General features: G+C 39.1%; 1 protein-coding gene across 2 annotated transcripts; it reads left to right on the top strand.

The window, feature by feature from the left end:
* The first annotated feature begins 10,751 nt into the window (after window positions 1–10,751).
* PAWR (pro-apoptotic WT1 regulator) lies at window positions 10,752–50,943 on the top strand. Of its 2 annotated transcripts, none has more exons than XM_053462020.1 (7): window positions 10,752–10,866; window positions 12,206–12,827; window positions 42,049–42,177; window positions 46,300–46,334; window positions 49,609–49,753; window positions 49,831–49,935; window positions 50,604–50,943. In XM_053462020.1, the coding sequence occupies exons 2-7, from the start codon at window positions 12,297–12,299 to the stop codon at window positions 50,688–50,690; spliced, it is 1,032 nt and encodes a 343-aa protein (XP_053317995.1). In that variant the 5' UTR covers window positions 10,752–10,866; window positions 12,206–12,296; the 3' UTR covers window positions 50,691–50,943. The 2 variants fall into 2 exon arrangements, with proteins under 2 accessions (XP_053317995.1, XP_053317996.1); XM_053462021.1 differs by having other exon boundaries at window positions 10,770–10,785.
* The last annotated feature ends 5,180 nt before the right edge of the window (window positions 50,944–56,123 follow it).

Below are 56,123 nucleotides of genomic sequence, written 5' to 3'. Positions count from 1 at the left end.
AGGGTAGTTACAAGCACCTGTTTTTATAGGCATGATACTATGTTAAACCCCTCCATCAAGGATGTAACAAGAAACTATGTTTACCATAATAAATATGAGATCTTGCTTATTTTACAAAGGTGATAATGCTACACTTTGAGCACCAAATGGGTTAGACGCACAAGATTCAAGCTTCCAGTTTGTCTACTGCATGTCATAGCAGGGACTTTAAAGACAAAAAACACTTTTGATCCAATCTTTAATCATTGCTTGAACATTTCCATTTCTTAAATTACCTGGAATGAGAAAGCTATTAAAAATATTACATTTTGCACTGAATAAATCAAGTAATTATGTAATGTTGGTGTACAACTTTTTGTACAAAGGTTTTAAATGACTTTTCCCCTAATAAAGTTATTCACCACCTATTTGCGGTATACGGCCAGGACTGCCGACGTCAGGGGCGGTCCCACTGACATCAGCGGGCACCACCGCCATTTAAAAAAAAACCCGTGACCCGGAGGATTCGGGTCTTGACCCGGAGAACCTGGAGTTCCCAGGTATGATTATTGTGCTCATTTTTAATATAAAGAACCACTTTTCCTCCTAGGGCTGCCATATCGGTCATTTTTCACATATCATATCTAAGGTTTACATGTGGCTGACTACCATCTAGAAAGTGCTTCCCATTATTATGAGGGATGCATAAACTTGATTAAGTAATTTATCTCCTTCTGTGAGTGTATACATCCCATATACTGCAGGGCAGAATTATAGGTAGAAATAAGATGAGAAATATACTAAGATGTATTGTCAGCTGTATTATCATGTAAATTGAATTATTATATTGTATTTTCATTTTATCGCACCAGCAGGTTCTGTAGTGTTATTACAACATTAAGGATAAACAAAATTACACAACAGCATTAAAACACACTAAGGTACAGGGCAGCCATCAGAAATTTTGGGGCCCAGTACAGGTTTAAAACCAATGCCCCCATGCCCCTCCCATTGTATCGCCTACTGCTGCACCCAATCCCCATCTTACAATTCTCCACGCTTTATGAGAGCAAGGGCAAGCCTGATAAAATATATAATAAGTAGCCAATAAGTGGCAAGATTGTATATCACATGGCAGTGTGGAGTTGAACGCATTCCCTTGAAAACCAACTAGTGAGGTGAAAATGGATATTTGCAGAATCTCCCTGTGTATTTGCAAGGGGAGCAGCATATAAAATAAGAAATCTATCAGCTATCGCATGCATTACCCTTTCAATTAATCAATTTAATGATGCTAAAAGATGAGTAGATGACATATCCACTGTTCTTTTCTATTTCAACTCAAAAGGTTAAACACGTAAAAAAGAGCACAGAAATGTTTAGGAAGCTTACACTGCAGCTGTAGCAACAAAGCCAACAACATCCAATTGTGTCACATGAATGCTGGCTTGAATAGGTTTTCCTAATAAAATGTTAATGGGGTAATGCTTTCACGATCAAATAGTTATTTCTCTGAAGTTATTTGGTACTCCAGAGCAGAATTCAGCACACTAGATGGAACAAAATCTTTAAGGGGAAAAAACATGTAACTTGCATGGTTTTTTTGCAACCTTAGGAAAGAACATCATGATGGATCCCAGTAACAACTCAATGTCGTAGGCATCCAGCTATCACTTACATGACGGGGCCAACCATGCCAACTGAGAATGCTCAAAGATTTCGTATGTTGTAAAACCTCTGTGTTTCACGCTTGATTCTTTATAAGCTTGAAAATAAGGCTCTATAGAATAATAATGGAATTTTACGGATGTAAACTTTGTGATAAGTGTCCCCCGAGGGATCCAGAGTAGCCAGCACAAAGGAAAATCATTTGTGGATGTGTTTCATTAACATTCCCTAAGAAAAGAAAAAAAAAGATGGTTACAGCAGGAAACGCAAATGATCATCTTGGAAATTTTCGGATTACCAAAGAAGTAAAACCGGATAGATTGCTTTTGTGTGTTTGGGAGCAGAAGTCAGTGGTGGAATTTAATTTATCCCTCATGTTTTTCACTGCCTAAGAAAAACTATGTTGACATTCGCTGGCCATTGAATATATATATATATATATATATATATATATAATGTCAGAACTTTGCCACCACAATATGTTAAAACAAACATTGCATTAATTACTTCAGTGCTTTACTCAAAAAGATAAAAAAAAAAAAAATAACCTATTACTCATAAGCTTTATTTGGTTAACGTATATATACTAGATGATTACATCTGTGGCAAGACAGACCAGGACAGACCTTGCTTATAAGAAAAATATGTCACAAATTACAGGAAAGCGGTGAGACAATATCACTAGTGGCCCCGCTGGTTGTCTGCTGGAGACTTTTTTTTTGGGGGGGGGGGTACGCAAAATGTGCAGGCCAAGTAGGTTCATTATTACAATACAGAATTGCATGAAAATGAATTAAGGTAACACAGAAAGTTGGTGTAAACAGAATGTAGTGTGGTCTCTTTCAATGGATATGGCTGGAAAAAGAGGGGTGAAAGCTAAATGTGGCTCAATATATTCCATACTAGATTTAGATTTTACTCTAAATAAGGGGTCTCCCTTAAAATGGAGATAGAATTTGATTAATGTGCCAATATACACCCAAATGTGAGTTTAATAATATAGTTTACTAATATATTTAGAGGAATTCTCTTTGGCCTCGTAATGATTTCATTATTGTTTGGTTTTAATAGTTTAGCCTTTTATTCCAAATATCACTGTCACTATTTTGCTTCAGTATAGTTTACTTTTAGCGATCCATTTTTAATCATCAGGGAAGTCACCGTAATATGGAAGGCAGCTAAGATATGATTTTTGTTGTTATTTTTGTCAAAATATTTTATATTGCAGGTTAGCACCAAATGTTACACATTCTGCATAGTACGAGATATTCGTTTATAGCAAACATAGCAGCCAGCGCTATGATTGGATCCCGTCCTAGCGGAGCCCCGACCAGGCCACCTATTTGAACACCTCGTAGGTCTGCGAGCTGTAAAAGTCAGAAAGACAGCAGGCATCAAAACCACATTTTTCCTTTTTTCCCCCCGTTTTCCCGTGTTCAGGTTTCATATAATGCCTCAAGGATTCAAAGATATACAAGGATCAGTGTCTAGGCTCTGAACAGTATAATTGTTTAGCATTACATATAGAAATAATGAAAATCCTGTTCTTTGAACAAATGCAAGGTTTCAGTGGCTTGTTAAGGTGAAATGGGGACAAATACATGCATTGTTGCCTTTGAGCGCATCTTCAGATCTTACAACGTATTTGGAAAAGAGATATAAGCTAGCAGTCTGTTCCAACCTTTTCGCTGCTCATTTTATGTGCTACAATTTTCTACATTTTGGCAAATAAGCAGTATTGTAGAATATAGAGGATTGATAATGTCATCGCTTTCCAACTGCAGCCTCAGCACGGTCCTTTCATAGGTATGGCAATTTGTGCGCTTTGTGAATGCTATGGACAGTGTCAAAGCTACAATCTGCATTCATTTTCAGGGTTTTTGGTAATCCAGGTTTTTTTGGTCTGTCCTTGTTCTTATGATAAACTTGAGTCCTCAGACTTTTTTCAACTCACTATGCATTATGAAAGGTAAGCATCAACGGCTTTCATCTCCAAGCCTAGCCCTGAATACTGAACAGGTAATCGCCACATATTCTGTGCATTATACATGATCAGCTGCTTTATATTAGACTTATTCAATATGAGGATGCCAGGATTGGTCCTTTATGAAGTCGGTGAGTTGAAGCCACCATTCTCCAGAAAACTCCTGCATTAACTAGTAAACCTTCTTCTCATATTCCTCTGTAGCTTTTAGTTTAGCCCGTTTCACCCTGTCTGGTTTACTCTACCTTTCAGTGTTTGATATTGTTAAATAATTGGTGGCTGGGAGTTTCTGGGCTGATAGCCACATGAATTTAGTGGCTAAGTTGCCTGAGGTTGGAGCAGAAGATTTGTGTACCTTCACACTAGGCCTATAAATATTTTAGACCTTAGTTATATAATCCTAACGTTACCTTTCCTTAACGGGAATATTTTAGGTATTAATTCTAAGATTTTACTATTATCATGACGTAAAGTCATGATTTTATTAATGACACGGAGGCGAGTATTATGCAATCTCTTTCTTTATTACTCCCTCAGCAGCAAAGAATGAGGGCAAAAAACTTTTGACTGAAAGAGTTAACCAAATCCAACCAACAAACATGAATCTGCCTAGAGATAGGCCAGCCAATGAACAGGTCTCTTCAGCATCAAAGGGAGTGCAATCCTGTAGAACTTCCTCTTTCTTTGCAGAACCAGGCGAACCGAATCAAGGAACAGAAGAACAGGATACCAAACTCCAATCCATCTTGAAGCACCGGCAACCAAACCATGCAGAGAAGGTCAAACTAGAAAGAAGAAAAAGAGGTAACGGTAGCGACCATGTAATGCAGCATACCAAATGAGGTCATAAATCACAGATATCACATAAATATAGGGACATCATGAAATATAATAAAATGAATACAAATGTCATCATCCTTACCGTAACCAAAAGGAAACATTTCGCACGTCCCCTGGGAGGGAAAAAACAAAGGGAGGGAATAATACTCGCCTCCGTGTCATTAATAAAATCATGACTTTACGTCATGATAATAGTAAAATCTTAGAATTTTATTAATGACACGGAGGCTCCTATTATGCAATTTCAAAGCTGATCTACCAGACGTGCAGAGAAATGTTGAACAGGATGAAGGTAGAATTCCTTAAAGGTAGAATCTGAGGACCAATCAGCCGCCTTGAGAATATCTTCCATACGACAACCAATAGAAGATGCCTTGGACGCCGAGGCACCACGAACCGAGTGAGGGGAGAAAATGGACATATCAATGCCTGCCAGCTGAAGTATCCACTTAAGCCATCTGGAAAGAGTAGACGTGGAAACTGGGTGATGCGGAGGTTTGAAGGAGATGAACAAAGGAGGAGATAAGGGATCCCGTAAGGACTGGGTGCGAAGCTCATATTCCCTGAGACAAAGAACAGGGCATAAAAGAGGTCTATGAGGAAAAGCTGGGTAAAAGACAGATTTAATGTTGGTCTTCGTTCTCCTAGAAATATCGAATAAGACTCCATCAGGTCTATAAACTTTGGCAAAGAAGTCTAAAGCCCTGACATCCGAAACTCGCTTACAAGATAATACACAGAACAGGAGCAAAAGCTTAGCGGACAATTCCTTGAGCGAAAGGGCCCGATTGGGAGACCAGTTCTCCAAAAAACGTAGGACGACATCAACATCCCATGTGGAAGAATAGCGGGGTAAAGGGGGTCTGGACAACCGGATACCCCGAAGGAGACGACAGATCAACGGATGCTGACCAATCGGAACCCCGTCTAGGTGAACATGCCCCGCCGAAATAGCAGAACGGTATAAATTAACCGTACGATAGGCTTTCTGATTTTCAAAAAGGTCAGTAAGAAACGATAAAACCGAACTTAAAGGGGCAGAAACGGGATCCAATGATCTGTCCAGGCACCAGCGAGACCAGGAACGCCAGGCTGAAGAATAGGCTCGTCTAGTCCCTGGGGCCCAAGCATCGGCCAGGAGGAGGAGAGTCTGTTGTGAAACTCCCTCGACAGACCAGGGACCCCTGAAATGTGCCATGCTATCAGCTGGAGCTTGCCCTGAAGAATCAGGTCGTGAGGACGAAGATCCGGGTCGAGCAAGAGATCCTGAAAGAGAGGAAGGATCCTGGGGAAGTCCACCGACGTTTCTAGAAGTCTGGGAAACCAAGGTTGGGACTTCCACAGTGGCGTCACCAGCACTAATGACGTCTGAAAGCGAAGCATCTGCAAAATCGCCCTTGCAATCATGTTGAAAGGAGGGAACGCATAAAGCAGAGCCTGAGGCCATGGTTGGAGAAAAGCGTCTGTGGCCAACGCGTCGGGATCCGGTCTCCAGCTGAAAAACCTCGGTAGTTGGGTGTTGAGACGAGACGCGAATAAATCCAGAACCATCGGTCCCCACAGATGTTGGAGCTTGAGGAAGACGGATGGATGAAGACGCCAGTCCCCGGAGTCCCTGAGGAAGCGCGAGTTCCAATCCGCTGTGTAATTGGATAGGCCGGGAATATGAACGGCAGTGACTGAAATCCCATGAAGAAGGCAGTATTTCCAAAAATCCCTGGCGAGACAAGCTAGCGTCTTGGATTTCGTGCCACCCAGGTGATTGATATAACGTACCGCTGCTACGTTGTCCATCTTGAGTAGAATGGAGCAAGAGGCTCCAGTGGGAGCAAGACTGCGGATGGCAAAAGATCCTGCCAAGAGTTCTAGGCAGTTGATATGAAGGAAAGACTCCTCTGTGGACCATCTGCCACCTGTAGATACGGTTCCGCAATGCGCTCCCCAACCGTGTAAGCTGGCATCCGATTCTATGGACACCTCCGGAACGGTGCCAAAAATGGCCCTGCCGTTCCATGCTTCCATGTGGGACAACCACCAGGTCAGTTCGTCTCTGGATTCTTCGTCGAGAGATATGCAAGTTTCGTAAGAACGAGTAGAAGAGAGCGCGGAATTTCTTAGCCTTTGAAGAGCTCTGTAGTGAAGGGGGCCCGGGAATATGGCCTGGATGGAGGAGGATAATAGACCTATCATCCGTGCGATCTGACGAATGGTTATGACCTCGAGACGTAGCAACTTCCTGATTTCCTTCTTGATCGCCATTATTTTCGGCTGAGGAAGGCAAAGGGACTGATGAATGGAGTCCACCTGGAAACCCAGAAATTCGATTGATTGAGAAGGAGTAAGACAGGATTTGTCCCAATTGATCAAGAAACCGAGCGACTGAAGGAGGTGTAGAGTCCAGTCGAGGTGAGTTTGAAGGACCAGAGGAGACTGAGCCATGAGGAGCATGTCGTCCAGGTAAATGATCAGACGAACACCTCGGGAACGAAGAAACGCCACCACCGGTTTCATGACCTTGGTGAAGCACCACGGGGCTGACGAGAGGCCGAATGGCAGGCACGTAAATCTCCATTTCCGATCCTCCCAAAGGAACTGCAAAAGGTCCTGATGTTCCAGAGCGATAGGAACGGTGAAATAGGCGTCCTGAAGGTCCAGCTTCACCATCCAGTCCTCCGGCAACAGCAGGTCTCTGAGGCAATGAATACCCTCCATTTTGAAATGACGGTATACGACAAAAGCGTTGAGAGGACGCAGATTGATGACCGGACGGACGCCTCCTCCCTTCTTCGGTACGAGGAAGAGCGTACTGACAAAACCTGGAGTGTCCCTGGGAACGCTGAGAATGGCACCTTTGTTTGAAAGAGATTGAATCTCTTGAGAAATCAGGAGACTTTGAGGAAATTGAAATTGAGCAGTGAGAGGAATGCGAGTCTGGAGAGGCAAAGCCGTAAGTTCTATCTGGTAACCCCTGATAGTGTTTAATACCCATGCGTCGGAAGTAATGGAAGCCCAGGCCTGATAAAAATGAGCTAGACGACCACCCACTAGAGGAGGATAGGAAGGGAACAAGGTACTTACCGTAAGGACGTCTGGAAGCGGTGAATCCTCGGGAACCTCGAGAGGAGGCAGGTCTCCCTCGTGACGGGAAGAAGGGAGTGGGCCGCTGCTCGGCAAAGGCTTGGCGCTGTGTGAAGGAGCCTCTGTAGGTCCCGTGAAACCTGGTACCACGGCCGGACGAACGGCCCCTGCTTCGTCCAGCCCCTGCGAAAACCTTAGGGGCAAAAACCCGTTTCATGGAGGATTGAGCCTTGTCTAAGGCCGTAAAGGTTTTAACAAATGAGCCAACATCCTTAACAAAGGAATCGCCAAATAAGAGGCCGTTAGCTGCCTGGCCAGGTTCTTTAGTAGCCATGTTCACCAGTTTAGGCTCAATTTTGATTAAGATGGATTTGCGCCGTTCGGCACAGAGAGCCGAATTAGCATTGCCCGTCAAGCAGACCAGGCGCTGAAGCCAACCCAGGGCCTCGTCAAAATTGAAAGCAGCCGGAGAAGCTTTGCCAGCTTCCAATAATTCAAACAACTTGGTAACAGGACCAAGGGTATCTAAAAGCTTGTCCTGACAATTACGCAGGGAAAATTCCAAACCCTTCCTGGGTTTCCAGCCGGTCTTAGATAAGAACTGAATAATCTGAGGGTCAACCTCAGGAGTTTTGCAGACACCATCCGGCACCAGTGGACGAGGGCATTCGGCCCTAAGTTTGCGCCTAGTCTCCTTGGAGAGGGGTTTGCGCACTCGAAGTGCCAAGTACCGAGCAATGTGGGCAGGAGGGTCCCATTCAGCTGACCGTGGGTGGCGTAAATCATCAGGGTCAAAGAGGGGAGTACCCTGAGGGTCTTTGACACCAAAATCTTCCCCAGCGGCCATAGGGGCCGAGTCTGCTTCATCCCCAGGAGAGGAAAAAGAGGGCCCAGGAGAGTCCTCATCAGCAGACATATCTGATTCCGATTCTCTATAGGAATCTAAATCTCCATCACTCTCGTCAGATGCTGACGAATCCAATTGAGCTTTAGCCCGTTTCCAATTTCTGGCCGCTTTTGTCCGGCCAGTGACTCTTTTGCGCGGTGCACCAGCGCTCTCTGAGACAGGAGTATAACCCTTGTCCATCTTGACAGATGTATGACTGTCACTAGGGAGTGATGTTATATGTTTAGATTTACGCAGGGCCTTCTTGCCTGAAGGCACTGGGGCTGTAACAGTAGAAACAGTGGGTGCAGCTAAAGGAGCCTGCAGCAAAGCTTGCTGTATAGAATGGCCTATGGAATGGGACATAACACCCATAACTGAAGATAAAGCCTTGGAAATAGAATGCGACATAGTGGCATCTAACATACACTGAAAATCCTCTGATGACAGAGGATGAGAATCCTCAGGCTGATTGATAATGGCTGCACCAGACTCCACTGAAGGAGCTACAGATTCCCTATGAGGATCCATGCTGAGCCAAACAGGTAAGACCAGCAAGGAACAATAAGTAAACTGAAAGAAAAACAAAAAATAGACAAAACGAGGGTTGATTAACCCAAGGTAACGCAGGGAGGAGAGCAGGAAGACCGGTAAGACAGCTCACCGACCGTAGATATCGCCAAAAGCCCGCGAAACACGAGTGGAATAAACGGAGCTGACAAAAGATGGCCGCCGCGTGCGTAAATGCGCATGCGCGGCAGCCAGAGCTGCCGGCTGAAATAGCCGATAACGCGGCTAACAGCCGAAAGGAACCGCAATAAGGAGAAGAAGGCGGCACGGAAGAACACACGAAAGGTACGGGAAACGGCAGCAGGGAAACACAGAAAGAATCCGAGAGGAAAAATAAAATAAAAAGTAAACGCCGATAAAACGGACTAAAAGAACAGCGCAACACAAAGGAAACAGGTAACAATCGACAGAAAAAATAATAGCAATAACATAAAAGCAGAATATTAAATATATTAAATATATATATATATATATATGAGGAGAAAAATATACTTAACTGTCCGATGAGGGAGCAGCAAAGAAAGAGGAAGTTCTACAGGATTGCACTCCCTTTGATGCTGAAGAGACCTGTTCATTGGCTGGCCTATCTCTAGGCAGATTCATGTTTGTTGGTTGGATTTGGTTAACTCTTTCAGTCAAAAGTTTTTTGCCCTCATTCTTTGCTGCTGAGGGAGTAATAAAGAAAGAGATTGCATAATAGGAGCCTCCGTGTCATTAATAAAATTGCAGTCCTTCACTCGTTATATAGCATTAATTACTATTTAGTCCATAATATTGTTTTTAGTCCATAATATTGTTTGTGTTACCCTCCATCAGAGTATTCCCACTCCCACAGAAGGTCCCTGTGGTTTCAGTTCCACTTCTTTCTCACTCTTTCCCTAGGTTTCCCTCTATAGTTGTTGATTGTCATGCTGGTTTGCACTTGTGTACCAGTCTGTGCACCAGTGGGGGGGTATCGCATATATTTTCATTTTCTAGCCCTCTATGTATATGTATTGATCCTGTTAGTAGCCCAACAGCGAAGACTTTTTCAGCTTGGCCGAACATTGTTTTAACTGAACAACCAGGCCAGGGATAACCTTTGTCATGTTCTTTAGTGATATTGTAAATACTTTTGGAGTGAGGATTTTGTAAATAATTTGACGTGGCCCTAGAAGCCACAAGTCTCACCACATACTCAGTTTTGCCCCATGTATAATTTCTAAAAGACAGCTTCATTTGGCAGTAATGTGCAGCCCCCCCAAATAATGCATTTTCCAATGTATTCTCCCCGACTGTTGCTGACATCCCTCTAGACACTGTCTATGGAGCAGGGCAACCTGGATGCTGGGCTTAGTATATTTTCACATAGCTGTTGCTTTAAGTGCAGGTAGGAATGTTGAGTTGTCATAGCAGTGGAAAATGTTAAGGTGTTTTTGTTTAAAACATAAATACGAGACATATTTAAGTTATTATTATTTATTGTTTTATATACCGCCGTAGCGCTGTACAAAGAGTGCATAACATTGCTAATTACTGTATGTTTTCGTATCCAGTAGTAGCGTTCTGTGATACAACGTGTTGCAGAGGCGCGTATTTTTAATTTCTCATAAACGCGAAGGCTATGATTATTACCTTTTTACCTGCGCGAAACAGGCTTTCGGCAATTTCCGTACTAACTCGGAGCTTTAGCGTCACCGCCCTTCGCTTAGCTGTGGTTCGGTATTCTCCGGAATCTCTCGAGTAACTTCGGCTTCTTCCGGGAAAGCGAAGCGAACGATCAGGCGAGTTAGTTAGTGAGGTGAGCGAACGATTATCTCGCCGCACCTTGTCCTGGATACGCTGACCTGCTGTGACGGACTGTTCCACCCCCGCTGCACAGGTAATAGTCCCGCTCGTCCCCAGCATAAATATACAGACCCGGGACAGCCTAATTAACTTTTTTAGGAGGAGGGGGGATAGTATGAAATATTAAAGAAACATCTCCGGCTTCTTTGAAGCTGATGGGGGCTACTTAGCTTTCATGTCCTTGACGGCAATCAACATGAAACTGACTGGAAGGTGTCCGGACTAGCTGCCAATGCTAGCCTGCAGGCTGGCTGACTTATCGAAAGCACTTTATAACAAGGGGAAATTGGAACACTTAACTTGATTGTCATGTTATTGCTTGTTCGCCCTGCAAGAGGTAGGTTGCCTTTAACGTAGGGATAGTATGCCCCTAGGGAGGTGGTTGTGCCCCTGCAATGTGTGTTAAGTAGCCCTTAGGCTCTGTGGGAAGGGTGGTTGTTGCCCTGGTAGTCTGGGCTTGGTAGCATGTCTCAGCCTGTGCCTGTTGCTGCCCTGCAGCTCTGACTGGCAGCTCTCTGGCAATATGTGGGCTGGGCAGGGTGAATACACCAGGAAAAGTTTTCCTGCTTCTCTTTCCCCCCTGCTTTGAATTTCCTCTGTTCTATGGAACATCACTGAGAGTTCTTTGTGCCATTAGAGCCAACCTAACGAACCCGCATAAGTGGTTTGTGAATGTCCGGTAAGGGCTGTGGATTGTAATAAAGCGGTGTGAAGATCTGTAAACTGAAGAATTTTTATCATCGTTGCGTTTTTGTCCTTTCTGATGCGTCAAAGCTTTTTTTTTCAAGGACAGGCATGATTGAACCCCCCACCCCTTTGTAGGTTTTTCATATTATTATTATTATTATTATTATCCTTTATTTATATAGCGCCAACAGTTTACGCAGCGCTTAATACAATACATAAATTCAAGGGATATGACAAGACAAGAATTGACAGACTAAGACAAACCGATACATTTGGTGGAGAGAGCCCTGCTTGCAATTCATATGTTTATAATCATTTTTCTTTTAGTAAACGGACAAACGAGAGACTTCAGGAGAGCGCATGTTTGTTAGAATGCTGCTCATGCAAGTCTGAGCCAAGCTGTCTCAAGTGTTTAAGAAGTGTTGTCAGTATGTCTGCAGAGAACTAGAGAGCTGTCTCTATTGCTGTTAAGAGATTAGCGCAGCATGAGAAACTAAGGTACCATCAGACTTCGTGGCACCGATAAAATGTCATTGTGAATGTGTGGGTTAAGGATCTTGCAGGAACGTCGTTTGTGTGAGATGCGGCTCTTGATAAATACTGTGCATCAAGTATGTGGTTTGTTTTAATATGCATGCTTTTGGTCAGTAAGCTGTAATTTATAGCTATTGAATGCTATTTTTCAGATCCCGTTGAGGACTTTGGCTTTGTATGTTTCCATTTATGCCCAGAGCAACTGGAGAACATCCTTGTGCCTGATACAGACTTTGAGAGAACATGGCAAGTGGTGGCTTTAGGTCGCACACTCCATCTACCTCCAATACCACTGATTTCTTGGAGGAATGGAAAGCAAAGAGGGAGAAGATGAGAGCCAAGATGTATGCAGCTGAGGCCGCAGCAGCAGCGGCAGCGGCAGGTGGAGGAGGTGGTGAAATTATCAACAAGACTAGCAACGAGTTGAACAATAATACCAGCAACAATACTATGGCCAGTAACATCCAAGCATCCGTTTCCTCATCTGTCTTTAAAACTCCAGCAAACAGGAGGGCCGAGGAGGACCAAACAGTCGCTCCAGCAGTTAATCAACAAAAGAAAGTGCCAGGCCCAGCTCAAGATGGTACTACACCTGCAGGGACCACACAGGATGAAAGCCCTCCACCAACTTCTCAGGATGCTCCAGCAAAGACAAAAGAAAAGGCAAAGGGCTCCAGTGGCCCAAGTGCCAGGAAGGGTAAAGGGCAGATTGAGAAAAGGAAACTCAGGGAAAAGAGAAGATCTACAGGAGTGGTCAATATCCCTTCAGCAGAAGTAAGTGAGGGAAGGCCGTATATGTTACCCATTATGTGGTTCCTGACCTTTAACCTTTGCTAAATGCCCTACCACAGTTGTCCTGTTTTAGAGGTCTCTCTTCAGACGTTTAAGAGACAAGTGACACACTCTTAAAATGCTTTTGAAAAACTGTCCATTTTAAGCTACTGACCCCTTTCTAGCTGTGTTTTGCTTCTCTTTTGTAGCTACCTCCATTACTTAAGAGAATTTGAAACTCACTTAGAACTATTCTGTTACATTTGCCTTAGGGTATTGACATGTCAGGTTGTTGAAGAATCTCTGTTTCAGTCTGTGTGCATAGCTCACAGCGGGCTTTCTCGTAATAAGCTTTGGTTAAAAAAATGCACATTTGATATCTCTGGAATTATAATTGGCCGACCTATCACATTTGGAGATCAGCAGACCACCTTTGCAGCCACGATAATTCTAGATTAATTTAATCCTCAAATTGGAACATGCCTGTCCCTCTTGGCTGTGAGCAACTGATTACAAGTGTAATATTGCATTTTTTTTTTTTTTTTATATATTTAGCATATATAGTTTGTTCTCTTTAGCGTTTATTAAAATTGTAGAATCATTAAAGGTCCAGTTTGAAAAACAATTTTCGTCAAACAATTCATTCAGAAGTGTATTCACTAATGTGGGAGTTTGAGGAAATATTGAACGTTTGAACTCCCTGACTTTTTTTCTCTCCCAAGAGCCTGCCCTGGTAAGATACTCCTGCAAGATTGGCTGCGCTAGCCTTGTAAAACACTGGTTCAAATATTTGTTAGTGTTTTATTCTGAGTCAAAATTTCTTTAGTTTACAATTCTAAGCTACTGCTACTTTTTATATAAAAATATTAACTCTGGGGTTTAATAATACTAATACGGGGCTAATAAGAACATTGTCGAGAATTTGAAGGAGAATTCAAACTCCCACACTTCATAGTTTGTCATGAAGGGACAACACTGGCGGTTTTAAAAAGCCGAGCTGGCCCCGGATAACACAAAGTACAGTGGATGAAGAATCATAAAAGAAATGTCACTGGCTTAACTATACATTAGCTATACATAATGTGGGGGGCAGCCAAGCGCTTCTTGTAGCAGAGGCTCATTGGGGTTGGCCCTTCATAATGCATAGTGAAGTCAAACTCCACTCTCCCTTAGTGAGTACACCACTTCATGGAAAGGTAGACACTCAACATGTAAAATATGCTGCCAAATATTCCCAACACCCAATTGTATTGGTGATGAGTGGAGACCATTCACACGTGTTTTGCGTTGTGTGTCTGAAACAGTACGTTACGATGCACAGGTTGGGAGGGAAGTCAACGTTATTACCGTCCGACCCTTTTACTTCAGTTTAAATGCTGAAGGTACGGCGAGAAGGTTGTACCGCTTCCTTTATTTGAAAAGCAGGCATGCTAGGGTCCCGGATGCTACATCTGATCTCCATCTGTTTCAGATGAAACTAGTGTTGGTATGTTAAACTCACCACATGAAGAGAAAGCCTTTTTAGTTGAAGGGATGAGGGCCGAGCTACCGTACTAGGGCTTTGTCCCTCCATATTGACATCCAGGGTTAGAGTGCAATTATGGACCAAAGTGGTAAAAGCCATGCAGTCGTGAGGAACATTCCAGTGGTTGCTATGGTGATTTACCGGTTAGGTGGCTAGTTTCTATAAAGCAACCTGTTTAGTTGTGTCTGATTAATCCTAATGAGTCCATATTCATCTCTGGTGAAATGACCACTTTGTTTTATGAGGATGATCATAATGGACTTACTGTGCTGTAATCTTTCTGGTGGTCGGACATTAAGCAAGCTTGAACAGTGGAATATTTTCTATGGAATACACTTTGGGTAGCATTTGGGGAAATTGTTCCGTCTGGATATGAAAGATTGCTAAATATCGCTCATTGAATCATGGTCTTAAAGTGGAAGGAGATGATAGTGAGCCATAGCGAGCATATCTTTGTTTCGAACCATCGCTTATACAAGTCCTAATTGTGGATTTTAGAAACAATGTGAGAAATAGGATGGTTTTAGCTTAATTTTAAGATATATATCTGATAACCCTTGACAGCACCCTGCTTAGGTGTTACACATCTGTGGCTCAGCTGAAACTATGAGGTCTAGTCACTACAGCGAGAGTTGGCAGTTAAGTTGTGGTTTCATTTCATATTATGCATTATGAAGAGTCAACACTGGCAAGATTCTCCTGCTGACTTGGCCTTGGATAGCAAGGAGTTCGATAAGACAAAATTCCTACTTTGAACAAATCCCTATGATGTTTATCCCAACAGTTCTTACAAATTCTGTAAACAATGTTAGGGACCCATTTCTCCAGAAGGCATGTTGGCTTGTTTTGGATGCCCGGGCCATGGCCTGGCTTGGTTTAACTCAGCTCATGGCTTGTATATGTAACTCTCAGTACATATACACCTCTGGCCCATTGGGCATGTTCCTTATGCTTGCACTTTTATATTATTTCACAGTGTTGGAGACGTTCGTGTAAAATGCAGAACATTAGAATTTCAGCTTATTTGAAAACATTGTTCATATGAAGTTATTGATTTATTTAGTGCCTTCGTATTTCTGCAGTGCTTTACAATGAGTAAACGGGGTGTAAGTAGCGGACTTACAGAAGCAAGAGGCGATGAGGGCCCTGCTCAAACAGTCTACAATCTAGAATAAGTACATAGGCATTTAGCGATTTGACTTTAAGCAGTTTGCTTAGTACGGCTCTTTTGTTATTTGCTATTACTGTTCTTTTTCGTGCCCGTTATATTACACATATTCTCTCATTTTTAATCTTCCCTTTCTATAATAACTAAATTTTCAGGATGACATGACAATCTGATTACTTTCCATCATTCTTAAACAGTGTATTCTTGTTTTAACCCAATTATATTGTTCCCTTAATCCGTAACCGAGAGAATGTGTTTTGGTGTTTTCTCGGTATCCTATATCCCGTGACATCTTTTGCGACTTTGGAATGTAATTGTGGTACGATTCCCTTAATAACAAAATACTCGTTACAAAATTATTGGGATTGTTCTCATGAAAGCAACGGCCTTTCTAGCTTGATCTGTTTTTTTCTTTCTTTCTTTTATCCCAAATTAGCTTCACTTTGCCCTTTTTCATGATCACATGCTTCATTGTGCAATCCACTTATAAAGGACAGTCTGTGGCAGCATAAGAAATGCCTTCTAATTGCTGCATAGAAGTGGCTAAAGCTGCAAGTGTTTGGTTCATTTATATTTATCTTTTTTTTTTTTTCTTCTTCATTATTTTTATTTATTTAGTTCTTAACTCAAGGTTAATGATTATTAAGAGTTTGACAAGTATATGTTTTTAGTGTTAATCTAGATGAAATGTTGATCTGAAATACATTTGCAGATCGAGTGCATCAGTTTGGCAGCATCAAATCATCCAAGCTTCTTTTTTCTTCACCATTGTACTGAGCTATGACAAAAGGCCAACCACCGCATGACCATTTAATTCTTTTAACACAATACATGACATAAGAGGTTCTTTTTTTCAACACTACTGATGTTTATTACCGACTGCCCCCATGCATTCTTCTTTTGATAGCTAATTATTACAAAGAATTCCACAGACTCCTGTCATTTTTGCATAATGTTTCATTAACCATTGAAATGGCCCTGTTCTGTTACAGATGTCCTTGTTTTGCTACTGGAATGTACGTGTTGGGCTCGTAACACGGGTAGATTCCTGTTGCAGCTGTAAAGGATGATGCCTTTAACCGCTCCTTTGTATACAGCACAATTGTCAGAGCGCGCATGTTGGGCCATCCCTTCCCTCAGGCAATCCTGTGTAGATTAAACATTTTGTCACGCTTGGACACCAAGCAAAGTGAGAATTTCAGATCTTTGTTAGCTGCTGAATGCGGGAAGGCTGCCCTGGTATGATGTCATGCAACAATTCCAAAGACTTCAAAGATGGCCGTTTGAGCGGGGTGGGCGCTATGTGCTCGGCAGACTTTCTGAAAACATAAAGTGGGGCGGCTGAACATATGGGCACTCTGATTTGGCCTTTAACTCATTTCATTCTCTTTCCATAATTACATTGTTACAGTGTTAGTCATTTTCTACCTGTGTTTTTCTGATGGACTGGAAAATGTGTTACATACTTTAGGTTGACAAACAAGTATAGAAAATAATTCTGGCTTGGCCTGCTGCCAGACTACATCATACGTAGTTTTATTCTTTTTGTGCTGAGAAACCTGAATGAATTTGGGCGGTATGGGTATCCTACTATAAGCTTTCTTTCGGATTTTGTATTTGTACTGGCCGCAGCCAGTGCCGGATTCTCCTGTAGGAACGTACTGAGAGTTCGGTGTCTGGCAAATGCTTTTTGCTAAGGCTTGCCTTTTTTACACTCTTGCTGTGTCGGCAAGTTTAAAACTTTGAAACTGTTCTCACTGCCTTTTATAATGTGTGTGTGTGTGTGTGTTTTGTTTTTTTTTAATGAGCCTTGCTAATCAAGAAGATAAAGTGCAGAAAATGATGTAATGAACATTTAAAGTATAATAAAGATATAGTATAAAAAAACCCTTCTGATTGTATATTATATTAATATTTTTTTATTAAAGCATAAGAATGAGAGATGATATAGACGTCTTAAGTTAGTTGGCAGGGTTCTGCAAATCTTTGGGGCGACCTTACCAATTAGAGCAAAGTTAATTATGAAAAGTTGCTGAAACTGGTTTATGCCTCATGGGCTTCCAGCACAGCTGTTTTAATTGTTGCTTTGTGTACTATTTAATGCTTCGACAAGTACCGGTATATCGCAGGCACCCAGTGTCTGGCTAATATATATACATACTTTACTGTCTCTTGAGAAGTCCCATATTGAAAATATTGTTAACATTAATCACAGTGATGTATACAGCATGGTGAAGAAAAAGTGGGTTTTATACTATTTTGTTCCAATAACTTCCCTTTGCTTACAGACCTGGAGGCCACTGTTATAGGCAGTCATGTGACATTTGGGGTGGCTTTACCGGCTCAATCGCCACACTGAGCTGATTTTTTTTATATCAATGTTAATGAAGTCTTGTTTATCTAATAAGGCTCTTTTTGCACTACATACAGAAATAAGCAGATGAAAACTAGATTTAAAAAAAAAAAAAAAACACTATATATTTCCAAAGTTTTTATATTCTGGGGTACTTGGAAAAGGGGACCACTTCAAGTCCCATTGAAAAAATATTTTCCTCCTTTTAGCATAAAATTGTTCTGTATACTAGTGTAGCCTTAAAGAAAACTTGGTTTTATTTCATCTGGTTCCGGTATACTGGAGGCTGCCATTTGTAGTCAATCCTAATATCTTTGGCGACTTTTCATGTTGAGGCAGAGTCCAGCTTCACCGTGAGTGACATTGAACCATTCTGCTATTTAACACAGATAGAATAATAAAAAATCACAGCGTTTGGGCTAAGATAACAGGGCTTGGGGACGTGCAAATATTGTATTATGTAACATTTCGAACCAGTTTAACATGAAAAACAATACAATGTTTTTGTAAACTTAGTTTTTATGTGTTTTAAGTAATGGTTGAGTTGCATATGGAATACCTAACTGTTCTAAGTTTCTAGTAAGTAAAAAAGTAATGCCCCCCCTCTGAGACATCATCAGCTCACACTTATATGCAAATGACTTCTTGCAGTACAGTCTATTTATTTTGTATATAAGACAAGGTGCAACTATTTTTCTTCCTTGGATATAAACACAATAACTAAAATTGAACCCCTGAGGGATAACGCATGTGTTGATTAATGTTAAGGTCACCTTTGGCTTGCGTAGTCTGAACAGATGGTTCTGTGTTTGTTCCTACAGTATAGCCTTCAGTTGATTTCTGTATGCGATACACATCCTTGCTGTCAAGGAGTACGCAGTGCAATCCGTAATAAGGTGGTGGTTCAGTAAACATCACGCCCTTCCATAGTCATACACTGTGATATTTACAAGTGATAGGACTCTGAGAAGTCAAATAGTAATTTCAGACTCCAATTACTCATTTTTCTGTTGATGAGATAACTTCTCTGAACGAGTTGTTGTAGTGCCACCTTTTAAGTACGTCCTATAGTTTTTACTGGAGAAGTATTCTGTAGGTGTAATTGGGCTACCGGCATTGAAGGCTCTGCAATATGCAAATGATTGGAGAATATGCATTTATTTATTATAGATTTCCCCCTTCTTTAACCGGCTGGACTGTGTCCATTTATATGACATCACTCTTAAGTTTGATATGGAGATCAATAAAGTTCATTGTTCATATACAGTTATTTAAAGAAATATTAAACAGTTCTAGCTGGAAGTGTCAATAGCCATTACATTTAATATTGATCATATAGATCCTGATTCAGTGGATCAATGCAGACTAGTCATTTTTTTTCTGTTTGTGTAGCCATGAATATTATGTCATGTTTGCTATATTAGAGTGTGTGTCAAGTCATACTCGTTATTATACATCTACATTAATTTTGCTACATTTTGTTTGTCTAATGCAGAAATTATAGTATACCGTATTTGCTCGATTATAAGACGACCCTGATTATAAGACGACCCCCCAAAATCTGAATATTAACTTAGGAAAAAAAGAAAAAGCCTGAATATAAGACGACCCCAAAGGAAAAAAGTTTTACCAGTAAATGTTAATTCATGTAAACTATTTTTTTTAATAAAAGCTATGATTGAGAAAAAGATTTTTTTTGTTTTTATTTCTTGTATTTTCCAACCTGTCCCCCAGTTACGCACATCTGCCCCCAGGCTTGCCACTCCAATATGGCACTGTGGCCCATGATATGCCTTTTAACCCTCTATATGCCACTGTGCCCCATGGTATGCCTTTTGACCCCCCTATGTTCCACTCTGCCTCCAGAAATGCCTTATACCCCTATATCCCATTCTGGCATTTAGGGGGTTAAAATGCATATTATGGGGCAGAGTGGCATATAGGGAGGTATAAGGCATTTCAGGAGGCAGAGTGGCATTAAGGGAGTTAAAAGGCATTGTATAGAGCACTCTGCCTCCAGAAATGCCTTATACCCCTATATGCCACTCTGCCAATTAGGGGGTTAAAAGGCATATTATGGGGCAGAGTGGCATATAGGGAGGTATAAGGCATTTCAGGAGGCAGAGTGCTCTATTAAATGCCCCCTTAACGCCACTCCAGAAATGCCCTATGCCCATTTAACACACACACACACACACACACACACACACACACACACACACACACACACACCCTATACCCCCATTTAACTAACTAACACACACACACACACACACTCTCTCTCTCTCTCTCTCCCCCCCCTCTCTCCCCCCCCTTCCCCCGCTCTCCCCCCTCTCTTACCGGTGCTTCCAGCCGGGGCAGCGGGTTGACGTCGCCTTCTGCTGCAGCCGGAAGGAGGTGTGGCTAGCAGCGGGGGTTTGTATGCGTCCGTCGCGTATACTTTCCCCGGCTGTCAGAGATCAGAGTTCCCCGCACCGGTGCGGCACCGGTGCGGGGAAGTCTGATCTCTGACAGTCGGGGAAGGTGTATGCGACGGACGCAGACAACCCCCGCTGCTAGCCACACCTCCTTCCGGCTGCAGCGGACGTTGTCTACGCGGATCGCGTAGACGTCAACCCGCTGCCCCGGCAACACAGCAGGAAGCACCGGTAAGTGTGTGTATGATGGGGGGGGGTCGGGTGAGACAGGAGGATCCAGGTCCCCTGCAGCGGTGCGGGGGATCTGGATCTTAGTCTCCTAATCAGACCTCTATTTGAGGTCTGATTAGAAGACGACCCCGATTAGAAGACGAGGGGTATTTTTCAGAGCATTTGCTCTGAAAAAAACCTCGTCTTATAATCGAGCAAATACGGTATATTTTCTTTTTGGAAGGTGAGATGTATATATTATCAAACAGTTCCAAAAAAAATAATAAGTCTGGATGGCAATCAATGAGTTAATACGCTGTAACCAAAAGGAACTAATGTCATTGAATGTGTATGTCTGATTAGAGTTTGATCCGTGTCCACAGACATAGCGACACGATTGAAATATTTTACGAAAGAAGAATTCTTATTCTCTATTCCCTATATGTAGTTATTTTTGTATTGGTTTGTAAGGATTCTGCATTTAAGGATAACTCGATTACATAAAGCGCTTTTTATCAGGGTAAGATGGTAACACAATGGCAAGATAGAAAACCAAGTATTTTTCAGCTGCTTATGTGAAAAATGATTCATGCTGGCTCGCTTTGTGGATTAAGTGGTCAGATAAGAAGAGGTGTTTGATGAGCATGACTGAACACTTATTTTACGTGTCAATCTCTGGCAAACCAGACACAATTTCCAGGAGAGCTGTCTCATTCCCCTTCAGCGAATTTCACATGTTCTGCTGACCTCTGATAATACTTGACTTTTCTTAGGTAATTGTGTCCTGTGTTAACTTGCATTCGCATCACAATAGGGAGGTTAAGGGAAATATATAGTACTAAGCAATGGGTCTGGCACCTTCCCCTACAATGACATATCCATGCGTGGGAGCTTTAGATAGGTTGACCATGGGTGTCATGAATAAAATAGCCCCTATGGAACATGAAAACAATTTACGTTCCACGCGTTTATTCAGTGTTATTGCGGAAATGAAACCACTCTTCTCTTTCTCTCTTCAATCCTCACTCGCCGACAAATGACCTTCCTTACTGGCCATCTCCTCAAAGCCAGAGATAGACCGCAGGCTAGACAAGGAGTGTGCTTACAAAAGTTTAGATGGTTCCAAAATGGAAGCTTCAGGCAAGCATGAGGGTAAAAGTAAACCTTTCCCACATTTGTAAATGTGAGAACTAGCTAAAAAGTACACCCTGATAACACACAACACACCATTTCACGTATGATTGAAACACTCTGGATGGATGCTCTGATTTCCTCCTGATTAGGGTATGTTGTTGTTTTGGGGGTGTTTTGGTTGCCCGCAGAACTTAGCTCTCATAGTCGTTCTCATTCTGTCGCTTTCGGAACCAACACAGTGAAATCTCATTCTGTGACAAAGTAGAAAGGATTGTGGGTACACATGTGTGCTGCCAACCAAGTGGCCATATTTGTTGTTGTTTTTATCTCTATGAAATCGTAGCCCATTGGCTAACAAGATGTATAGGAGAACCGCCCCCCCCCCTGCAATCTGATTTTTCAATGACAAGTGCACTTTAGAAGTCTAGGTGACTTCGCATCATCTTCTGAACCCTGGCCCACATACAGCTTATGGCTTTAACAGCCAAGCATATGTTTGCTGTAATTCAGGGATCTGCATATTTCTGTACATCATGAAAGGGTACATTATCTGCCTGTAACCAGGCCCATCAACTTCTGTCAGAGGATGGCGCATATTCTAATCTCCACTTTCTGGATTTATTTGTGGTTTTCAAAGACAAAGGTATACAGTCTGTGAAGTTGGGTAGCTTTTCATTCTCTGTACTTTTTCTTCCCCTTTCTCTATGCTTTTTGCCATGTGATTTAGCAGATTAGGATGGCGTACTGTATATGGTGACCTTTACTGGAATTATAATGCCTTGCATTCCTGGGCCCGCACCTGTGTTTGTCTAGCCTGTTCATAAACATTACATGTAAGTGTCTGGTTTCCCTGTGCAGCTAGAAAACACTCTGGCACATAGCTTTTTGTTTCTTCTTTTTATCGGACCACCTCCAAACATTCCTAAGGAGCAGCGGAATCGCAGTATCGCATGATATACCGCAATAACTTGCTACAACCGAGATAATGTTACTTAACTCCTGCAGCGCCAACACTCTCAGCCTTTATTTACTTTGTAATAGAGTGCTATTTATAGACTCTAAGCATTATTAATTAAAATACTGTATGGGAAGGTTGATATTATGCCAAGCCATAAGCAAAGCTCGCTGGGTTGAGCCCTTCATTATGCATAATGCTATCGGGAAGTTGATTAAGTAGCAATCAAGAATTGCAAACCTATAAAACAGGGCTTGACAAATTTGTTGTGAATCTAGGCGCCAGGTAAAAAAGTTAGGAGCCAGGATTTTTTTAAACTAACAGTTGGTCAGGAGTGATCTGATCATCACCGGCCCACTTACTAAACTCACAGCGTTTGACCTGGAATTTTTTTAATTTTTTTTTAACTCTTTCGATGCTGATGTTCCATTGGAAGCACAGCATTGACTGATATTTAGTCCCCACAAGCTTGTGGGGACAAATGTTAATCCCTGCAATGCCACGAATGTGTCATACGCAATTGTGGCATTGAAGGGGTTAACGCTGCACTGTCGCTCTCATGGAGCGATCAGGCAGCAGGGGGGTGTTGGGGCTGCTCTCCACACTCATGGGGACACCAAAGAACCCTCTCCCCTGTCCCTGAAGCTGCCTCTGGCAGTTGGGACTCAATTGCTGGTCTATAGACCAGCCATTGCAGGGAGGGGAGTCTCTGATGACTGCTGTGGGCTTCCATGCCTACAGGAATCATCAAAGGGCATGTGGGGGCTCGTTTTTGCTGTTGCTGGTCTGCCCGGGCTTCCAGGCATACCACCAGCAGCAGAGCCCTGTACAAAACGGGAATTAACCCCTAAATGCCGCGATCGCGGCATTGAAGGGGTTAACGCTGCACTGTCGCTCTCATGGAGCAATCAGGCAGCAGGGGGGTGTTGTGTCAGGTCCCTACACTTGTGTGAGGACCCAATCAACACACAACCCCCTTCCCTGAAGCTGCCTGTGGCAGCTGAAAACACGATTGCTGGTTTTGCAGCAACCGTGTTTTCAGCCTACAGGATCACTCAGTGGGAGTGATCTCAGGCTCGGGGGCGGGCTCGGAGTGGCTGTGCTGTCTGCCCAGACTCATGGGCAGACAGCAGCAGCGCCCCCGCGTGGCGACTCAGCCTCTTACATCCACAATTTTTTCTGGATCTAAGAGGCTGACAAAACCTAGCGCCTGAGATTTGTCGAGCCCTGCTATAAAACATCTGTGTTAGAGTTGTCCCTCTTTGGCAGTTTAAGCTGTTAGGCGGTGTGCATTGGTTGACAACTAACATCGTGCCACTCATGATTACGATCGTGAGCATGAATAATGGGAAAACATTAAAGCCTTGGTTGTTCTGTTGTGTGCTACACTAAATAGCAGGGGGAGAAAAGCGATTGACTGTAGCAGCTAATGAGTACTACAGGTCGACACACCAAGTATTTGGAACCAAAGCTATTTTGGTAGTTCCTTGTGTTGAACCAATCAGAATCCTGCTCGTGGTCATAATGCTTCATGTAAAATTGTCAAGTTATGAGAATTACAAGCATTATGACATGAAGTGCACCAGAGATATAGTACTGTTAAAATCTAGTAATGCTAGATGAGAAAGTAGTTCTAGTAGACAATCACTCTGTCCTACCATTCTACCTAGGAACACTTTATTTGATGGTAGTAGAGAAGAATCATTTGGCCCATCTAGTCCGTCTACTTTTCCCGCTTGTACTTGGACCTGGGTTTCTGCATCATACATGTTTTAAATTCCTTTAATGTACTAACATATATCACTTTTGCTGACCAAAAATCTACAATCCTCTCTCTAAAGTAGAGCTTTGTTAGATTGTATCTAAGCCTCTGACCCGCTTCTGTCTTTGGAAACATATGTAATTATGCAAGGAAAACAAAGGAATGGTCTAAACTAGGGAAGGCCTGACACTTTTTGGGACTGGGGAAGGTTTTGGTCCCCGCAATCCACTCAGTGTCAACCCTCCACACGTTCACTCGCAATTTTTGCTTTACCTTCCATGAGGTGAAGGCTACACAATCTCCCACAGCAGGCCATCCCAGTGTGAAGGATCAGCCTGGGTTGTCTCTCCTTTTTGGGGTCTAACGACCCCCCCCAGGGCAATTCCGAGCCTGCTCCTCATATGAAACTTGCAAGGTTACTTTACGCATATCTTCAGTGTAAAGTATTAACAGTCTGTTGGTCTGTACAGCTACAACATAGGCTGCGAAGATGGCTTACCACGTCGTGTTGCTCATTAGACTCTGCCCAGTGAACAGAAGACTATAAAATAAGGCCCATTAGGAATGTGTAAATGCAGATTGATAGGAAATAACCCATGAAACTGCTAAACGGAATAAACTAACCGTTACATTTCTTGAACGCAAAACTAATAGGTGTGTGTGTGTGTGTGTGTGTGTGTAACTATGTAAAATGCCATGTCTTCTGCTGTTAAAGGTGAACCGTAGAATCTCATAACTTACAAGGCTTGTATGAGAAGTGACGATTATGAAGCAATAGTCTTTGTTGCCACTATGGCTGTTTCTTCAGGCATTAGAGATGCTATATTCACTAAGTAAACAAACAAAATAGTCGGTTTCTCTTAGAAATTCCGCTGTCTCAGCATTGGCTGTCTGCATCCTGGCAGGTAGCCCCATCAGTTATTCTGTGCATGAACTCACAATGCGTTCTTCCCTAACAGCAAAGTTAGGATTTAACCATGGCCAAGATGCACCGCCAATTTTTCTTTTCCTCAGAAACAAGCTCCAGAGCAAGGAGACATCGGTGAGATCAAGAGATATAATGTAACGGCACAGCCATGCCAAAAAATAATGTCCGTGACGGTGCTGCTTAGCATTTTTGCCTACCCGTTGTATTTGCTATGACTATTTTTTCTGCTCCCGCAGAACTCATGTTTTTTTTTACTTTTAAATAACTGAATATGGGGCCTTTTAATTAATCACACTGAAATGTAGGACATATAATCAGCAAAGTAGGAAACTATGTCTTGGTGCCCTGTTTTGTTCTTCTTCCCACCCTCTTGTTTTGATATCCAAGTATAAATAACCCTGGGTGGCTAAATGGTTGCAAGTGAAATGCGTTGTCTGCCCAGTAAAACATGAAAAGATCAACGTGTAAACAGTATGGAGGAGCATTGTCACTGCGTTGGTTGTTTTACTGGAAATGAATTTCAGTCCATCTGTCTCCATGCCTCGGACAACTAACAATATTTCCTGTTTTACACCTCTTCTAAAGTATCACCTTGCAAATATTTAGAAAGAATAAGAGAAGTGGTGCATGCTGACGTTACCCTGTGAGCATGAGAGACTGCTAATTAAAGTGCGGATGTACTATTAGATTATCCTAGCTGCTGAACCGTGTGGGAAATGTTGGCCAACCATGCTCTGTTCATTCATGTGAGATACATTTCAGGAGACAGGTCTGCTTTAACAGGTGGAGGATATTGTTCATTCTTCCACGGTGGGTAATCCCCTTCACTTTTCATCCAGCTGACCAACTTCACTAAGTTCTGGAGTCTATAATAGGGGAGATAAGTTGTTGGGTTTAAGCTAGGTAGCTCAGGTACTGCGTGGCTAGGAATTACTATTTCGGGGACTTGTCGATTGTTAGTATTATTTTTGGTAAATATATAAAATATACCCAAAGCAAAACCCCCTTTTTATGCTTTTAGACTTATTACAAGGAAACAAATAGCTTACATTCTTTATCATAGGCGGCTCTTTTGCTCATTTATCACTTTTCAAGGCTGTCCCCAAGAGCATACTTATCATTCCAATCATTTGTTTTTATCTGCTTAATATTGGCATAACTTATCCAAAATAGTAAAATATTCTTCCTCTTTGCATTTCATCACGTAACTTTACATAGCTGCTAATGTTTAACTCATCATATTGTTTGTTTCTATATTTTTTTTACAGCAGTGACACTTGGCTCATAAATTCTCTCCAGTTTAGGCTTGTACACAAGAGACACCTCAGCGGACGATCCTGCCGGTGTCGAGCACTTTCTACACTGATAAATAAAACATGGAAACGTTGTAACCTGAAGTCATTGTAGTTTGTCATTTAACTTTAAAATTTACTTTCTTTTTTTAAAAAAAAATCCCTTGGGTAGTGTCCGATCCCTGTATCTGACCGTTTTCCTGGCCAAGTATTTTGCTCCATCCCAGCAAAAAAACAAAACAAAAAATCCCCAATAAAATATAATTTAACCCTTTCAGTATTTAAAAGATGAACCCCACACTGTACTTGTACATGTGAAAATATAGACAAGCTATGACGTAATTTACAAGAGAACTGCAGTAAAAATTGCTTCCACCTTCCCGTAATTCTTCTGTAACTTATAGCTTTATAAAATAGCACAGGATCAACAGGTTTTTTTCCCCATTAGTCTGTATTATTCATGATTAGGGTCATGAATAATAAACTTGCATCTCTGTTCTCCAGTGATCCTGGCTTTTGACAACGTGAGGTGTTTTCTGTGTTTCTCTCTTGGCTAAATACAGTTGTAGAATGTTTATTGTTTAATATTTTTTGCGGTGTTATCATATAATTAGTTTTTTTTTATATATACCAGATCCCGCAGGGCAAAGACAATACAAATGTTTGAGTGGGCAGAGGTTGTGAAGTGCCCTGGTTGTAGACCTTGCAGGCTAGTTGTTGTGTTTTGTTGTATTTTCAAGAAAATATCCATATGACTTTTGGGGTAAAATGTATTGTTCATTTCTCAATTTGTATACCAATGTGTATATTGATAGATATGTACATGCATGTAACATTTATTATTATTATTATTATTATTATTATTATTATTATATGTCCTTAGCAGAGCGTTCCAAAGAACTGTTCTACACGACAGTAGCAAAATATCTTCAGATATATAACGATTCAAATCAAATTAATATATTTTTTATTTTATTTTTATGTTTCAACTGATTTTCTTTATTGTTACCCCTCCTTTAGTTTTATTACATATTGTGAAACCTCCTTCTATGAGTGGGGCTTTGCTAAGCTCTCTTAGTTGTGTTAACAGGATTGACTTTGTCACTTTTTGTGACACAATGCTGTTCACCGTCGTTGAACAAACTATGGTTGTCTAGATGTATAACCCTTAGAGCCGAGGGTAACTGAAGTCCTAGTCGGACAGTGCCTTTAAAACAAGTTAACATATTACTCCAGATACTAATGTGGATTATTATTTGTGTCGCAACAATCCACCATCACTCAATAGTACACACACAATAACCGCCAGTGATCTTCCATTCTCCACGGCTGGGCTCCTATGGATAGCAGGAAGGGAGAGCTCAGGCAAGTGGGGTTTAAGGCATGAGGGAAATAAAGGCAAGACAGTCTTTATGGGTTTGCAAACTATGTGTGTCCCTGGTGACATTTAATGCTGGTCTTAGCAATTCAGGGGCTTTCATAGCACCGGCTCTTGAGCTCTTCTACTGCCTCTGTTACAGAACATTGAGCTGTAATATAAGGAATCTAATGTTAATGATGAACAGTAGCAAAGGTAATCTCTTCAACTAGGTTATTGCCTAATTCTGTGACTGGGATCACATAAAAATCTACTGAAAGTAGTTTTGCTATCACTTTGGACAGAGTCAGCCTTTAATCTGAATATACCCCGAGTATTTTTTTAAAAAAAATCTGAATTGTGATTGCACATCTGTTTTGCTACTCTTACTTTTGTAAATGACAGCAGCTTCTGTTCTGATGTAGCAGATCATTAAAACAGACGGAATAGGGAATTTATGTTGAAATATAGACGCCTATTAAAACTGCCCACAAAAATCAAACCACATGTTTTTCCATGTAGGTAATGAGTTCTTGCTTATTGAAAAACTCAAGGTTTTGAACGTTCCTCCTAGCAAGGTATGCTGAGGGTGGTGAAAGCAGGCTGAGACACCGGACCACTCTATTTACTTCCTAACATGATGTGTGTTAAGGAGTAAATGTCACAGAACACAACGTGAACATCATGACACACTTAATGTAATAGAATATGAAAATTCTACAAGGAAATGGAAGCGTGTTCTTTCTTTCTTTCTTTAGAATGTAGGAGTTTTTGCCCTCTACTATGATATCCTTTTCCGTATCAGATGTCTGGGGGTTAACACATTTAATTAAGCAGTCACGTGGCAACTCCTATTCACGTCAGGGTTTTGTCTTAAAGAAGTAGTTTGCATTAAGACATTAGCTGTGTCTGGGGTGTTATAAGAGTGTTGCTCAACATTCTTAAGTATCTAATGTTGTGCAATCTTTAAACCACAAAATGTTTTTGATGAAATAAAAACCTATGCCGTTGTTCAGCTGCTTAAATCAGGAGAACTGTATTGGAAGCGCATATTTACACTTGTTTGCATCACCATTGTATGCAACACAAAGTTCCTATAAGCACATTTTTGAATTTAAGTGAATTTAAATCTGGAGTGTGGGCTACAAATCTGCAGATGCCAGGTTTCCACACACAGAGTAAGTTTTTTTTTTTTACCTAAAGTTTTCTGGTCAGGCTACCTTTTTGATGTGCCACAGAATGTGACGACACATCAGGAGACCTCTGCTCTAATGGTCCAGAAGGGTTTCACGGATTATCTACCTCAGGAAATCCTTAACTTAACCAAAGTAGATAAAAGCTCATGAAAGTTTTTTTTTTTCTTCCAGTTTATACTTACCAATACATCGAGGCTACCAACGCCTCTTCCCTTTTGCCCATCTTGTGCCATCTAGCCTCGCTTTATACCTCTTAAGCCCATTACCAATTCTTCTCCACTCCAACTACCCCCAGGAATCCGCTATCTGTGATCTTTAACGGCTTTATATCATTTACAATTATTAACAGAACATAAACTTCAACTTATATTCTCTCCATCTGACTTTATCTTAACGGGTTCTTACCCGCCCACCTATGAGTCAAACGATTAATGTAAGATCATGAAAGTTTAAATTACAGATTCACTGAGAAGAAACATGTAACTTTGTCAAAGACCAAACCAAGTAGCTAAAATTTGAGACTTCCATCAGGTGACTCGTGTGACCCTCAAGTTGAATCCATTGACTTTATTGCCTCTGCAGTTGAACTCAAATAATCTCAACTTGATCTGCTTCTTCCTGAGGCCGTTAAGTTATACCGGTCATTAGACAATTGATCAGTGAACCGAGCAAGGCCTCATATATCAGGAATCTCCGCAATGTCCATCTGGCAAGCCCCCTGCTTACTAGAAATTGGTTTATTTATGAAGACTGGACGTGTTGAATTGTTAATTGTGTTTTTTTGTGTGTTATTTGGTCTTTAGGTAGTAGATCCCTAATCAAGTTAACCATACAGCGTATTTCTTTAAGTAAGGTCATGTCCGGTTCTATAAGTCCAGATGGGTTGTTGGGATATCCCACTGGGTAACCAGTAGCCTAACGGTGTCTCTGGATACAATTCTTATTTTGTTACCACATCCACGACATTACAGTTTGTTGCAAAACAAAAACCTGAACGTATATTGAAATGAATCATGAGCGTTAGAGCTGGAGAGCTACCTTTGTTGTTATTACTGTTACACATTTATCATCGTATGTTATGATTTATAGTGACAACATGAATAAGCTAAAAAGAGTCATGTTGGTTATAACGAATAAAATACCATGTAAAAAAGGTTTCTTATCATGACATCATGCAGTTTAATACTTCCTGTCTCATGTCTTTAATATCCAAAAAAAGATTCTTAATACATGCTTACATACATTTACAACTCCGTGTCTGTGCTGACAGGGCAATTTGAATGTGTGTCGCTCCTTCATCTTTATAAAAGTTTTGCTCTTCTGGCAGGATGTGTAAGCTGTGTATATATAATATATATTATACATACATACATACACGATGAGTACCTCAAGCTATTCAGCTGATTTTCATGTGAGCTGAGGGAAGAATAGTTTAGCTTTTCTCCGTTTACAGGTTGTCGAGTGTGTCTTGCATTCCGAAAGTCAAAGAAGATTTAAGTCTTACTCAAATCTGAACAACATGTAAGGGGGGCCCTCTAATACTTTAATGTGCATAGATGAAATACATGTGCGTTCTGAAGAATACCGCTGGTTAATAAACTTTGGTCATTCCTCATAGTCCTTTTTTACAGGAACAGTCATACCAAGTGAATTAACCTCCTAAGCACCACCTTGGTGCAAAACATAAATGTTGGAACACATTAGGAGACTGGCTGTCTCTGGTGTTTACTGCCAAAAAGATCTATTTTGGTTCATCTGAGCATAGAACTTGATCCAATTTTAAGTTCCAGTAGTGTCTGGCAAACTGATGACTGTTTTTGAGAGGGTTTTTTCTTGAAACCTTTCCATACAACTTGTGGTGATATAGGTGACATTGGATTGTAGTTTTGGAGACCTTCTTACCCCAAGATGCAACTAACTTCTGCAATTCTCCAGCTGTGATCCTTTTTTGGCTTTTTTGGTTGGACTTGTGGACATGGGAATTTTCAATGCATTTGATATTTTCTTATAGCTATTTCCCGTTTTGTAAAGCTCAACAACCTTTTGACGTACATGAAAGCTTCATCCCTTGGCCTTCCCCATTATGATGGATGACTAAGGGAATTTGGCCTATAATATTTATACCCCTGTGAAACAGGAAGACATGGCTGAACAATTTCCTGTTCCTAGTCATCCAGGGGTACTAAAAATGTAAAATCACTGGAAATATACTTTAACTATATTTTTATCATATGAATTCATAGGGGTGTCAATAATTGTGACACATATATTAAACTTTTTTTTTTTTATAAACCTGTGTTGTATTTGCTATTCATGAGAGCAGAGTATTTTTGGGTATAGTTTGAAGAAAAGATCAAAAGGTTAAACAATAAAAACACTTTCACAGTTTTCTTTGCTCGTATTTACCAAGGGCTCCAATATTCGCGGAGGGCACTGTAAACTAGATCATATTCGTCAAATTTACAAATGTGTATGTTGAAAAGCAATATGAAACAATTTCACTGCACTAAAGATATTTTTTAAAATACACTAGCTGAGTAGTCATAACATGTTCTCATGACAGTAGTCCTAGTAGCATATCTAGGGTTGTAGAGAAGGGACAGGACTTCAGAGGACGTTAAGACTTGAAATTAGTTTACATACTAGTTTTGTTCCTTTTGGAACTAATCTTGTATATTAAGCACATATTTACAACAATCATAGGGTACATCATTTTTCACTGTAAAAACCAAAATGATTAAAAAGTTCTGTTATCCAAATGTATTGTGTTTTGGAGATACGCTACCAGAAGAAGAGAGAGACATAGTTCAAATCCTCTGATGCTTAACATGATTTAAATTAGAACAGCTTGTTCTTTGTGCAGGAATGTCTTCATTTTCCTGGGTGTTTAGCTACACAAAGCCCTCCAGGTGGTTGCAGGAATACCCAGTTAGATATCATGTTAGTTTTTTTTCACATAGCCAGTGGCTTCCCTGCACTTAGATTGGGATCCACTTGGAGAAGCTGTAAGAGCTTTGTGGACAAGTCTACATTTTACCTAGAAAGAGAGAATTCCTTTGTGACTCCATGGGCTGTCAGCATAGTAATTAGATTAATTTTTAGTAAACGGTCCAGTTTGCGTTCTAGAGCATTATAGCCCTTACTGCAACATAGGAATTGTTATGAAAACCCCTTGTAGGTCATTTAATATTCATATCAAAATGCAAAGGACCTATAAATGCTCCATGTGGTGCCCCTTTTAATTGCAACAGTACTAAAATAAATTCTGTTTATAATGACTTTACAGTCCCTAATTGTTGCTTGATTAGTGTTAAGTGTCATTCACGTTAGTGCCAACTTCCATAAAAGATTTTTCTGGCAAGTGAAATTGCAGGCCACAGTCAACAATGTCCTATTTTTATGATTTTATTTTCTCATCATCATGATATGGGGTATTTTCACTGTGGCAAAGAATGGAATGTTCCTGCTTATTGGGTCGTTCCATTGGTTGCTATGGTGACAAGCAATTAAAGCCAAAGTATGCCATTTCTAATTTTTAAGGCTACCCATAAGAGTCATCTTTTACATATTTGGATCCCACTCCTGCAGTATAGGAGTCAAGATATACGTGTGTGTGTGTAAATGTATATATGTGTATGTGTATATATATATGTATGTGTGTGTGTGTGTGTGTATATATATATATATATATATATATATATATATATATATATATTTATTTATTTATTTATTTATTTCCTGGCTGGAAATAAGACAGCGGTGGACGGTACCAGCCTAAGGCAACATCAAGAAGCTCTGTATGTGTCAGAGTATTGTCACCATTTGAGGCTATATATACAGGTTTATGCATCGTACCTCATGTGTGACACAATCAGGACTCTGTTGTGACGTCCAAGTGTCTTCCTGGTCACGATCACTAGCTTTTCATTTAGGATTGTGGGTAGCATTTACGTCTAACGTAGAAAGAAATTATAAAGTTATTACTTAAGACTTTTTGCAACTTGCATGTTATTTACAACAATTGCACAGTAACAAAGCGGGAAAAAAGCATATATTGAGTAATCCCTTTTAAACATAACCGGTAAGAATAACCATATCTGCTTGCTTTTTGACAGGTCAAGAACTAATTGTTCAAGTGAATTTGTTTGTGGAAGTCTTCTAGCTGGTTAATCTTTCTCCAAGAGTAACCAGCATCTATTAATCATTGTAATATGCAAACATTTTGTTATGTTAAACATAAAATATCATAAATAGCAGTAACTTGGTAACACATTTTGACATTTCTAAATGATATTTTGGTAATAATGAGGAATATCCCATTATATAATTTGTGGAAAGAGTATTGTTATGCTAGATTGAATAAAGGAATGCAAAGTATTTACTCTTCACTTGGCAACTTTCTTGTTAGGATTGTAATTTCTTTTCTGTAACAAAAGCTTAGTTGTCTGTTTGATCGCTTGCTGCATTTCGGTGGTAAGTGGATGATAAATCTTGACCTGTTCACGCTTAAAATTGGGTTTAGGTATGAAAGGCTATGGAGGTGTGTGTGTGTTGGAGGGCCAACACAAGTTAAATACCAGAGGGTGATGTTTCCAAAAGTAAGAACCTGATTACTCTGGTCTGAGTAATGAATGAAAGAAGAACATCTGCCACAAGCACAATGAAACTTTCTGAGATCCATGTTTTTATGTTGTTATTAAGGATCTCTCAGGCTATGGACATAAATACCGGTGTTATTGCTGTTTTTACCCCTTCTCTTCTTTGTGTCGTAGGTTGTAAGCCCATGATTGTACTGCGTTGCAAACAGTCTTAACAACTAGGTGTAACTACATAACATGCAAAGTTTATACAAAGGCTCTTAGTTAAAGGTGAACTCGTCACAAATTGTTTTATTACTAGTAAAAGGTAAAAATAACTTCAATAAGTAATGTTTTCTTACAGCAGCATATTAGTCATCTGTATGTGTTTGGTTAAGTGTAATGTAATAGAAAAACACCCCGCCTAATAATCATTATTTTTTTTTGTGGTAAACGATATAATGGCGCAATCAGAACATCTATGGAAGAAAGGATTTCATTATACAAACAGGACTTATTGTTTATTGATTTATATAGCGCCAGCATATTCTACAGAGCGGTACAATGGGTAAACAGGGCATAACAAGCAGTGTATAATATAACAATTTCGACTCACAGAAACAAAAGGTAAGGAGGATCCTTCTTACAATCTAGAAGATTTTATTAGCATTGCCGTAAAGAATCAGATCAGTGAGCAGGGAAATAATTTTTTTTCTACGGGATTTTCCCTTTAAAGATGCACTTCCCTCATACTTTTACATCCTTGTGTTATTTTCCTATGATTGTAAGGAATATGTATGCGATACATGTAGTGTATTTCTCTGTTTATGTGAATGCTCATCCGTGGCCTTGGAAACCTCAGACATCAGAGCGTGGCATTGCAAAGTGCAAAATCATCTTATATAATTAGTAGGGGGGGGCAATGGGACCTCTTTCTTATTGTTTGTGGAAATGCAAAAAAAATGGTACAACGTCGTTCCCTTAAAACAAGAAATAATAAAAAAGAAACATAGAAACTAGGTAAGTAACACACGCACTTACTGCTTCATACTTACAAAACAGTTGCAGTTTTTCACAAACAGAATAGTATAACAATTACTAGCATTAATATACTGTATGCGTTTAGCTGGGATGCTTCCTTTCATGAACATCACATTCTCCATGTACAAGAACACCTTTTGGTGGAAAGAATGGTGAACTGACCTCACAGCATTCCATGCATTTTTTTAAAGAAATCCCTTTATTCTCAATACAAATTAGTGAGCTGGATGAATGCACAATTTCCTTTTTGAGTTCATTTGAGGTGAGAAGTATTGGGTTGAAGAAAGGAGTCTGTGACGAAGCTTGGAACACTAGCCTCTGCGTTTTCCTAAATAGAACAAATGTTGATGTGAATTGTCATTCATTATGTCCATTGTAATTGGTATTTGCTAGTAGTTCTGGTTTGGACCAGTGATGTCTTGCCGTAAATGATAAAATAACAATTGCAAGTTTGCCGTTCCGTGGTTGAGAAGACAACTCATTGAAGTTCACTTTCTCCCAGGGTGCATGGCAGCATAATATTCTTAAATAAGAATGGAAAAAGATGCATAAATGGTAACAGTATTTTCATGCTTCACAAAAGTACTTACCAAAGGGTGGTGAGAATTAGGTGAATGCTCACTGATTTAACTAAACTTTATAGAGGGCCAGACAAAGTCATCCTACAGCAGAAGCTGTTAAACTTACTTGCCGCCCCTTGCAATAGTGCATTTGCCCCCTTTCTCTACTCCGTTCCCCCTTTCCCTGTGCCAAGCAGGAGATGTGTTCAGACACGAGATACGCTTACCCCCTTATATGCTTATGCCCTTTTCCCACACCCCAGCTATTTTATTATTATTATTATTTTATATTAACGTACTCACAAATGACTTTAATATACATTGTGAATTGGTGAGACTGGGGCATTATACAGTATCTTTTAGTAAACTAAACTGTAAAATGTACAAAATGTGCAATTGCTTAAATTAGTTAACTGTATAAAAAAATCAGACTTGGAAGTGTTTTTTTCTTCTATTCTTACATATTCCTTATGTGTCTATAGGGCAGTGACAAATGGATAGCATGCTATTGAAAGTTAAACATTTATACTACCTTTAATAGATGGTTTGTGTACTGTTGGAATTCATAGCTGGAAGGAGCCAAGATGTTCTCAAGTCTTTCTGTTAAAGATGTTATCTACAGAAGGCAGCAATCTTGGTTTGCACAGGGTACAGATCATCCGGATTTTATTTAAATATCACTAGTAAATAAATAAATAATTTAGTATCCCCATAGGCAGCCAATCCTCCAAAATGGCGTACTGATGGAAACGAATACACAACTTCTTAAAGTACCTTCTGATATGTGTTACTTTTGTACTGCATGTCTGCAAGATGGGGATTATATCTGAATGTATTGTAGCATAACTAACCTTCTGTAAAACAACGTGTACCATAAATGCTTTACACCATCTGACATATCAAACAAATGCTGTGAACTGCAGCTCTGTAGCCCCGTTGTGATCTAACGTTTCATGCCACTGATGGGACACACAGCTAGTTATGTAGGGTTTTGCCACCAGCTGCCACTGAGCTAAGTGTGCCAAAGTGTAAGTAGTAGTTTAAGCGGAAGGGGACATAAATAAATGTAAATACTCTAATATAAGAAGGCTTTCATATTTATAGGGAATACAAGATCGTTCTGATTAAACAAAGCTTCTATGTTAACAAATAAACACTTTGAGAGGGACTTGTTCATCAGGTGTATAGGTTTATCCATTGCGTGCATATGTGATTATATAAAACCCTATCTTTTTCATTATTATTATATCAATGAAACTCATCCAGACTCACAGCATTGTGATATTAAAGAGTTGTATGCAGTAGATGCATTCTTGTAAAATATGTATGTATATCTATATACCAAATACATTTTGCTAATCATATATGGCGTTTTGTGTTTGCGGATAACAAAAGTCACATAACTTGCTTGTTTTGGGGGACACTGCATCCCATTCTCATTTATATCCAAGAGGTTCCTCGGCCACTCCGCATGGTTCTTTGTCAGGTTATTGAAAGCGAACTGGTGAGGACTTTGGCTAATATGTACTGGCCCTGTGTTAACAGCCACCTTAATTACCAAATTAGATCATAAGTCAGGGGAAACGTCTTAAACCATCTTTGTAGATGGCCATTGTATGCAGATGGAATATGAATCCTTGCACAGAATCCATGTCCTGATGTGAAAAAAAACATAAGTATTGTCTGGAAGGGTCTCCAGAATGCCATACATTTCCAAAACATATTGAAGAACTTACTTGTTGTTCCCGTTGCTTTACCTTGTGTATAGTGGCATTAAGATTGTAACTGATTTGTGGAAAGTAATTCAAGCCAGCTTTTACTAGCATGTTTCTTCATCTGTTCTCCTTGTTACTAACGAAAGTCTATTTTTCCCCAAGAAAAAATGAAAGAAAGCCTGAGTAAATCTACTTAATTATCTGCCCATTGCAAGTGGTAGAATTAGAGAGCTTCAAACTGAAAGGGCCAATTGATTCCTAGGTAAATAAGATCAGTTTCACTAATTACTCTTGGCAGTCGTCTTTGTAACAAGACTACCTAATTACCACTATACATGCAAGAACCAGCTGAATTTTATATATAAGGACCACAATTTATTTTATTTTTTTTTGAGTGGAAGAGGGAAATTTTAGCTACACTAAGGCAACATGTACTAATAATATAACAATACAATGTTTACGTCTTCTTTGGAAGTAAACAAGAATAATTACGGATGTTGTTCTTCCGAATGCTTTGAGATAAACACTAATCTAGCAGACATAACTTAGGAGGCCCCACGCAGTAGAGTAGGACTTGGCATTTCCGAGAGCACTGGTTTGACTATCCAAGTGGAAAGCATACACAAAACATACGTGGCTTTTGGTAACATAGCTGTTGCATTCCAGTACTGTTTTGATGAACAATGTGTTTCTGCGCCAGCCAGGATGATATCATTGCTTAACCTATTGCCATTTCTTGAAATTGATGTTCGTAGGTGCAGTTTTAGGACACATGTTTTGAAAGGACCTTAAAGCATTACCGCAGTTAACCGCGTATTCAACCAGCAGTGGGTATAAACCCCCGATACCGCCGTGTAGAGAGCACGCTGGGAGATCTGGCACGCTAACAGAGGTTTCAAATCTTTAATATTTTTCACTTTTGCAAAACCCCTTTAGCATATATCAAATTAAATGTCGTCTGCCCGAAACAGGATTCATGTATAAACAGATCCAGGGAAGGACTAGATTTGAAAATGTGGTTTCAAAAAGAATGTGAGCTATTGCTAAGGCTGCGATTTTCTGTTCTTTCCATTGAATTGCGAGTAATCGCCAAAGCCCTTTGTGGGATACTTTTATTGTTCTGAATAAAATGGGAATAATAATTTTATAATTTGTGGCATATGCCTCTGCCGTACTGTGAAAGTCTTTAAAGGATTTGGTATTTATCAGAGCATGTCTGAAAATTTATATTTGACAACTAGTATTCCTAAAGACAGCAAATTGTGTCTATATGTATATATATGTATGTATGTGTGTGTATGTATGTGTGTGTATGTGTATATATATATATATATATATATATATATATATCTATATGTGTGTATATATATATATATATATATATATATATATATATATGTGTGTGTGTGTATGTGTATATATATGTATATATAGATATACACACATATACTCCCTAAAAGAACTAGGAGCCTATTACAGTGGCAGGGGATTACATTGAAATACAAATGTATATAATGGATTAACATACAAGTCAAATGTAAACCAGGAGTTTGCTTTTTCTTCTTGTGTTGAATGGATTTCCTGCATGCTTTACAAAGGAATGTGGTGCAAATCATAACTAAAGCACCATGCAATGTAAAATATCCCCTTGACGTAGATAAGAACAGTTTTAATAATCAAGTCTACCAGTCTTTTGCCTTATAAGGCTCCTATTTAACATCCAAATCCGAGGACTGTTCTTCAAATAAACATTTAAGGAATGCGTCTTTCTTTTCTGTTTTGCCTTTACTTAAAAAGCAAGCGGTAGCCTTTTTTCCCCCCCTTTGAGCGGTTAGTTTAATGATTTACCATAATTCACCATTATGAAGATTAGTGCGTCTGTTACAGTTTGTACCTTGTGCGCATTACATCTGTTGTTGTATCCTATACGTCAGAGACTGCCATCCCATTACAGTCATGGCTTAGGGTAATAGCTGCTGTAGGCCAGCAATGACTTCTTGAGCCATGCCAGACCCAGTATTTGTCTACAACATGAGAAAATGCTGTACAGATGATTGTAAGCTCAGTTGGCTTTGCTCTGGCTTGGGAGAGAGCGTGTGTTGAATTCCTATTAGAACAGTATGGATCTTTCTGCGGTTGTGATCCTGTTACTAAGGGAGACTGTGGTGTAGTTGTCACCAGACATTTAATGTAGTAGGCATGGATTTTCAGCTTCAGTCTATGTAAATGAGAAAGATTAGATACACTATGATGAGTGCTAATTAGGCATTGTGAAATGCCTAATACAGCCATTGATATGCATATTAGCTAGGCATGAGCCATTGCATCTCTTTAACCCACTATGCGTTAAAGGGACAAGCTTTAAATTATTTGTCTAGATTTAATACTTTTCAAATGTTATTGATAAGTGACCATAACATCAGAAAGCCTGCATACAGTACTGGTGGCAATAATGTTCTAACGTCTAATGGATGTAAAAGCTTGAGACTAAAGAACGAGTCATGAGACTGCTACCTCTATGTGCATGTGTTATCATAATATGTCCTGTGTAGATGTAAAAATAGTATTTTTACATCTCTTCATTAACCAGGTAAATTAGTCATTTAGCCTGTGATTGTTATAAAGCACGGAACCGGCACATTCCTAAAGCAGTTGCCATGGTTCTCAAACGTTGTCATTATCAAAGTATTTCCCAAAGACTAACAGCTTGCAAAATCCTTACTTTCAGATTATATATATATATATATATATATATATATATATATATATATAATTTTTTATTAATTGCAGTAAAACAAAGAATAACAAATAAACCTAAAATTCTTGGTTAATCATGCTTGCCTTTTGTAGTGTTACAATAGTTGATTGGTTCCAAAGGACATTAGTCTCAGACAGTATTATGATGTAGGACATGAAAAATAGACCTGCTACGTAAAGTTTATTTTGGCAAAGCGTAGAGATTCCTGGACTTACTGTGAAGTCTCCGTGAAATGCACATCCCGTGTGACCTAAGATGTCAGTGACTTGAGAAACTTGCAGGAGGTCACCACATGTTTACAGAAGAACCACTGGCTCTGCAGACTGCTGAGACATTTTTCTTGATTTTAATGTGTAATTATTCTGTTCCAAGTGACTGGGCAAATTAACCCCTTTTGTGCACTTCAGTTTCTGAAGTGGTGAAAAACCAGCGGCCCTCTTGCAATCCATTGTATGGATACTTTTGTTCAAAAGCAGCCAGACTGAGGAGACAATGTTTGCTAATTTACATCTTAAACAAAAGGACAATCACGATGGGACCAAAGGGAGATTATGTGGAACTTCTGTTTACCTTCCAAAAGAAACTGGTTTGGATATGTCACGAATTGTAGGTCTAACAGGTTGCAATACATTTGTGTTTACTCGTTTACCTAATCGTAACAGGATTGGGTAGCCAAGTTGGTTCTAGATCTCAATTTTAGATATTTATCTTCCCTTTTCTTGTCCCTTTAAAATATTCCATACTATTCAATTGTGGCCTTAGCTCATACATAACCCCCTCACTGTTTATAGATGGCTAAGATTATGACAACTGATTTCCTATTGAATCTAAAGCAGTAGTTTCCATGTTAGGAAATTTGGGAGCACAATAGCAGAAGTGCTCTGACTATATCTGATCAATCCCTTTCTAAGCATGCACTGCCTTGCTGCAGTCTATACTTTGCAACACCTTTTTCCTTTTTGAGCATTGTGGCCACCATTGATTTGGTACCTAAAACCTGATACTATATAATACAGCTAAAAAACAAAACAAAAAGATTTACTGTGATCTTACTATGATCAAGTAAAAGCCCCATCTTTAAATAATATTTACAACACTTTTAATGCCTAAAAGATTAACCTGAGTCATACATTTTTATATAATATATATATTATATAATTTTTATATATAAGTTAGCATTAGTAAATGTCAGTGAAATATCCTTTCTATGGTATAATTCCCAGTACAGCACCGACCCTGCAGTGTAGTGCAATTAATATGTGTATGAAGTTGAACTGGTTTTGGGCAAGTCTGCCGGATAAACCTTTTGTCGTGGACATTCATACCTTTTTTTTTTTTTTTCCGCATTTTCTTAAAAACTATTCTGCTACTCATATTATCGTATTGTTTCACTCCACATGGTTTTCTAACTAGCTGTTACTGGTTTATGAAATCTGTGGATCTCTGGTAACGTCCGTTGGTCTTCATGCATCTCCTTTGCTCGGGCAATCCAGTTGGTTTCTGAATCGTATCTACTGATCATTGTGCTCTGTCATACACGATTCCGAGACTGTGAACTACAATAGCTTTGGCCTGCTAAAATGTGGCATAACTTGTATCCTTGGTTATCTTTATGGTAGACATCATGGAAGGCATGTGAAAGAAAAACATTTCGATATAGGGAGGCTACACTACAATCACTTAATTCCGTGGAATTTTCCTCTATTTACTCTTGTGGTTTCAGATGTGTTTTATTATTATTATTATTATTATTTTCCGTATCAGTACATCAGGAAATGCTCAGAGATGTGGTTTCTCTGAATGTTTTGTTACCTGGGAATCATCACCTAATGGTTGACAAATAATAGCGTGTTCTTTGTGTTAAAATACCTTAAGGAACCTTATTCACACAGGTGTGCATGTGACAACGAATTTCTTTCATAATATTGCCAAACACTATTTGTATGTTAGTCATATCTGTTTATCAAGGAACTGACGGAGCAACTACTGTATGAAAAATACTATTTCCCCCTAATCTGTCCCTGAGAAGTATTAGGTGTACAAAAAGAAAACATGATTCAAAGTTTATTCTTTGCTCTAACATTCTATTAAGAAATGTTTTCTTATTCTTATGGTACTTTTTTCTCTCCCAATCAAAATACTTTTAGCTTCCTGGAACTATGTACTGTGGTTGTTTTATGATACAGTGGTAACATTCATTAGAATGTCCATTATATAACAAAATAGCTATATTTTGGCACCATAATGTATAATTTAACTTTTTTTTATCTGCACAGAGTCCTGATGAATATGATGATGATGAAGCAGGGCAGAAAGAACAAAAAAGAGAAAATGCACTTACCCAGCAAAACACTGTACAGAATGAGTCTTTTAACATCGACCCAAGTGATTCCTATTTGCAACAGGTGAGATCATTCACATTGTGTTCAACCAATTTTATGAGGCCTCTATTAATAGATGTGAGTTAATAGGTTACACACACATATACACACACACATACATGGCCATGTAAAAATGCATGGCTTGCTCCTGTTTCTCGGTTAGTATGGTCATGCTTTACAAGCACCGTTCCTAATATTATTTAGAGGCCAAGCTCATTTCAAAATGTGGTGGGATTATTTTTGTGTTGGACTCAGAACTATCTCAGAAAAACTATTACTTATAATAAACTATGAGTACCACATTGTCCTACTATTTCCAAGCATTTTGGTTGTGTTAAATATATATGTGTGTGTGTGTGTGTGTGTGTGTGTGTATATGTATGTATATATGTATGTGTATATATATATATATATATATATATATATATATATATATATATATATATATATATATATATATATACACATACACACACACACACACACACACACACACACACATACACAGTGGGTCACCAGAGTAAAATATAGTATTCAGACTTATTTTTCTGATTTATTTTTTGTCTCGATTATATGTACTTTTTTGTAAACCTGTTAGCTGTACTGTGATTTTAATTCTCAACAAGCGCAAAAGGTTAGACAGTTTTCCTTATTGTTCTTCTTTAAAGTATTAATGATTTTGGAATTCAAATAATTGTGAAATATGCGAGTCTTATTTTGTTTTGCTGCGATTACTGACTTGATTAGACCTTAAGAGCGCACAATGAATCCCTTCAGCTTTTTCTTTTTTGTGCACAAGCCAACAAAACTTTGGAGGTCGTTCTAGTGTTTTATTAGAATACAAAATAGATTAGTTAGCTTTGATGCTGAGGCAATAATCACAATCCAATATCTCTGGAGCCTAAAACAAAATATGTATACGCACCGTTGCTGAAAGAATGTTTCAAACTTAGGAAGGATCTGCTTTTTTTCTGTGCGTACAGTTGGTTATGACGAGTGCAACAGGTTTCCTTAAAAGTATTTTTTTTTCTTTCCGTAAACATTTTGAGATGAGAACTTTCTTTTTCTGTTTTACTGACACTTTTGTGTAGACGCTTATCAATGTGTTCTATGTAACAGCGGAATGAATTATGTTACTGTTACAAACACCAATCCAAGTATGGTTTCATTAATATCTGTTTCTACAGAGTCTGTATTTTTAATGAAACCTCATTAAAACTCATTTGCTGAGATTTTTCTTGAGCTCAGTTAACATTTGTGTAAATGTGACAGTGACTTCAATTGATGAAATTCCACAAACCTGATGTAGCACGTGATTATCAGGTAGTAAACAAAAGACATGCCTTCTGCCAATCTCCCCTGCCAAGAACATGGAGGCCAACTGTCTACATTAGCATTATATATATATATATATATATATATATATATATATATAGTAATACTCCTGGGGCCTGCAATCTTCAACATATTCAGAATTAAATCAACACAGACGGCAGAAAATATAAACTCTTTCACTTGATCTGTAATTTTCGCTTAGTATGTTTATATTGGGAAGACTACTTTATGCAAACTGTTTAAAGCTGATGTATGTCCATACATTTTGTCATCCGTTGTGTGAAACAATCCTAGATTCTAGAACAAGTGAGAGTGAATGAAGAACTTTTAGTTTGTGAATTATTGTAATTGTATTGGAGATGTTTCATATTTAGGGACCATCTGCCTCATGGAAGGAGAATCTATTGAAAAAAAGGTGGCAGCGCTAGCATTATCTAATCAGGCAAGTAGATCTCCCTGCCAATACAGGGTAAATCAGGCTGTCACATGGTAGCCTGGGGTGCTTTCTGTCAGTAGGAGCCAGCATGACTTCTTCGAGTGAACAGAAATTGGTGCTAGAATGCCTGAACTGGAAGCATTGGAACCAGTGGGGATCTCTAATGACCCTTCCCCCACTGGCATTATGTGATCAGGAACACAGCGCTGTAGAGCATTGCTTCCTGATCACCGTTTGATCAGTACACCGTGAGATCCTAGAAAATGGCAAAAAGTGGTAGTTAGTTTGAAATAAGGGCACCCCGGTGTATATTTATTGAATATTTTCATCTTGAAACAGTTTAAATCACCATTTGACCTAGTGGATAGAACTGTTCAGTTTATGTTTAACACGCATGCTTCACTTTTTAGTGCTTTAGGATCATACTACAGGTGCTTGTTAAGGTACTTTGATTCTGTTGACTTGCCGTGGTTTTATGCGCAAGGCTCTTCATTACCTTTCAAATTGGTCTCTGTAGGTGAGCCTGGTAGATCATGCTTTTGGTGATTACTTGAAATGTTAAATTTTTTCCTTTCGGTGTCGTGTGTTTGGAGTATGCTAGGCAGTTGCTTAGACGCAATTACTGCTGTTCAATCAGTTATGTGTGCCTTACTGTTACAGCATGTAGTGTGTGGAACTCTTCCAGTTTAGGGAGGTAAACACTTCTGCTTATCACTGCTCTGATGTGATCTGCTTAGTGTCGTTTGCTATGTCATGATGTCAGATCCTGGAAGTAAGAGATAAAGGAACAGAACATAAGGAAACAGGGCAGAGATAACTAGAGTCCCCTTAGCTGCTTTCATTCCCACACACATAACAAATAGAATGGGCCAGAACATCTTCCCTGATTATATGTAATATATGACAAATAATGCATTTTCATATGCATAAAAAAAATACATACACTTGGCTTTCATGATCAGTCCCCCTTCGTTTAGTGATTGATTAGTTTTCTGATTTGGCTGATAATAAATGTAATTCTAGAATCATCAGAAGTAAACCAAATTACTGAATTGTGCTGGTATGGGGGACACACTCTCCATTATACCAACTTAGCATTCAGCAAAATTGCTCTTTCCAAGGTGCATCAGATTTCTGTGGTGGGAATTTTCATGATTCAGCAACTAACTCTCACAAGTAGCTCATTTGGAATATGTTATTATGGTTAATGGGGGTTTATGGTTTCATGTATTCTGTATTTCCATATTAATATTTATCAGTTTACATGCTGATGTAGAAATAGTTTAGCTGCTGGCCATGGAAAGATGAGTGTTTTAAAAGCTTATTTAAATCATAGAAGAAGACGGTATAATCGTAAAGGTGAAATTGCTGGGGGCATTCCAAGATGAATCCGTTTCTGTCGGATGGGGATGTGGTGTAAATTTGTAAAGATAGGTGTTGTGTTGAAATGTCTTTCTTTAGATGAGATGATTACCTGCCATATAGAGAGAAATAAAAATAAAGAATTTTATAGGAGCCAGATTCTTTTCAGAAGCCTTTACAATACAATTTAAAATTAACTAACTTCAACACACATTAAAACAAACCAGTAGAGAAGAAAATGAGAGCCCCGATCTTGTGAGCTTACAATCTATTGTACCCATATAGGTCCTTGTTAAACTGGATAGAAAGGCTACCACACTTAAATGTTGAGAGCCAAGGCTATATGTCACTTGAGATTTGTCTACCCATGTCTTCATGCGTATACCTGGGTAGAAATCTATTGCTATACATAGCCAAGATCCCATGATCTTGAACTAGTATCTCGTATTGTGTAAGGTAGCTAAGAAACATGGTGGATGGGTAATATTTCTTTATTATAGTTATCAAAAGCCTTTTAACTTGTCATTTACTTTCCCATGTTATACACCTTCACCTATAGACTATAATTGTGGGGTAAAAAATAGTTGAGGCAGACTGAAACGTGGGCAGTTTACTCATCAAAAAGGAATAGATGGTTTCTAATACTTTCTTTTTGAATTTTGCCATATAGGCAATAATATTAGAGGGGTCATTGATCAAAATAACTGGGTTTCAAGAGCCTCTTAGTCTGGTTATTAATATAAGTAAGGGAATAAAACACATTTTTGATAATCGGTCCTTCGGTTTGTATTTGAGCGTATGCAGGAGAACGCAAAGTTATGCAGGTCAGGCGATTTAGTTTCCATGCTGCTAATCTATTGCAGATAAATGTTTGGCTGCTCTCAAACTTGAGATGTAAGCCTGCCCCAACTATCTATGTTGTTTTGCCTTATAAAGTTATGGGAAACAAGTAAAGCATGACTTCATGTTTAGGTATTCTTATAACTTATTTTTATTTGTGTGTTTTTGTTTAGGAGACAATCAGGACTGTGCCAAACAGATATAAAAGGTAAGATCCTACTATGAAAAAAGGAAGAATTGAACATAGGAGGCTATAGTACTCCTTAAATATATCCATTGGACGTAACCTAAAACCATATGGATTGTTATGTGTGCGCGCGCGCATGGATGTGTACGTGTGCATGGATGTATGTTTACATACGTGTGCCGGAGTGTATGTTGGAGGGGGGGTAAGGGGCAAAGAACAGACAAGTTGTTTGGGAGCAATGATGGCACAAGGCAGTTGTAAAGGTGGGGGCCCCCAGGGCAATTTTCGGACCAGGCCCCTGTGGTCTCTAATTATGCCCCTGTGGTTATGTCTCACATGCATTACATCCAGACGGTAACGGCAGGGACACAAAGCTCAGTGCAGTCTTCTCAGGGATTAAGTGAATGGTTCACTGGCTTGGATAAAAATCAATGTATTTTATGTGTTCAATTAAAGTTCTAGATTAATCATAGATATAATCTGCTTGCCCTACATGTAGCCAGCAGGTGACTTACTAGCTCTTTTTAGCTACAACTTATCTAGTCAATGTTGCACAAGCTAAAGCGGATCAGTTATCGGGAATTTACCACCATTTCTTTACTTCCATCCTCTTTCTGAAATGCATTCCATTAACAGTGGCAACCTCTCCCATATTTAACAATATTTAAAAGCAGCGTGAGGTCCAGCAATATTTTGGATCACTAGAGTGCTTTAAAGGGGTAACGCACTGTTCAGGAAAATAAATGTTTAACCAAAGGTTAAAGAAGTAGGTGTTATGGCATTAAAGCTATTTTTTACTATTATTTTTTTTTTTTTTTTTTATATATATATACAAGTGAACATTTCTCAACCAGCATATTGTGTTCTTTTCAGTTTTATTGGCACAAACTATTTTTTAAGAATACTACTTTGGATATATTTAGCAAATACCAGAGCAAGAAAATGAACAATACTAACTAAATATGGTAAAACCGAGTTTCTTAAGTTCCTCCTGTCTTGATGTGTTTGGACGTCCCTCAATTATTGCGTTAGAACAGCGTTTATATACAACATTGCCTGCCAACTTGTGCTTTTGATTAGCACACAGCTAGCATTCTGTACGTGTATTCCCTAAACCTACAAACATTGTGTTTATATATTTGCTAAACATACAAATGTTGTATTTAAATGGTGTTTTACATTTTGTTTTAATATTTTTCTTGCTGTGTTTTTCTGTAGTTTGCTTGCTTGAGGCATTATAAATTGCAAAAGCGATGTTTTTTTGAGGCTGACTTCTTTCACGTATGTTGCTTTTTTTAAGCATATAGAATAATATTCAGGAATGTGCGTGACATGTGCCAACCACAGATTTTATTTTCAGCATCTGTACGAGCAGATTTCAAATATGAACACACAGGCTTCCTAGAAATAAAGTATATGATTAAACAATACAATTGATAATCAGTCTTGTGGTCTGCAGTATTGCGTAGCTAAAGCTTGAGAATGCTTGAAAGCTCAGTATAATCTTAACGGAGTATTGCATTTATACAGAATTAAATATTTTTTTTACAGAACAGGCATGAAATGCTGAGGCACAGTTCCTAGTAGCAGGCCATACTTTAGTGGATATGTTGCCATTGCTTTGTTCACTTAATTGTGTATCATCGATCATTTTTGAAGACCTATGCAGCTTCATATGATAGGTGCTGTGGTGGCACTCCAGTAATAAAAAGAACGCCTATTCGCCCATAATACAAAGAAACAGTCCAAGAAAAAAAGGTCCAAGGGCACTCTCCTTGTTGAAAGGCAACACTTAATTGCCAATTACTAACTCTCCTAAAAGTTCAATAATTTACATATGTAGAGTATTGCCAAACCCCGCTCCCCTACCTTTAGAAAGGGTCTTCACCCAGGTCAAACCCAGACAGTTCCTAGTGTGTGTGTGTGTGTGTGTGTGTGTGTGTTTTCCTGGTAATTTAACAATTGGCTGCTGCTTTATGACACCTTGATGTGAAGCCAAATATTTGACTGGCCAAGCTATATACACAGTATTTCATAGAGAAACTTTTATGATGAGAATAGCCAAAGACACTCTGTGAAAAGTCCAAACTGCAGTTTCCATCGTAGTCTTTTAACAAATTCTAGAAACAGATTTGAGCCACCCCATGTATGCGCTTTGGGATGCCTTTCTGTGGCGCTGGAGCCACCCCATGTATGCGCTTTGGGATGCCTTTCTGTGGCACTGCTGCTTATTTCTACCAAAAGTAAGCTTCTGGTGCCTCTCTGATGCACACAGCTTCAGTCATCTGAACTTTAAAGGAATTTGGAGGAAATGGGTTTTGAGCGGAGTTTTAAACTCATCAACAGTTAGATTTTCATTGTTTACATATATATGTATATATAGGAAATAGTTAAGCTAGTTGTTGAGTTGTAAGGTGGAGAAGGGGTAAATTATATCGCTGCCAAGATACCTGGCTATATAATCACCAATTAGAGATTGTATATTGCCCTTTGTGATAATATTGATTGTATAATAATTAGATCTAGGTGATATATTAAACCCTTTATAAAACATGTACGGGTTAAAGCTACTGTTTATACAACCTTTTGGGAGAAATGCCAGGCTCTCATCAAGCTCCTTGTAGCTTTAATTTGGTGACATTATTAGTATATTAGGCAAACGAGTGTATATGAAATGGATTGATAAACTAAACAGTACACTCTGTCTTTAACTGTGTGAAGGTTTGTTAGACTAAAATGAATTATGCTGGTGGATTAGGATATAGGACTGTGGTGAAGTTGGGACTTGGATAGTTGCCCTTCTACCCAGCCTCACGCCGTTCACAGTAGATGTCTCCATTCACAAGCATATTAAATGTATGTACTTTTTTCTACTAACTGTCCTTTCATATAAAACAGGTTAAGATTTTTCCGATTTCTTTCCAAACGGGTGCTAGCTAGAGACGAGTGAAACGTTGAAAAGCAGGCAATTTATTCTGCTTCCGTGGTAACTCCTGAGAAAGACTAGGTGACAGTAAACAGAACCTCCTCACATCGCTTCCAATGCTTATGCCACCAGAAACCAGAAATTTAAGGTTTTTTTTGCGAGGGAGTATCAAGACATGGAAAGTGCCATCCATTTTCAGGGAAGAGGTTTTCCCCCCTGGCGTTGGTAGCTATTTGGCTAGTAATACTAGTCACTCATTTTCTTTTCTTAGTAGAGATTATAGAAAAGGTGTGTTGAATTCATGATTGTATGTTAAGATGTAAACCGGATTTTATTTATTCACCACCTATACTGTTTTTATTCCTGCAGCACCAACACTTCCCCTGATGATGACGCCACAAATCGGTGTTCTCGATCAGACCGGTCAATGTATAATCGCTACAGTAAAGATACAAATGTGTCCGTAAACTCCGGGCAAGGGAGCTTGGAAAAGAAAATTGAAGAACTAGAAAGGGTAACTTACGGCTCTTTTCTGTGTTTATAGCAAAAGTCTGATAAACCGTTTTACTAACTGATTTTTGTTTTTTGTAGGAATTAGCAAAAGAGAAACAAGAAAATCTAAAGTTACTGAAGATAATGCAAGACAAAGAAGACTTAATTATGAAAATGAAAGAGGAAATTGACTTACTAAACAGAGTAAGAGTTTGTATTATTAGTTACATAGTAACATAGGGTGAAAAAAGACATGTGTCCATTAAGTTCAGCCTTTCCTATATCTGTTTATTTCTTGCTGTTGATCCAAAAGAAGGCAAAAAAACCCAGTTGTGGCTCTTTCCAATTTTGCAAACTAGGGGAAAAAATCCTTCTTGAGCCCAGAATGGCAGCCAGATCTCTCCTTGGATCAAGAAGTTGTTTCCCCATAATTTAAAAATTATATCCCTGAATATTATGTTTTTCCAAGTATCCATCCAGTTGCAGTTTAAACGTCTGTACAGACTCCGATAAAACTACCTCTGCAGGCAGAGAATTCCACATCCTTATTGTCCTTACTGGAAAAAAACCCCTTTCCTCTGCCTTAGACTAAATCTCCTTTCTTCCAGTCTAAATGCGTAACCACTTTATCGCATCAAGAATAATATGTGTATAGTAATAGTTGAGTATGCCATACACAATGTTTTCCTTTTTTTTTTTTTTCAAGCTATGCAAAAGAGTTGTGTAAAGTATGAAGAGTTCAATATGTATAAACAGAACAATTTAGTATGTTGTGGTTTGCAGACTGTGTAGCAATCACTCTGCTGTCATAACTAGCCTTTCATAGCTTTTAATTTGGCAAATTATCTTCTTTTTCCTATTTTGTTCCGAAGGATTTGGATGATCTAGAAGATGAAAATAAACAGCTAAAGCAAGAAAATAAGACCCTTCTAAAGGTTGTTGGCCAGCTAACAAGATAGAAGATCTACTGAATCCTCATCAGCAAAACACACTACTGATTTATTTTTATTACTATTATTGTTTTTGGGCTGGCAGGGTAGATGAGATGATCTAGTTTTAAGGAGGACATTGATGAAGTGGCATCTTGAATTATGAGTATTTGAGTGGACTAAAACGTTAGGAGGTAACATTTTGCACCAGCTTTTTGATGACAGGAATTTTTTATAACTGCAAACAGTATTGCCTGTAATAAAAAAATCCATGTATCAATTATTATTGGGGACGTCTTAGAAAAACAAACCCAAAGCAGCGGCGGATATGTGAAATACTAGTATATAATTTATTTTGCCTCACTAATGTATGGATAATGAGCAAGGGAAGACCACTAGCAACGTTATACATTGCACACGCAAGAATCAAAGTTCAGTCAACATAGCAAGATAAGAACAGCCATTAGACGAAGTTGCTACCAAGCATTTTAGATCTCCGTCAGGAAAGATCCGAGAGGACAAAAGGCAAGGAAAGCAAAATGTAAACAGAGTCAATAGAACAGGATGTTTAATGTCTGGAGTGAATAGATCTCTGCATACAGCTAGAGGCCTTCAAGGATGTTTTCAGATCCTTCAAGTTGACACGGAAAATCCTAACAATTTATATACTATACTAAAACATCATGTATAATACAATTTACCCCCATTTTAGTGCACATGAACAGTGGGAGTGTATTATACACACGCTCACAAAATGAGATGTATAAATGCTAGTGCGCATGATTCTTGAGATGTTACTTCAGTATGGGTGAGCAAATGTTCTTTTCCCTGTTACTGCAAAGAAGATAAATAATTGGAGTTTCCAGTTCGGCTTAACTGTCTATCAGGCTTATTTTGCACACTGTTCATTTACTTGTCTATTCATAGGTTTTGTTTACAAATTACATCTCGTATTAAGCTGTTAGTGACAACTTAGAAGCTTTGGGATTTCACCCTCTGATGAACGTGTAAGTTGGTGCAAATTTGGATACAGTCTATAGAAAATAACCCTTAACAATGTTGTTCACCAAGTTTGACAAACTGTTGGTACATAACTAGTCAGGTTTAGGGCTTTTTGTGTGAAACCACAAGAACTAGAAGCAGAGTAAAAATGTAACTGACATTGGAGTCCCCCTAAGAAACGGCAAGTGGTTGTATAATAACCTATGTTTTTTTAAAGAGGAATTGAGTATTTTTTGTTGTTTTTACCTTGTTTACCTTTAAATGTCTCACTGGAAGCCATAGAGCCGAATCAAAGCAAGATGTATTTTTTTTTATGTTGCCATTGATATTTTACAAGTTTGTGAGTAAGCACCGGAAAATCCTTTTGATCTTTGAAAGCTGCAGCCATCAAAGATTGCAGGCCTATGGTGACAGCTTGTACCGTATCACCTGGGATGGTCCCAGAACCTTGGAAACTCCCCTGTCCCCAGGCAACATTATGCAGACAACGCGGAAAATCTCAGTGTGAGTGAGTGTGCGTTAAAAATGTGTTCCCATCTGTGTGTGGGAGAAGGCAGATGGGATAGATTGAGATTCAAGCCCTGTTACCTGGTTGCCCTTGAGACTTGTAAAGAATGAAGGCACAGTGCTTTCTGGCCAGTTTGGATGTGCCCTTGACCCATCTTTCTACTGAAGCCAAAACTAATACCACAACTGCCCCTAACCACCCTCTCACTTCCCCCACTCCTGTTGAGTACATGAAGAATAATGGCACGCACAGCACTTGAGGCAATGTGAGCTTATCAAAAGACCCATACGTTTTTCTCTTAGAAGAGTAACCTTTTTATGGTTAAATTAATCAGGGCAGCCAATTAAAGGGCCGTATTTATTACTATTCATAAAAACATGACATGAAACGAAAAACAGTGCTCTCACAAGTAGTTACAGATTTTTTTTCAGGCAAAATAAGATTATTCTCTTAAGGGTTACAGCTTGTCTTTTTGCATCTAACTATATATAAACATCTAAAAACAACTAATTTGGCAATAAACAAAGACAATTCAGGTTGAATCCCCCATGCTTGGGTAATATTGCTTTTGTTTACTTTTTGTTGACTTCTGCAATGGAAACTGATATAACAACTTGAGAGGATGTTATGTGTTGTGGCAGAATACATTAACCCATTTCATGCTGTAATAGGGAATATAATATGTTCAATAAAGTGAAGGAGAACAGGGTCCCCTTATATACACAACAATCACAGTGCAAATCCGTGGTGTGAAGATAGGATTTTCATTTGTGTTGTGCAATAGTGTAAACTAATATTGTATGTTTTAAAATCTACCCCCCATTTGCTTATTACCGTTGCTGTGATTGGTTGACGTTTACATCTTGATTTGGTTTTTATTTTACAAAATGCTTGTGTGAGGTATGGTACAGTGCTGGCAAAAAATATGAGGTTGCTATTTTACCTTTTAGTATATGCACTTTTAAAAATACTATTTTTTTGTGCTTTTTATCTATTCAGATGATTCTAGCACAGTGTTAATTATATAAATAGCCCTAATAATTCAAACTTGTTCTTGCAAAAACACCAGGTGCTTTTGGTAGCTGAAAATAAACAAATTCATAAAGAATCCTTTTGGGCACCAGGGGCTTTGTCACTTAAAATATTGACGTTTTGCAGGGGTTTTTATTTTTTATTTTTTTATTTAGAGAAACAGTCCTATTTCAAGGGATCACTCTAAATGGCTAATCAGACCAGGCAAATTATTAAAAGACTATGCAGTGCTTTCATCTGGCTATTATTTTACAGTAACATATAGTATAGTAACAACTATAGGACCCTTTTTTTTTTTTTTTTAGTGTGAGATAAAGTAATAAACATCACCATATATTTTTCACAAAAATTGCCAGCATGCACCTTATTATGATTACTCCTTTAATGTGCAAAAAAAATCTTATAAAAAAAAAAACAATTAATTAAGGAAATCATTGTTTACTGCAAGAAATACTATTTGTAGTTGTGTACTTGATGCATTATGTTGGGTACATATAGCAAGTGTCATGGCTGACTAACCTTATAGGAACTATATCTTGTCACGTATAGCCTTACAATCTTAATGTTTGCTATGATTTTGTGTCACAAAAACATATATACTAATACTAATCTAATTCTGCCACCTTTTGTGGGTATGTATGTACTTATGCATATGCCATCAAAAGCATCCATCAGGAACATTTGAGATATCATTTCTTATAGCATTGCAAAATCATTACAAATACAGGTACAATTAATTGAACACTTCAATTGTACATGATGAAAAGAATGGTAACGGCACTTTATGCTGATGGATAATGTATCAAGATTAATTTTACTTTTACATTGCTTTTCAATACTTCTCAGTGTTCCCCTAATGACTGAATATATCTAGTACTTTTTGTTAGATGTTTTGCAAAAAGTGATGGCTATGAAATTATTACAGTTCACATGCGAACAGATCTATGTAGCAGAAATATCAGGGGATCATTAATATGGACCATAAAGCATTAATTTCTGAACACAGACATTAAAAAATGCATACAATCACACATTTACAAAAAAAATGTCAATGTTATAATTGACATACTTACTACCTTATAACTTGCTTATCAGCAATATTTCCAATGAATGTTTGTGTGTGTTTTTAGGATTTGTTTTTCTTCTAGTATTTTGAACATATCACTTAATGAGAAAACACTAAACGCTGCATTGGTATTTCTTGAAAAAAAAATAATCTGTTTTGTCTTCTACAACTAGTGATTTCATTTTATATCAATTATGAATTTTTAGTTATACAGTAAATAGAGTAATATTAAAAGATTGCTGCTCTTAATTATTGAAGCTGTACATTGCTTTACCACAGAAGAGCTGTACTATAATGTGCAATTAAGACTAGTGTCCCCCATTTTAGGGCTGTAAAAGGGTCTTTGTATTCAAAAAGGTTGTGGACCACTTAGCTTGATGCTGTACATTACTCAGTCATCCAGACACTGTGCAGTTCAAAGCTTTAATCATAGATATTTTTTTTCTGCGTGTAGCAATAATTTGAGTAGGTTTTAAAAATCTAACGGATGTATATTTCTGTCATTTGTATTCTGTGTATGAACAGTTCTGAATCGGATACGTTTGGATAATGTTTCTTCCCATTCAGTATACTATTGCGTGTCTTTGCATCATATTTTTATTCTATAGATATGTGGCTTTCGTATATCTTTGCATTCATTAATCGTGAAAGTACCATAGAAAAATAACATTGCACAAGCTAATGCATGTACAAAGTTTACCTGTCACACATCAATAAACACTTAAACAATCAGTGTTTTGTTGTTTTTTTGTTTTGATCACCTTAACAACTTTTAGCATATGCTGCATAAACTATGACTTTATTTTAGCCTTTGCACTCGTGGTTCCTGACTTTTTTTTTCAGAATTTTCACTCTCTTCCGCCTCTCTAGGCAGAAGAGCTGGATGTTTGGTGGAAGGGCATAGAGGTCTGCACCGGCGATTTTAAGATACATGGTGACTTTGTAAGAATAAAGAGGGTTGTCACTTCAAACATATAGTACATTTGCAGTTTAGTATAACAGTGGCTCTGTCACTTTACAGATCTGTGGTCAGACCTCACGTAGAGTACTGTTTAAATGTGCTGGATCAGAAAAAGAGAATATATATATATATATATATATATATATATATATATATATATATATATATATATATCTGTATATATAATCTTGGAGGAAAGAAAAAAGAGGGGTAATGTGACAAACATTTACATACTAAAAGGGACACTCCAGCCATTATATGCACTTTAAAATGTATCGTGCGGACGTTCACCGGCTGCGGCGATGCGCGTAAACAACCTCCTCTGCCGGTACGTCTGCACGATGTGCTTTGACAATCTCCCCTGCCGGGACTCCCCTCGTGGCAATTCCCGGCAAGGGAGATTGTTAAAGCACATCGTGCAGACGTGCCGGCAGCTGAGGTTGTTTACGCGCATCGCCGCTGCCGGTGAACGTCTGCGCGATGTGCTTAGACAATCTCCCGTGCCGGCACTCCCCCCGTGGGAAGTGCTGGCAGGGGAGGCTGTCTGAGCGTATCGGAGAGTAGGATACGGGTCCCCTGCACCGCTGCGGGGGATCTATATCCTAACCCTGCTGCCTGCCCGGCGCCCGGAACTGCATGTCCCGGGCGTTGGGCGCTAGACCCCGAATATAGGCCGCACCCCCAATTTAAAGACTTAAAGTGGGGGGAAAAGTGCGGCCTATATTCGAGCCAATATGGTATTTATAAAACTTTCCTGAAACTAAGGCAAGCTTAAGTAAGGATTAAGGTCCGAGTCAATATGTCAAGTAGATGGGCCAAACAGTTCTTATCTGCAATTCTTTATTTCTACATTTAACGGTGTATATGTAAAATAGAATCCTATTCCCTGGGAGC

The sequence above is a fragment of the Spea bombifrons genome, chromosome 4 (assembly GCF_027358695.1).
Source record: "Spea bombifrons isolate aSpeBom1 chromosome 4, aSpeBom1.2.pri, whole genome shotgun sequence".
NCBI lineage: Eukaryota > Metazoa > Chordata > Amphibia > Anura > Pelobatidae > Spea > Spea bombifrons.
The sequence above is the reverse complement of the archived record's forward strand: the minus strand, read 5'-3'. Positions and strand labels throughout refer to the sequence as shown.

What these genes read in the sequence shown, in the direction of transcription:
- PAWR (XM_053462020.1), top strand. Translation starts at nt 12,297, where the DNA reads ATGGCAAGTGGTGGCTTTAGGTCGCACACTCCATCTACCTCCAATACC. An exon ending in GTGATTCCTATTTGCAACAG is followed by an intron (nt 42,178 to 46,299) that starts GTGAGATCATTC and finishes GTTTTTGTTTAG; the next exon opens with GAGACAATCAGGACTGTGCC. An exon ending in AAATTGACTTACTAAACAGA is followed by an intron (nt 49,936 to 50,603) that starts GTAAGAGTTTGT and finishes TTTGTTCCGAAG; the next exon opens with GATTTGGATGATCTAGAAGA.